Source organism: Perca flavescens, chromosome 8 (assembly GCF_004354835.1).
Source record: "Perca flavescens isolate YP-PL-M2 chromosome 8, PFLA_1.0, whole genome shotgun sequence".
Classification (NCBI taxonomy): domain Eukaryota; kingdom Metazoa; phylum Chordata; class Actinopteri; order Perciformes; family Percidae; genus Perca; species Perca flavescens.
The window spans coordinates 12,870,105-12,926,098 of record NC_041338.1 but is presented as its reverse complement, the minus strand read 5'-3'; the positions used below and the strand labels follow the sequence as shown (position 1 = coordinate 12,926,098).

Sequence of the window (55,994 nt, the reverse complement as noted above, 5' to 3'; positions counted from 1 at the left end):
ATCTTTAAGAGCAGGGACCCTTGGAGTCACCATTATCCTATTTCTCATTGATTCTCAATAGAGCTACACAGAGGTGGACAAATTACCAAAGCAGCTGACAGTATGGCTCAATTTAATACTACACCGCCGCAAATTACTTGTTTTTAATCACCACAGAGTTAAGGCAGAAGCTCTCTGAACTTACATAAATATAGTGTTTATTTTCACTGTGTGATATTATCAGGTTTTTCTAATTTTGTCTACCCCGTAAATCTTCATTTAAATAACAAAAATTAGATAAAATCTTGTCTTGTTTTATGCCCAAATCTTTTTTGATTTTATTATTTGATTACATTCTCATCCTAAATGTCATTGATATTCTCTATTAGAACTCAAAGCTATAGCGCGTAGTTTCTGTCTCCCCCATGAGGAATTCTAAGTAATGACAACAACACTGTCGGCTTGGCCACATGATATAAGCCTTATGTGATTGCGCCCCCACACCTCCCCCTCACAATTGCTAGTAGCCAAGGAGGACACGGAGGATTAAAAAAACATGAAGGACTCGTCACTCGAGTTTCTGCGCGCCAAAGTCACCGGACAACACAATCTTCTGAACATAGCCATACTGAGAAATACAGAAAGACTTGTGTGGAGCTGATAGTCTTGATTAGCTTTGTAGCAACTCATTTGGCAATGGCTTGAACGTAAGGGACGTTCACTAATATCAAAAAGTTATGCACTAAAGCTTTAATAACATCAAGAAAGTGTACAACACACAGCGATGGAGACACACTCTCCATAGTGCAAGTCCTTGAGAAAACATGAGTAAGAGAGACTCATGGTGTGTGTACACAAGGTCTTCAGAAGACGTCAACAAAGGTGCTACTGCCTGTCAAAGCAGCCCAGCGTCAGGTGACAAGGCATCACGCCGCCTCAGACAGAAATGGCCCAGTAATGTCTCAGGCGATGAACCAGGGGCCGCAGCTTTGTCCCTCCATCACAGCTGAGTCCAAACAGCGGCCTGCCGCTGTCACTGTCTGTTAATGTGGCTCCACATAAACACCTGCCTTAACCGCGTCAATGCTTCACTTTCATGTGACCCGTTATCGTTATCGCTTAGTTTTGGATGTGTGCCGGTCAGCGTTAATGAGACCGTATGACATTGTTGTGGGTCTATGTAGGAAGTGAAGAATAAAAGTTTTTCACATCACTTCATTTATACTGACAGATACAGGTTTTACATAAAAAGCAATGAGAGCATTGGATCAATCTGCAAAATGTTATGTATTGTTATAGATTAAACAAGCTATCATGGTATTCTACATAGTATATAATAATATAAATCATAACTTAGCAAGAATTAGTTTCACTTCCACCAACTACAACATGAAAATGCTGCTTACACAGTAATTAATCAGTAAGAATAAAGCAATATTTTAATACATAATCATTTAACAGTGAGAGGGGTCATTTTGCTGCATGACGAGTACTTTTACTCTTTATATTTTAAGTAATCTTTGCTGTTTATACATGCTTTTACTAATACAACTTTTTGACTGCAGGACTTTTAATTGTAACAGTGTATTTTTACATGGTAGTACTGCTACTTTCACTTAAGTATAAGATCTGAATATGTCTTCCACCACTGTTGTATCTTCATCATGTTAATTGTTTGGATTAATATGTTGAAGAAGTCCACGACAACATTAGTCAGACTTATTTGGAAGAGAGAGTGAAAGCATACCGTGAATTACAACTTATCTGTCTGTTATAAACATCTGTTACAGTTTACAGACCAGTTTCCTGGATCAACCTTGACTTACCGTACTTACCGTAGTTGTACATGCACACAATTGTTCAATGAAATGATGAACATTCCAGGTGTGCTCACTTTCAGTTTCAGTTTCAGATCATTTGACCACTGGTGTTTCTTGCTCTGTCTGACTTTTTTCATATCATAGAAACAATGGCCAAAACTATGACTATTACACTTGAGTTGTAGCCATAATTATCCTTTCAAGACAATCGTATGTAGGTGGTCTTTCTGTAAATAAACTGGTTTTATTGTGTTTGCTTGACTACTCACACAACCACAATGGCCAGAATCAGAATATGACCAAATATAGTCCTGATCAATGACTCGTGACAGTCTTTAACATTCTCAGTGGCTTTTGCCTGACTATGAAAAACAATATGTTCAACTGATTTTTGCAGCTAAAACAAAAGGAAACAATAGCGATCAAGTTCAATCTCATTGAGCAAACAAATCTTCTCTTAGAGAAGTTGAATGGCATTTGAATGTAGGTATTTTACATTACATGTCATTTAGCTGATGCTTTTATCCAAAGCGACTTACAATTGCTATACTGTATGTCAGACGCCGCCCACCTTTGGAGCAACTATGGGTTAAGTGTCTTGCTCAGGGACACATTGGTTGATGTATCGCAGTGGGAATTGAACGCAGATCTCCCACACCAAAGGCATGTGTCATATCCACTGCGCCATCACCACACCATTTTACAACATGTTTTCCTCTGACACACATCTTCATGGTGTTCTGCCTAATCCTCTTTTCCACTGTCTACTCTGAAAAAGGCCTTTCACTCTGTGACCTAAGGGACATGAATAATTGGTACAGAGGCTGTTTTATAAACTCCTAACACTGTTATCAGACTCTGACAGAGGTAGGCCTACTACATATAATCACACACACACACACACACACACACACACACACACACACACACACACACACACACACACACACACACATACACACACACACACACACACACACACACACACAAAGATTTAACCCCCTTTTCTTTTCCCAGTGACTCACTGCTCATATCAGCATAATGTCCGCAGACTGATCCAGCCCACAGGGGCTGAGGGTTGGAGCAACACTGGCGTTCTGAATAAACAATGAATGACATGAGTGAGGAGTGGCTGGATGTGGTCGTAAACTTGTGTGCGTTTCAAAACGTAAAAGGATACTCATAGTCCACGGACCCTGCTGTTGATTGCAAGGCTCATCTGATTCCAGAAAAAAAAAAAAGATATTTAGTTTTTCACATGAAGAGCCTTCAGTCTTCAACAGCATCAATTCAATCTGTCACACCTCCCGAAACTTCAAATGTTCCGTTATAGCAGCGGATTATGAAATGAATGACATTTGACCAAATGCAGAACAATAGCTCACAACCTAACCTTTTGTCCCCTTGCTAAGTGGCAGTATCCTGGTATAGATTCTGCGACGATGAAGCATGAATAGTAATTGTTTACCTGCAGTTGGTACAATGTCAACAGACTAATCCATCACATGCACCCTGTCTACTTATTTATAGACAGGGGGAATAAATCAGGCAAGTGGATGAAAGTTGAAAAGACAAACACAAGGACACAAATAGGAGTCCCGTAGATAATCCTTTAAACATTTTTAATCAAGACGTCAGCAACAGGAAAGATGAATGAAGCATCCATCTATCTGTAATTAAACTTGTGCATCATCATAATGTAGATATAATGTGATAAACAGCCTGACGGTGATATACTGATAATAATGGTGCGCTTGAGGTTCGCATTGTAATACTGAAGGTAAATAATTCGAGCTATATTGGCATTATGGTTTTACATTGTAAAACTTCCTGTTGAAGGATACAAACTACTGTATATCTTAGGTCTAATTTAGTGTAGCAGAGTTGATGGTTTTAATTACCAACACAAAATTCACTTTCTGATGAAGCCAAGCAAAAAAGACTGTTAGAACTAGAACTAGGTTAGAACTAATATTACATTTGAAATATTACAATATCTGGCCCATGTCTTATATTTCTGTTTAAATATTTGTAATCATCTGACCAGTGGGAATCAACCCTTCCCTGGAAGACAGGGCAATTACAAATACTTCACAGAATTTGGCAGACACAATTGCCTCTCTTTGAAAATCTGCTTGCAACATGTTTATCTTGTGATCCCTTGGACGCCTTTAACAGAATTGCTTTCACTGCAAACATCTTCTCGCCTGGTTGACACTGAGAGCGGGTCTGGGCAAGCTTCATTCACAGCCCATTTACAAAGGGGGCGTCATCAAATTTTCCGGAAGTTCCTCAGGGTTTTCCCAGGCTAAACATCTTCGTCATTTAATGGGAAAATCCAACCCTCATTTGTTTATACACAGGAGATAACGAAACACTGCGAACACGTATGAGGAAATCAAGCATACATTCATATTTTCCATATGAGCCTCATTTTGAAATTTTAGAAAAGTGCTCTGTGTCACTCTTTTTGTGTCTCCCACACGCTTGTGTGTGCTGTCAGAAGGTGTTCTCTCCAATGTCTTTTTCATCAAATTCAAGGAACGGGAGACGGCACAACACTTTCAGACACTCACACATGCAGTATGGCGGCTGGAGAAGGAATGCAAAGAGACAGGAAAACAAACAAAAAAACCTGTTAATCTCTGCCAAGTGTGTTTCCGTCACTGCGAGATTTAAGCTGATGGGCCTGATTGTATCTGCTCCAAAAAACTCCCCGTACAATACTAACTTTCAATGTCACTGGATTTGTTTGTGTGTGTTAGGAGAAGGGCGGGGTTGGGGGTAGGGGTGTAGGTGGTGGGCGGGCTGAGATTACAGTGAATGTCACCCTACCTCCTCTCTCAATCATCCACTTTCAATCCATCGCCGTCCCAGGGTTTGCGAGACAGCTTGGCGATGATGCCAGTAAAATGGGATCAATAGCATAGGGAAAAACGGACCAGACAATCTCTTACCCCCTTGAACTTCTGTACCCGTGATTGATTTGTCCCCTGCCACAGCAGAGGAGACATTAGAGACAAGGAACATGTGTGTGTGTGTGTGTGTGTGTGTGTGTGTGTGTGTGTGTGTGTGTGTGTGTGGGTGTGTGTGTGTGTGTGCCTGTGTTGAAAGCATGTTTTTGTAAAAGTGGGATGTCTGCGCGCATGTGTGTGTGTGTGCTCAGTGATTGATGATCTGAAGCGCACACACATCATCAGCAAGGCATTTGCGAGGTGTGTGAGTCAGGAGCTGTCATCCCCCTCAGTCTCCCCAAGCAGAGGCCTCGGCTGCTGATTTATAGTAAATCATTAAAATCTGCTTATTATTGCAGCAGCTCATCACCCACCCCACCCCACCCCTCCCTCAGTCCCCATAACCAGCCCCTCCCCCAACAAAAAAACTTGCCACGCCACTGCGGAGACACACTGAGAAGAGATTCTCTGACCAGCTCAGCGACGCTAACTTAAACACACAGAGTGATGGTCAGCAGGTTCTGGCACATTAAATCCATTTCTGACGCGTGTTTGGAAATAAATATACCAGATGCCTTGTTTCATAAACATCGGCTGAAGAAGCCAATGAAAGAATCTGGCTGTGTTCCTGAACAACAGCTGGAGCAGAGTGGAAGTATCTATCCACACACACACAAAAAAACTTTCTTATGGTCACTCATGCTCACATAAAATGTGTGTGCATATACACACACACACACACACACACACACCTGTACACCTCTACTGTCTTCTGTCCATAAAACTGAAAATGTGATGTGACTTGAACAATGACAGGTGTGTTTGTCAAGGATGTGGCTGTCACTTCAAATCAATGGACGGCAGCATCTTCCCAGGGAGAATTTCCACTTCTTAGGGTTTGACTGGTTACACTGCGCTTCAGTGCAGGTTGGAGAACAGTTAAGTTGTCAAAGTGGCATTTAGGGAGCCCCTCTCATCAGATCAAAACATAATAATCCAAAAGTAGCTAATTTCTTATCAGCAATAGCGTGTATAGGTTCCGGTGGCCGTTATATACTGACTCATGTGGTGAAAAAGAAGAATCATTATCAGGGTGTTTATCCATCTGAAGATCGTTAGCATGAACAATCCCGAAAATCACTGTTTTAGAGACGTACTATTCAAGCAAGTTGTGCAGGGCACAAGAATAAAACGATGATAATCATTTCCACTGAATAACTCAAGTGAGAATCACAGCTTGTCTATTGTTGCTTTGCGGTGCGTGGTTTGTCAAATGCTGTTCAATTACAGCCTTTAACTTGAGGCACTATCACATCCCCATGAAGTGTTTTTAATGGAGTTTGGTGCAATTGTTTGTTATGCGAGACAGGTCTTTTCAGCGGAAAGAGAGAGAGAGAGAGAGAGAGAGAGAGAGAGAGAGAGAGAGAGGAGGCCTGAAACTCAAATGAACTTTGGGCGATAACACGACACGAGCGGCTGAGCAGGGGAGTAGCTGTGGGTTTAAATCTAGTCACTACCTGTCACTGGTATTTAACTGAACATGTGTATTGTACAATATGAGGGGGGTTACTTTCCTACATGTAGGCTTAAACTCAAAACATGAGTTCTGGCAGCTGATTTGGCAGATACAGCATTCTGGGGTCTGATTGCTGTCTCTAACACCCCCAATCAGTCTGTCCTGTCCCACTTTTCTCTTCCAACCCTCCCTCTCTCCCCTCTTTTTCTCCCTCCCTGACACGTACAGTATAACAGCCTCATCGCCATTCTGTCTCTAAAGCTTCTGGATCCGCAGAGCACAGGTGCAGGACTGCGGGGCTACAGCCCACGGGCCCTGGATGCTGAAACAGGAGAGGCGAGTCGACACACATGCAGAATAACAATGCCTTCATTTCTCACACTGACATAATCCCCATGTTTTATTTGTCCCCTTGTAATTCTTTTTATATCTTGGGCTTATGTTCTTTGGCATCCATTCAATCCCAGCCTCGGGACACAGGGCTCTACCAGACCCATATGTGTGCCTTACTCCAGTTAACGCATATTAGTTCCTTTGTAACTGTGACTAAACTGGCACATCTCAGCTGGGAGATGCGCCGGCTTTGACTGACAGCCCATGTCTGGATCCTGTACTTTGAGTCTCACGCAGACTTGACAAACATGGGCCCTGTCAAAGCATCCCTCACTCTGCTGTCAAGCACAAGAACCACAGAGCTGCAGAGGGTTCGCAGCTCTGACCACATGGCTCTGAATAACCTTATGTCTGTGTGTGAAGTAGGGAATGAATATTATCTCACACGCCGCTGTTCCTCTTTGTTACTTTTTCCAAAGCTGAGTCTCGGAAGCATGTCGCTGGTATGTTCCTTCTTTTCCTCAGTAGAGAAAATCCTCAGGGAAAAACTAAGTGAAACATTTTTCAGTTTTGGCAAGATTGCCTGCAAGAGAAAGAAAAAAGGGAGACTTGTATCCCTGATCAAATCAGTCACTAAAATTACATTGAGAAAGCTTTTCCAATAACAGCTTGATATTAGGACTTCGGCGCTGTGTTGATGTATGTTGTTGGCGGAGAAAATCTGTTAAGTCCATGCCATGTGATGCCAACAGTCTTAAATATTGTTTTCACAACTGTGCAAGCTAATTACCTTTAATTTTTCATCTGTGCTCCAAGGGTTGTAAGAGACTGTGATTAGTGATTCATTACTTCTCATTACCTGGCCTGTCAGACTGTTTCCTTTACTTATGCAGGCTGATTAGCTGTACATGGCCCGCCTTTCTCATTGAGGCTAAGAAAGAGACCTCAAACACATGGTCTGCTGATAAGCAACCCTAAACAGTGTTAAGATGAGAGGGATAATGATGAGGAGCATGAAGGAAAAGAAAACCAGAAGTAAACAGAAGATCATCATGTTGATCATTTTCATGATGGAAAGAAAATGAAAGAATAAATTAGCATGTAATCTAACTTTCACATTAACATTTCACTTAATATCGAATAAAAATGACATGATTCTGATCTACAGCTTAGGTGGATGAAATACGGGAATTTGGCATCTGTGTATTTCACTTGTCTGTCAAGTCAATCAGGCTGTGAAGGCATGACAGAACTTGATAACATACAAACTGCCTTTTTAAATAAAGTGATGTCGCACTGAGTCCTTAAGTTCAAAGGTAAAAACAACACTGGGAGCGATGAAAAACAGGGCAGTATGTCAGAAAGATGGGCCCTTACATAGAACGCGGCAAAAAGCCTAAGTATGACATTGACTACGGTTGTGAGACGTTAACTAAACATTTATCACCGTTAGGAGTAATTAACAAACTTCCCCAGCATTAATTAAAGGGCCCTGCTTTAAGGGAAACTGCGCTTAATTAGGAGGTTTGACAGGATGAGGCCTAAGGGATGATCCATATCCAGAGGGCTGTTGGAGGGGTACAAGTGACATCATTTTTCACAACACTTTTGAGTTTTTGGTGCATCGCCTCAAAACTCTATGCCCTTGGTCAACTCACAAGATGGTCTGGTCTGGTATGGCCTGACCTGACTTGGCATGGCTCTGAAAAACTATTGACAGGTATGACAGGTCTCCGATTAGCCAGTCAGCTGGAGGCCAGGACCTTGTCACCTGTCAGGTAGAGAGATGAAGGGTGAGTGAGCAGAGGAGGAGGAGGAGAAAAAGAGAGGAGAGAAAGGATTGGGGACGGTGGCGTACAGTGCCGACGGGGTACACACAAATACAAGGAGCAGCGATAAAAACCACATGTATATCAGGCCTGAGTCACCTGCAGAAGTGTTTGTGAAGCACTCCATTACAAAAACCAGAGGGTTTGAGGATGACAAATGTGTACCCAAAGAATCTGTGATTGGATCGGGGATTAAGGGGCTGGCGTGTCTCTAAAGGGAAACAGGCAGGAGACGGACAGACAGAGAGTGGAAGAAAGAGAAAGAGATGGAAGGGGGACAGTAAACGAATGTCAGACTGCCCAGGCAGGGAGACAGCGTGGCAGAGTGGGTGGGCTTTGACAGACACATCTCACACAGGCTGACAGCTCCGTCAATAGCCCCAGGATGGCCACCCTGATTGACAGCTAGCAGGTGGCGCATGAATGGAGTTGTCAGGCCGACTGTCAGTCAAAGTCACATCGCTGTGGCTATAAGGCCCCGGCTGAACAGGCACACAGCTGCCCAAGGTGATCTCTGGGTGTACAGGCGGACTTTTGGCACTGGAAGCTGAGGCAGCTCAAATCATTCTAAATGATCATACATACATGGCAGTGGCAGCCTTGATTGGGCCCGTTTCATACTAGTGGACGGATCTGGTACATACACACACGGCTGGTTCTACTCAATTCACCAAAAGTAAGAGAAAAAGGATTTGAATGTACTATCAATGCATCTCTGCAGTTTTTCCATTTCCTTGGTTCCCCTTAATTGAGCATTGTTCCAGCACGAGGGCATGAAGCATAGGACTTAATGGGCAATAATTATATGTGAGAGAGGCTTTCTCCCTGGAGTGGAATCCAGAACAAATGGAAGCTCCGATGTGCAACATTCTACTTCATTACATCTGCCGCGATTAAAGCCTGAACATCTGGCACCATATCCTGACAGATAGACAAGACTTCTGGACTGGAAGGGAAATCGAGCGATATTTACAAAAAATGTAACACAGGGTATTTACTGGATGAAAGAACAAGTGCTTTGGGCAGGCACGGTACATTCTCCCTATCAGACAAGTGTTGAACTGATAGATGCATGTAAACACAAGTAAATCGTTTGGACACTTTTGACAAAATGAACAGCACTAAATAGCCTCGCTACACTTTCACATCACAATGGACTTTATTATTATTATTATTATTATTATTATTATTATTATTATTATTTTTTATTATTATTATAGGCAGCGTCTTTGCTACAGATATATACGTACTGTGGCTCTTCAAGTAAACACTGGAATGTACTATACATCAAGGTTGGTTGTTAACTTTTTTTTTTTTTTTTTTTTTTAACAATTTCAATCATCCAATCATCCTAACCCCTTCGAGGTGAAGCTAAAACAATAATCATAACTGTCTGTATCTGCTGTTGCCATGACAACGTCAAGTCCCACAGAGTGATGTCATGCCAATCTGGTCTCTTCCTGGTGCGCGGTTATCCCCCATGAAGCTCTGAGGCAATCTGGAGGGCCTCTGGGGCGTGTGTGAGCGTCGGAGGCGGCGGTCCGGGTAGAGGCTGTTGTCAAAGGGCTTGCGGTGGACACAGAGGACGTGGGTCTTTAGGTTGCCCTTCTGGGAGGCGCTGTAGGGGCAGTACCTGCACTGGAATGGCTTCCGAGCTGGGAAAGACAAAGAACAGAGACAGAGAAAAAAAAGAATGAATACCAATACAGTTACTCAAAACTCAAGTTTCTCTTCATTTAAAAGCTTTGTGAAAATCAAGACACTGAGTTCTGTTAAAAATGATAATTGTGGATATTAAATATGATTTTTGCCAGGTCATGTTTCCAGTGTTATAGACCAGATGTTGGCATGTGAGGCGTTAAACTTTGACAGAGCCTCTGAAATGCCAGAGAGCAATGTAAAACCACACACTTACTATGATGTTTCAATGGGGCTCAAACTAGTTTCTTATTAGTAATAGGGTGCTACAGTCACCGTGGTTGTGTAGAAAAATGTCTAAATCAAATAAAACTGTGACGCTGATGTGGACTCATAATAACAATTTGCACTTTCTAACACTTTACCGCACTGTGACACTTCATGGGCTGACAGGTTTTTATGAAAAGGCCAGCAAGTTCTAATTCATTGTAACATATTTCCTGCTCACACACACAAACCCACACACACACCCACACCCACACACACACACACACACACACAAATAAACACACACACACAAGTGTTGAGTTGAGGAATGACAGACGTCTGCAGCTGGGAGGCAAGGCATGCCAAAACTTCCTGTCTGTCCCTCTCTGTAGCGCCCGCTACATAACACCACTACAAATAATGTGAACCTACATGACACAGCACAGAGTGTAACTTTGAGATACAAACAACAAAACATGCTGTTAATAGCTTCCAGAAGTTTATCTGACCTCCATAAAAAAATCAGTAAGACACCAATGCCCAAAGGTGTTGCTAAGATCAAAACAAAAACTGTGCTGGGTGACTCATCTACCTGTCTAACTAGACAGCCATGTGTCCTTGTTCACTGCTGTGCTATTTTTGAGATGTTACCTCATATAATGACTTTCTCTTTTCCCCTCTGTCTAACGCTTTAATGTGTTTTTCTGTGATTCATGGTTACAGTAAACCATTATGTGCTGATGTCATTTGACATCACTTCCCAAAAACTGAGGGCTGTCTCAGCCTTTTCACCCCACCCTCGCCTCTTCCTCTCTATCATGCTCCTCATCAGAGCCGAGACAGCTGTACGCAGCTGAACACTCGCTCTCACATCTACATAAAAAAGGTGTTTTTGGGGGGAAAAGTGGGAAAACTCACAGACGGTGTGAGCAATAAAAGGTAATGCTCCATCTGTTGGTGTATAATAACCTGATGGCCGTAAAGGACACACACACACACACACACACGCACACACACACACACACACACACAGGCATTCACACACCAGTCAGAGAGACAATAAGGCCTGACACATCTGAATATCATCAGGATGGCACAGAGGGTTGTGTGTGTGTGTGTGTGTGTGTGTGTGTGTGTGTGTGTGTGTGTGTGTGTGTGTGTGTGTGTGTGAGAGTGTGTGAGAGTGTGTGTGTGTGTGTGAGAGAGAAAGAGAGTAGTCTTATTGAGTGAGGGAGAGCTGTCTGTTAGGAACAATAGTAAAAGAAAAGCTTTGTCAAAATCCAGGTACAGAGCACTTTGTGATGTTAAAACTCAACCTGTCTCACTTCAACTTCTCCAATTCAATGCAGGTGGAAAAACAGGAAATAAGGGTGGACAGCAAGATAATAAACATTTCTAATTCCGGGCATCTGGTAAGCTCTCTTAATATTACTTATTACATTGCTGTATCTATAAGCATGTAGGGAACTGAAAAATCCCATTGTTTTGTTATAAATAAGCTGTTAAAAGTAAGAAGTTAATTTGCCTCAAGTCTTATGAGTTCTCTATTTACGTTGCTATCACTTTAAGACTCTCAGCTGGTAACCGCTATGTCGCGTGAGCGGTAGTTAGGAAGTAAACGAACGCTACAAACTAACGGTTCAGTGATTTATGGTTGTAGTGTAGCAAGCCAACTACAGCTACATTTGCCTATATTTATGCCTAGAGTAGCATCGTTGGTATGTATTCATTCACTGTTTTTTAAATAATTACATAGGTTCATAGATCATTAGTTTGATGTCAGTGTTATTTTGTGTTAAGTCTATATTACAAATGTCCGTGATCGCTGGCTTTGGTGCTGTGACTAACGTTGCATGGTTGCTAGGCAACTATAAGTCACAGGACAGGCTACACTCGTATGAATGAACGTAATATTGTTTACATGTAAAAATATCTTTCTATATCAGTTTAATAGCTATGAATTAAATTGTGTAACGGTAGAAAGAAAATATTTGAATTGATAAAATTCTGAACATAAACCTGTGGACGTGGGAACGACTGTCTTCTTCAGAGTGTTGATGTTAGGAGAGAGTTTAGCTGGCTGTCAGTGTATAAAGCAATACCGAAGACGGCACACCCATTTTCCCAAATTTTACACATCCGTTGTAACTGAAGAGACCGAACAGATTTCCCTCAATCTTGTTAAAATCTTGTAAATGCTCTCAGACAATGTGAACAATCCCATAGCCCATTATGCTTTCATAAAGTCGGTTAATAATAAGCCAAAAGGTCTCGGCTCTACATCTCAGTCGCTTGTTGCCCTGCTTGTCTCCCCCCTCTCTGCCTCTATCGTCTTTTTTTCTCTCCCTCCTCGTCTCCCTGGGTCTGCTGTTCTTTCTTCCCTCCCACCAGAGGAGAGGGGAGGTCCAAGAGAGGGCAACCTCCAAATAAGTTCCATTAATCACAGGCCACAGTCTAATGTAACTAATATTTTACAATTAGAGAAGACAGCAGTGGGCTCGGAGCCATCCATCTCTTCACCACATGATCCTCCATTCAAAGGCTGCCCGAGCCACAGCTTCAGAAATGCCACACACACACACACACACACACACACACACACACACACACACACACACACACACACACACACACACGTACACATACACGTAGACATACACGGATGCACAAATAGACTGGACAGGAAATGAGAGGGGTGGGATTGTGTGGTGTTGATAGAAAGAGTAAAGGAAGAAAAACAGAATGAGTGATTACTGACTTTGACTCTGTATGAGAGTGACATTGGACTGTATTAAAAGGACAGTTCTGGTTTATTACAATTTGGGCTTTATGTAATCTTGGCCACCATTTGCATCTGTTATGATAACATTATACTCACCAAAGTAATTGCTGAGATCTGGGAACACGGCAACATCACTATAACGAAGTCAGACAAGAAACACGGGCAGTCAGACAATCAGACAGATTGTAAACAAGCTAACAGTACAGCCAGATTATCGAAGGAAAATCACAGGAAACGTGTGTGCACATAACTATAGCATGGATGCTAGGTCAAAGATGAACCAGGAAGTCAGTCTATATAGTGTGATGAATGTTTTTACAATGAATAGTTTGAGTTGTAATTCTATTGTTCACCTTGTACTTTGTCTTACAAAAATGTTAAGCTAACCTGGGAGTTTGTTTAAAAGCTGTATGATTGTTTGACCACTTGTGTTTCTTGCCTCCTCAGTCTTCATTTCAGCAAAGTACACAACTCTCTGTCAAACAATATGTGTAGTTTTTACTCTTTGGTTCATGAACAAAATCAAAAAATCTAACTATAATGTGTTTATTAGTGAGCTTAAGAGGAATTGGTAGACAGATTTTTTTAACTTCAGACAGAGCCAGGCTATCTGTTTCCCTGTTTCCAAGCTTTAAGGCTAACTATGCTAACCTTCTCCTGGCTGTAGCTTCATATTTAATGGACAAATATGAGAGTAGCGTCTTCTCATCTAACTTTCAAGAAAGCGAAAAAGCGTCATTTCCAAAATATCAAACTATTCCTCTAAGTACAAGTTAGTACTCTTGCCATAAGTAGGGCTGAGACATTTGTTTTCTTCTTTTTGTATTCTTTAAACAGATATTCACTTTTTAAAATAATATTTTTGCAAATTTTAGACTTTAAATATATGCAAAGTTCTTGTATGGGTTTTGTTTAACCAACATTTAACATTTGAGAACTTTGGCTTCATTTGAGTCAAAGTAAGGTATCAAAAAAAGCTTGATTTTGGTAAGGAAACTCAGATATTATATAATCACTAGAAATCAAAAAATGTCAAACCATATCCTGCCCTGCCTAAGTGCATATTTGCGTGAGTTGGTACACGTGTATACATATGTTTGCACCTGCACACATGTATTCCTGTGTGTGTCTGTGTGTGTGTGTGTGTGTGTGTGTGTGTGTGTGTGTGTGTGTGTGTGTGTGTGTGTGTGTGTGTGTGTGTGTGTGTTTTTGTGTGCGGTGGGAGTGTGTTGTGTGTCACAGGCTGAGATAATGACCATGATGACAGTGGCGGGGCCGACGGGGGCCAGAGGAGCTGAATGGTGACGGATGACACAGGGCTGAGCTCTGATGGCACACAGACAGTGAGTGATGACTGCACATCCTTCCCAGTGCTCCACCCTTCATTATCTCTATGGGGAGAAGCACGGCACAAAGGCAGGCCGCGCTGCCCTCTCGCTGCCCTCAAACGACATCTGCTCATGGAGACAGCCGCACTACCGCTCCTCTTTCACCTCGCTGTCGCTCCATCTATCTCCATCTATGGTGATCTTTCTCGCTCCTTTTCTCTCTCCTTTTTCTCTCGCTCTCTGTCACCCTCTCCGCGGAGGGTATACACAGGTCAGACAATGAGATAATGACTCAGCCCTTTCAACCTTTCAAAATCAGGGCCTTTTCTTTCTCTCTGTCCTCTATTGTTCTTTCATTCTTAATCTTGTCCTTATCGATCTTCTCATATTCACTTGTTCTCATGCGTCTGAGAGGCCTGATCTGATGTCACAGAAGGCACAGCGTGGTTTAGTTAACCGGTTAACTGGTTGGAAGTTAGATAATACTCTGAACCTCAAGGCATCCAATATGTGACTGTTTTCTCAAAAACAGTTGTCCAAATTGTGCCTGTGAAAAATTGAAAGCACGCCATAATACCTGGTCCAGAAATGTTAAGAGGATTTACCACAGCTTAACTGATGAAGTGGTAAATGTTGCCATCTAGTGGTTCAGTCAAAGCAGTGCAGAGATGAGAGTTTCTGTTTAAAACACTAGGGAGGGCTTATTGAGACTAATGAGCATGCAGACAGGTTCAACCAGAGGTCACCATCTGGCCAATTACCACTGCTGGCACATTGGAGCCGACCTGAACTGTCATCACAAACACATCACTCCATGTCCAAACTGCCCGGCAATATGTCACCATGCCACTCGACGTGCCATACAGTATGGAGAGGATGGGGGCAACAGGAGACAGCCCCATGACAAAGCCACCTGGTCAGCACTGCAGACAGGACAGGCTGCCGGGCCACCTGCTTAGCTCACTTTTTAGAGGACACTCGATAGACTCTCAATGTCAGTTACTCGTCTCAATGTCCAGTTTGACTGACAGGTGTTTATTGTGTCTATGACATCTACCTCCTCAGGGAGAGAGAGAGAGAGAGAGAGAGAAAAATATGTGCAGGATCAATCTGCAGCAAACAAAAAGGCAAGGGAAGGGATGCTTGAAATAACTTCAAGCTGAGAACAAATACATTGATCAGATTGCTGAGAAACACAAGCAATAGTCACAGTATATATGCTGTATTTAAGGTTAAAAAGAGGTTTAATGATGCCAACTGTTCTTAGGTTTTTAAAGGATTTCATAACATTAGGTTTGCTCACAGACGACTCGCCAGCTTCTCTAAATGCTATCTATTTTTGTAATTAAAACGGAATTATACACAATAAAAGCAACAACGAAACATGAACAGCGTGATGGCCATGACAGGAGTTGAAGGAGAGGGGTGCTTTTCGGCATATTATAATAGCCATCTGTACAATCAAATAGAAAACTACATCTTGCTGTTAGAATCATAAAGAAAGGAAACAGATGTTAATCCCTAATGGAGTTGACAGGCACTTTCCTGTCTTTCACATGAACATATTGAGTTTCTGAATAAGAGGGGGATCAGAGGGAAGGTGTATCATGTTGCACTCATAATACATGCATATCAAAGACCCCAGCTGTTGGATTCCCTCTCTTGAGAGACAGCATTATTAAATCTGCACTCAGCAAGCATATCACACCAGCACGAGAGCTTAAGCCTCTCCATCAGTGGGCTTCCATTGGCTTGGGTGATTTGTAACCTATCACACAAGGAGATTATATCATCCTTTAAAGTGTAGGGGTAATCAGCGCCACACACCTGTGTCTTCTTTAGTCCCTATTTGAGATCACAGATACGATCTGGGAAGGGAGAAAAAAAAAACTAATATGCTATAAGTATAAAGGAAGTGTGTTGTTTATAACTGGCATGATTTATTCACACACTCACACTCACTCTTCACACTTCCTCTGTCAGGTGATGAGGGTGGAGACACAGTCAAAAACTTTTGGGGGATTTTTATAGCAGCATCCTTGAGGCTAACAATGTCACGCATGCTAGTCAGCCACTTATATTTAGAATTAAGTTAACCAATTGTAATATTGTTATTATGGACATCTGCAGTGGTCTATCACATTCAGATGGGCTGGTACAAAGCATCTGAAAGGAGATAACTAGATGAAAGAAAAGAACCGGTCTTTGTCCACTAGGTGGCAATAGATACTTTCAAATCTGAAGGCAGCCCTGGCTACATCTTGATAGCAGTGACAGCTGCATTTGACATACATGATATAGAAGCAGATGCTCACCTGATGCGACATCTTTCTCCATGTTCCCCCCATCGTTCAGACTGGCTTTGTGTGCGCTGGAAGGTGCGCTGCTCAGGTTCCCCTGGGATCTGAGGTAGGAGAGCAGGCCGCCCTGATGCTGGAGGGGATCTGCCTGTCCTGGAGCCAAGTTCTCCAGAGATGAGACGGGACATTCAGCCACAGCTCTGCCCCAAGTTCCCGGGTTGTCGTGCTTCTTCTCGCCAGGACTCTGGAAATCCGCCTTTCCCAGCTCCTCTGGCTCCAGGATATTATTTTTCAGCATCTTCCACTTGGCAGCATCATCATTTTCATCCTCCCTCCCTTGCTCGGATTTCTCAAATTCACCTTCACCGTCATGACCTGTGGAGCTGGCATTCTGTGTGTTTATCTCTTCTTTTGTTCCCTGCACCAAAAGGTCACGCTGATATGCAGGTTTCACACCGAGCTCAGCTGCGGCATTAGAGTAACTTTGTAGCCGGCGGGTAATGGAGGAGGAGAGTCTATTACTAAAAACGCCAGACATCTGTACCAGTACAGCAGGAGACATGCCTGAATGAGACATGACAGACTCTGGCCTGACAGACAAATCTAAAGGCTCATACTGGGACTTTCTGGTTTGAGCAGACAGAGGGCCGTCTCCACCTGTATCTTTGTCACTTGACTGGTTGTTGATGAGCAGGGCATTATCACTGTGGCTCTCCAGACCAAGGTAGTGGGCTGGGCTCCAGTCTTCCCTGGATCTAGGTCTGAGCTTGGGGTTGGGGTTGGGGCTGGAGCTGCTGCTGCTGGTGGGCTGCAGTGGAGAAGAAAGATCCCTGCTTGTTTGCCAGTGGGGGAAGTGGTAGCGATCCAGATGGAAGCCGAGGGAGGCAGCCTGTGCAGCGGTGTAGTCACTGGAGAGTGGACACCTGTAGACTTTCTCACCTAACACAGACAATAACAGCAGGGACATAATACAATCCAAATCAAATTAGGACACTATGTGTATCTGAGGCATACTGAGCATTCTGTTCAGAGAAAAGTATGTACCAACAACTGTCGTCTAAACATGAAAAATGTTGCACTCCCACACCAGGCTGAGTTGAATGATTTAAGCGCTGCCCTGCAGTAAATCAAGCTTGTAATCAGCTTTCAGCTCCAGTGATCCATCATTTTACAGTATGGACGCCACCACCATGTGCAATAAATACACCCAAAGATGTTAACACCAAACACGATTCTTCCAGAAATAATAAACAGTCAAATTCAAAGCAACTAGAACAAGGCAGATGTCGCAGACAAGAACCTCATTCCATCAAAACCAGTAAGTGGGTTTCCCAGTCAGAAATAACGAAGACCAACATGTGAGCAGTTCTGATTAACCGCACCATTTACTGTAGCTGAGTTTATTTTTGCTTCATACTTGAAAAATGGTGTGTTGGAACCATAATTCAAAAAGTACAAAGTGTATTATTGTGGGAAATGACAAAGGGTAATTTTTCCTCCTTTTAGCAAGTGAAAAATATCCATCTGGAAACAAGATTTGATCGTGCTCACCATAACTTTTAATTAAAGGTAATGTAAATGTCTTCTTCCCCTCTGTTTACCTACAGTTTAATCATTATAGCTATCACAGAAACTCCCTCCAGGGTTAAACACACTCCCTGTGACCATTTTTGAGTTAGTGATTGTCTGAGACCTCAGCTTTGCACTGTCTTTAAACAGCCCAGCTGTTTCGCTGCCATTCCAATTACAGTAAAAGTCATCCGACGCCATTAAGCCACAAATATTGGCAGTTTATTGCCCAACACTCTCCTGGCATTTGAAGGTCAGGTCATACATTATACTGTGTCTTTTAGGGATGCGTCTGGGATAGGGAGATAAACCCACCACCATTAATTTAATTCTATGCATATTGATGTCTTATTGTTCTTCTTTAATAGACTAATATCTGAGTTATAACAGCGATTCATCCGCGCTAGAGAAATATCAATTTCATACACCTCAAGATCTGACCCCGAGATAATTCTCTGAGGTAAATCTAAATCTAATGATCTGCAGTTGCTACCTGACTTTGTTTCCAACTTTAATAGAAAAACCACCTTAGTAACGTGAAGGGTAGTAAAAAAGGAGGGCTGTTTTTGACTATTTCAAATCTACAAAACCATAAAATAACACCCACATATTACCTAAATAGAGCTGAAACTAATGAAATTGAAAAATCACTGCTGAAATGGCAAATTGGTGCCCCTGAACGGAAGGCAGTCACCTCTGTATGTACTGTATATGGGTTATATATATATATATATATATATATATATATATATATATATATATATATATATGTGTGTGTGTGTGTGTGTGTGTGTGTGTGTGTGTGTGTGTGTGTGCGCACGTCTGCGTACATTGAATGTGCATGGCGACGTGAGTGGGTGTACAAGAGCGGGAAAGAGACTTCAACAGTGCCACACCCTTGTCTCCAGTAACAGACAAAAAAATCTAAACAGCTTAATGGAACTCTTTCAGACACGCCATATATCTCAATTATTCTGTGGGTTAAATTACGATGACATTACCGGCCAGCTCCAAATGCAGAAAACACATATATCTGACCTCATCTTTCAGCGTGGACCTTCCCAAACCCATTTGCCAGCCTACATGAGAGCTGTAAAACAATACAAAGAATGAAGACTCTGCCTTTTTTTCCTCTTCCTTTGGATGGGTGCCATTTTTGTGATTGCCTGGTTCATGCTAACTTAATCAGTTTAAGATTTACTTACACTGCCGAGGCTCACATTATGTGAGGGGAGTAATTTTAGAGCTTAGATTTATCAACCAAAACTCCAATTACTGCATCATTACAAACCCCAGCCTCTCTCACCTAACACAGAGCATCTAATGAAGTGATGCGTATGAGTTATCCGCCCTTACTGGATGTGCAAGGCGGAGGAAAAAGGTAAATAAATAAATAAATGCCTCAAGTGAGCCGTGTGTATGGAAAAAGCATGCAGCTGGGTTTGGACGAGTGATTCATTTCATATGGAAATAGGCTTTAAGATTTACAACCATACATCACCGTCAATGCAATCACAGGCTCACATATGCTTACATAGGCATTTGGCAGTTATATTGTAGATATCAAACTCTATATAAAGTGAGGTTTTGGCTCTTTCTTCATATGAAATCAAGCACCTGAAATGCAAAGCAGAGATACATGGTGGCTGGTTTGGTTTAAGATGAAACAGAGTGAGAGGGAGAGAGTCACACACAAGACTGGTGAGAAAAACAGGGGCACCAGATGTTCTTTGATGTTTATAATAGCATATATTATTAATATTAATTAGACCACATAGTCAATGACGCATTTGGGACGTTTCCAAGTCAATTAAGCCAAATGGCATTCAGGAGACGGTGGAACAATATTTCAAGGCAGGTGTTCACAACTCCCTGGGTAAATCTTTTTATCTGCATGCTAGGGAAACAAGCATTTTGAGCTTAATTTGAGCCTCATATCTGCAATAATAATTAAAAAGAGGATTAAAAGACAGAAGTGAGAGGGAGACAGAAAAGCCAACAGGTAATCAGTTCAGACAAACCAGACAGATTGACTGTGATCTCTGAATAAGAGCTGAATTTGTTAAGACAGACACAGGCCCGAGTTAGATAAGGACCCAATTGGTTAAAAGATGCTTTTACTGTCAGCAATCACAAAAAATATACTGATGTAACTGGAACAGCCAAATGAAAAGTGATACTCTGTACAAGCAGCTTGCTTTATCTATGTTTCTGGGTAAACCACTGCTCATATTACCATTCACAGTTTTACAGACGCTTATCATTTCAGGCTCTCTTGGCTGTACGGTAAAAGAAGTGTAAAAGCAGGGAATAAGGGACAAAACACATGTGGCAACGACATCATTACATGGTGTCTGCTCACTGACCTTGAGGTTAAGAGTATTGAATGGGACTAATTAATAACTGTCAGAGCATTTTATGTATGTTAGGCATGTTTTCATTCTGAGCAGGGATCTAACTGGCCCAATGTAGGTCAGAGGCCCGAAGCATGCATCCTTCATTAGTTTATCATTTTAAAAAGAGTCGTTAGTCTAAATCTCAGATTATAATTAAAGTCAAAGTGCATTTTCAAATCTGTCCTGATGAGATATTGAGAGAAGTAATTCGTAACACACGCCTTCCATTGAAATCAAAGCGTGCGTTCTAATTTAAGATGCATGGTGTTTGTAGTTAAACATCTAAATCCAGCACTGTATCTGGATGTATCGGGCAAAGAAGCCGTCTCTCACCCTGACAGCCATGACTGTACTATATTTGCTATCCATATTGAGAACATCAATAACTTCATGACCACCATAGGCTGACTATGAATAATGCACCCAGTAATTCTGGACTAATCAATGTTCCTCAAGCTGAACATCTGGCAGTGGTAATTCTTCCTCAGCATCTCCGCTCTCCTGAATTAGAAAACACTCGCTCTCTCCCTCTCTCTTTTTCCACGTCCAACCATCGAGACAGACAGACTTGATCAGTTACAACCCCCCACCTCCGAAAAAACTTATCCCTGTTATTAAACCCTCATCAAGTGGTGCGTGTTCTCCATATGTGTAGGATTTACCTATCTGTCCCGCAGCAGACCTGTGTGTTGAGCCAGGGCCAGCAGCGTGTGATTGTGTTAATTAATCTGTCATTGTGAGCGCAGGGAGCAGCTGCAGAGGTCTCTAGGATATATTGTCAGAGCTAAACAATGCGGTGCTAAGCCCCCAGAGTGAGTCTACCATTACACAAGACTAAGAACAGAGAGGAGAGGAGGAGTGGGGGAGAGAGAGCCTGCCGGATCCATCATTGACTAAAGCAATGACGCCTGACCTTTACAATGAATTAGTTTCCATGCTTAATATTGACTGAAATTAGAGTCTGATACTGAATGTGCCATCCCAGAACTGTGTGCACTCAAATCCTCAGCTAGCCAGCTATCATAAATGTTTCTGGAAGTGACACCGTATGGTCTCGGAGATAGGGGAGAAGAGGGAAAGTAAAAACAACAGAGCCTGAACATTTCTTAAAGAGCAACCAGAGAGGGATTTGGCCATAAACGGCGAGAATTTACATGTAAATATGCAGATACCAGTATGTGTGTACAATATGGAAACAAAACATCTAATGAGATTAAACCTGATCCATTTATCTCTGCTATACGGCCATCCTTTAAGAGGATGCTGGATCAAATCCCACAAGAGCGCATCAGACTGGGATGCACACAACATAGCAGTACTCCAACGGAAAATAACCATAAGCTATGAAGAAACAGAACAAAAGTTTGGATTTATTTTTCTTCTCTTAACAACGCTGTTAAAGCAGTAATTCAGGCTCATGATAACATGTTAGCAGGATGCCATGACAAGAAAGGCATTTACCCAGAGAGCCAAATCATCCAAATCACCAGGTGGAACAGAAGACTATCAATAAAAATACCAGGTGGTAGATCAAATCATAAAAATCACTGGGTGGTATATATCAAATCATTAAAAACACCAGATGGCATGCATTAACATCTTGTGCCCCCGTAGGCAAGGGGTGGGGATGTGACGGATATAAAATAGAGGGTACTAATTATCCCTGCAATTCAACATGATGCCATTATCTTTAAAAGGAAGACAAAGTCCTTGTGGATGACAGTAATATCTGTGGTGGTGTAGCTGACCCTGCGCTAGATGTCCACCTACACTAAGTGAGAAGTAAAATATGAGGCAACAGCTGTCACTTAGCTACTTTATATTTTTATTTAGTTTTTAAAAGAAAAGATTACGAGATGCAGAAATTGGATCCTTTGTTTTGATATTCTAAGCAGATTTAATTAGTGCACAGAAATAAGGTCTGTCTGTAAGTCTGTCATCGTACCTCATATCAATTCTCAGAATAGAAACATGTAATCCTGCAAAAAAACTGACAAAATATTAAAAAAGGGCCCTCCAGTGATTCAGTATGTTACTTCCATAAATTTGGGGGACTTGCAAGAGACAGATTATAGTAAACCTTTCTGGTTTTAATTCAGGTGGGGACCTCTCTCTCCTTGCATTTCCTGTTCACCCTTCTACTGTCAATTAAAAATTAAGTAAACATTAAAATTAAGTAAAAAAAAAAAAGATTGTTCAAAATCAAATCAGCAGAGGACCAGATATTTGACTTTTAATGTCAATATGGTATATGTATATGGATCGAGCTCCATATACTACCTTTCCTATAATGCAACTGAATAGTGTGATTCATTAGACCCTGATGCCATCATCAGAGTTATTTTTGTCAAAACTTTGGAAAGCTCCCTCCAGAGCAACTAAGGCATTATCCTGCTCTGCCCTGCAAAGGCAAAAGGCAGTAACTTCGTTTTTGGTTTGAGAATAAGTTAATGATATTTTTGGGACATTCGAGACATCCTTTAACATGTGGATAAGTATCTTGAGTCAGTTTCGTTGTTTTGTTTTTTTGAGAAAATAATGGGTTGTCTTAACAGTAACTTCTAAAAGCCCAGGAAAAACCAAGGCAGAACACCATAACACCAGTAACTGCTCTTTGACTTTATTTTTGGAATGCTCATTTTGAGTTACGGTTCAGGATAGCAAAAAGTACAGTAAATGGCCATAAGTAATTGTAAGTCATCAGACATACAGGCCATGATCACTACATTTTATAGACGTGTTACTTTAATGATTTTGTAAATGGTGATCAGCAACCAAATATTGATCATTTGGAAGTTACTGCCTTTTGCCTTGGCGTGACCTTTCACTTTTTGCAGACAATACAAAGGCAGAGTACAATAACTTCAAAAAAATAGAGGTCAAAAGTCAAGTTGGAGCTTAAGATTTTTTATGTAGATACATTGCATCTAATTGCCAGATTTCCTGTTTCCTACCTATAATTCATTTGGCTGGACAACAAAAAACTTTAAAGTCATTTTTCTAAGTTCCACACTCGGGCGAGTTATGGTCTTTTGCCTTTGTAGGGCAGTGCCTGCGTAGTACTTCTCATGTCAAGTAAACTGAACTGAAATATGATGAAACATGTCAAATCATTCATTTAACAGAATCTTTAACAAGATCTTATAACAGAAAGAGCTTTCCTTGACTGAGTTACCTGTAGCTGGAGAAGAAGACTGTGGTCGATGGTCGAGACCACTGCCAGAGTGGGAGCTCCCCATCTCTGGTCCAGGATGACTCGCGCTGCCTGGGCTACCGGGTCTGCTGATGGCCTTAGTGTCTGGGTCGGCGAGACACACTTTCCCATCGTCTACAGGGACACATGTCTCAGTCAGGTAGGAGGCGCACTGCTGCTGGTCTTTAGGACCGAACATTTGCTGTTCAACAGGCAGCCCTGGTGTCATGATCTGCCAGCCTGGGTAGCTGCTGCTACTGCTGCTGCTGAGTGTATCTCTGTTTGACGTGATCTTCTGCAGATATTCCATGCTAGTGGAGCTCAGTGGAGGGTGGTGATGGTTTAAACTCAGCAAAGAGGAACAATCTGCATCTGTCAAAGGGCCTGAGGAAATCATCCTCCCTAACATCTCCCTAACTTTCATGTCAACTCCTGCTGTGGCAAGTATCTGGTTGTAATCTTGATGGTCGGCTCTCTCGGCCATGAGGAACCTGTTGTGAATGCGGGTGATGTACTGCGAGTAGAGGGTGCTCTGGTGGTCTTGTGATAGGTTGTTCATGTCAACGCAGGTGTCATGCTCGGCAGGGAGATTACGCTTAGCAGCCAGCTTATTGAGGTGGACCTTCATGTGGTTCTTGAGAAACCAGGGCTCTTTGAAACGACGGCCACAGATTTGACAGCAGTGCTCAAAGGAGTCCTTGTGTTTCCTCATGTGACCCTTCAGGAACCAGGCCTGGCTGAAGGTCTGGCCGCACACCTCGCAGGGGAATTCGCCAGCGGGCTTCTTCTTGTCACCGGCCCCCATCGCAGGCCTCTGCCCTAAGCCCGAATCAGCAGTTATATGCGCCATCTCAACGTGGCCGATCAGCTCCTCCTCCTGTGAGGCAGCAAACTCGCATAAGGTGCATTTATAGGGTTTGTGCAGGATCCTGATGTGGCGCTCAAGCTCCTGCTGCTTCCTGAACTTTCCCTTACAGAATGAGCAGCGGAAGCCGATGGGTTGGGGCTGGATGGGATCATCAGGGACGGGAGTCACCTTAGGGGAGGTGGATGCGTGTGGCTGGCTCTTTGTAGCACCAGAGTTAGTTAAGAATGGGGGTTGTGTCGGGACAGTCTGTAACAGCTGGGGCTTTTGAAGTTGGTTTATAATCGATGTTTGCTGTTGGCTAACATGACCAGCTCGCGTCTGCCTGTCCCTTAGTATCGCCCTTTCCTCAAGCTCATGAAGCAATCTGTTCTCCTCCCTAATTCGCCCACGGCCTTTACCCAGAATGCCTTGCTTGTGAGTACGGAGGTGTATCTTCAGGTTGCCCTTCTGTGCAGCCCTGTGGTCGCAGTATGGGCACTTGAATGGCTTCTCGCCAGTGTGTGTGCGCATGTGAAGGGAAAGGATGCTGTTGAAGCGGAAGCGCTTTCCACACAACGGGCAGGGATACTTCCTGTTCTTGCGGCTGTCCTGTTCCTGGGTGGAATTTACCTGGGAGGCGATGCTTTGATTGCTGACTCTCAAGAACTGGGAAAGCTCTGCTCTCCCGTTCATACTGCTGAGAATCCTTGCATCCATGATTTGATTGGCCAGAAGCGCCATCTGGCTCCTAATTGGGTGGGTGGACAGGGTAATGAAGCTGTCCTTTCAGGGACTGGCTGATGTTACAGTATGGTGGTCAGAGGTGTCTGTGTGGGATGGTCGGAAGGTTAGCAGTGAACTGTATGCTGACTGTTTGTACTTATTCAGCTGAAACAGGATGTGGATTCATGCTGCTCGGATGAAATGTCTGTTTGTTGTAGCTCAGACCTAAAGAGAAAACAAAAGGAACATTAAGTGCATTCTAATTCTGCAAAAACAAATAAATTATTCAAATATTAATTTCCCCCTCGGAAACCCCAAGAATAGGTGAGTACAGTATAATGTCAGTGGGGCTCTTGGCTGTCAATTAAGGGTGTAAATCTATACTTTTGCAGCTGCTATATAATGCCACTGATGCACCACAAATAGGTCAGGAAATAGAGCTAAGTAGGTTCTGACTTTCGTCATCCTGTGTTAATGTATACCTGTGGTTTTAGATTATTGTTGAAGACCGTGAAAATGCTGATTAAGTCTAACCACAAAGGCTTCCTCAACAAATATCTCATCTTTACTAAAGGGTAAGGTGAAAATCTTTGTCTTGATCTCATTTTGTACTGACACATAACACTAAGGCAGCACAAACATCAAAGACTGTCTGCTTTCATTGCCCTTCCTTTGCATTTCACAAATCTGCGCTTAAAAAAAAAAAGATTAAAGTAAAAGTGTTAAGCTTTTTCAGCAGGTCTATTGCATATTTGAATAAAAACCTTTACCAGGATAATTATGTCACAAGAGTACTAAGGAAAATAAACAACTTGATGATGCAAAAATGCAAACTAAAGTTAAAGGAAGAATATCCAAATGGAAAGCTAAAATATGCTTCACTTCTCCCCAGCCCAGCTTCCTTTTTTTTTTTTTTTTTATTCAACTGCAGCAGCAAAACAAAGCTTCAAATTCACATCGTGCTACAATGGTAGAGGTCACATAAGTGAGCTCTGCACAGCTCTAGTGCAGTACCAAAGGGCACAGAACAAAGCCCGCACTGTCCACACTGAATTAACACAGGCTTACATCATCCTGGACTGCAACCTCAGTCAGTCATGAAAATGATGTGCACAAAACCACACAGATAAAAAGCTGGCAGGCTGGCAGCAGTAGTGTGTTTGTGTGAGCAGCGTGTCTGCTCTGAGCTGCAGATCAGAAATTAATGTAACCATATGGTACTGACCTAACCATATCTGACATGAAAGAGTGAGTATATTCTATTATAATATAGTTGATCCACTACATTTTTCTTAAACTGGTATTCCTTAGCACTCATTCCAAAAACAAAAAAAACAGGGGGGGAGAGAGTATGACACCCCTCCACACACACAAACACACACACAGACACACACACACACACACACACCCCACCCATTCCACGGATTACGGTCATTTGAGCTATTATCGCATTTGCCTCTATTAATGTCATTACTGTTCTGTAGCCTTGGATGTGTAATACTGTAGCAGTGTATCCAATTTGAAGTCTGCGCCCAATCAATAATGATTGATCAAACTCAACTTTAAACAGCTATGCGTCTGCAGCATCAAATAACTTTGACTGCTGCATAAATGTGCTCTTTCTTACCTGTCTTTCACAGCACAATCCTAATCCATAATCAAGACAAACTACTAGATTTAATGTAAAGGCATCCAAATACAATCTCTGACAATGACTCGGAGCCACCTGCTGCTGCTGTTGCCTATGGTCCATAGCAACCTCAGTCAAATCATAAAAATGTTGTACACAAAACCTCACATATTAAGAGCTGACATGCCTGCACCCATGGCTGGTGTGAGCCACCTGTCTGCTCTGCACCCAGATCAATGTAAGGATACAGACCTGACCTAATCATATCTGACAGGAAGAAAGTGAGCGAATGATATTAGCATACACTAAATCCAGTTCACATTTAAAGTGGTATTCCTCTGATTAACTAAGCATAAGAAGAAGAAGAAGAAGAAGAAGAAGAAGAAGAAGAAGAAGAAGAAGAAGGCATAAAACCTTCAACGTGTGCGTGTGTGTGTGTGTGTGTGTGTGTGTGTGTGTGTGTGTGTGTGTGTGTGCGCGCGTGTGTGTGTACTAGTAGGAATTGTTGGAGCAGTATGCAGGGCCATCAGGTGTTTCTCTGTCAGAGTGGATTAGGATCTTTCCGGTGCAGATTGAGAGAGTGCTTGATTGTTATTAAGCATCGTGTCACACAGTAGCGCCTCGTAGGTGTGGCCGCGCATAGACGAACATGGAGCAGGTGTGATTTAGCACAGCCAATAAAAGAAAAAGAAAAAAATAATGTAACACATACACAATTAAACCAGCAATCGGAGCGGTGCATTCTGGATGATTTAGGTTTTGACAATATCAAACATGGTTACAGTTTGTTTTTTTACTTCAGTTAGAGTAAGGATTCTGTATTTTAGTATTTAATCTACAGGATGGTAGAAGTGCAATCTTTTTACTGTATAGTTGCAGCATATTGTCAGCTAGGATGGATGGACAATATTGTAAATCCATAGAGAGGTGACACTGGAATGAAATGTATTGATCAGAAGGGCATATTTCATATTTCTTTTTAATAGCAGTTAAAAAGCATTAATAATTTATGTGGATGGTTGAGCTGAAAGCTATAGTGAATGCACCACAGAACTGCTACATAAGCCTGCAACCAACAGTTACAGTAACCTGTCTTAATGTAACCTAAAATAAAGATTATCTATAAGAGAGTAGCGGTGGAAAAGTGTGTGTGATAATATAACTATGTATCTGATAAGAACCCTACCCTTAATCTGATGGGCAACATGACTGATAACACATACTTAAACATGTATATTTTTTCATTTTGTATAGTACAGTCTATGAGGTTTTGAGAGTATCAATTTTCCATAAAATGAGTCAACAAAATCCCCAAATACTGTTTGCTAATTTAGCGAGTCTGCTAGCTAAGAAGGAAAGGTAACTAGTATTTATTCTGATTTCTCTCTACATGCATCATTGTGTGCATGACTCGTAAAAATATCATTCATTCACACAAATGTAGCTCAGTGTAAATTCTGTCAGGGAGACGTCATTTACGCTTACTCGCTTCTCTTAAACTGATCAGCTGGTGGGTGGGTGTTACGTTTGTGTAAACCAATCAGAATCGGGCACGTATGTTCAAGCCAATCACAGCATGACTACCATGTTTTTAAGCTGTTCTCTCTCCTGCTTCTGTCAGTTGTCTTTTCAGACGAGAGTGCGACCCGCCTCCTCCACTTCTGCCTTCAGGCTTCTTCGACCAAGGTGTTCTCGGTCTTATCCCGGCTGACGGCTCCCTTTTGGTTTTCTTCCGGTCTACGGGTTTTAGTTGCCACCACCAGTGTCTAGACTCCATTGGGGGATATGTTTGGATTTCTCTAAACCTCAAAAAAAAAAAAAAAAAAATATATATATATACAGTACACTGTATATATATATATATATATATATATATATATATATATATATATATATATATATATATACCCCTTCTGCGATGGAGTCTAGTCTCCAAAATCTATGTATGTTCTTAATTTGCAATTGTATCTTACAAATAATATCTGCAACGATGTCTCTCCTGATTGAATTACAGTTTAAGTGATATGTGATGACATTCTCATGAAATAACGCATCTAATGATCCACACATAGCTACACCACACACATACACTGACGAACGATAGAGTGGGATGCTATACATATCTGTTGATCTCCCAGATTCTCTGTAATGTGTTTCTGCCTACTCCCACATCACATAACAAGAGATCATGACTTTTAAAATTCCTGGAATTCCCTGACTGTCCCAGTTTGCATACAACATAACAACAGTTTGATTCATTATTACAGAGCAGGCTTATGTGCGGACAGTAAAAGCCCCATGCTGTGCATTATGCCCTCTGTGTCTCACTTCACCCACGTGCCCACCCAACACATCAGCCAGCCAACCACCTGCTGTGGACTGCCCTGTCAAGGGGATGAAGAGCCAGTACAAGGAAGAGGGCAGTGGTAACACAGCTGCCCACCGTGACCTGTACAAAAGATAGCACCCATATACTTTCTGACAGCCAGATTAATGAAACCCTATAGGAGCTTCTCTGTAGGCCCCCCCAAAAAGCCTGACGGAGACAGAATAGTCTAACCAGCGCCATTCATTACTGCGGGAGTACAGAGCACAGAAAGAGCACACACAGCACTGACAAAGTAGCTCCTTGTGAGTAATAGCTAAAGAACTCATAAAGGAATACATACACATTTGTTGTGGCTGCAGTAAATCTATGCCACTCCTTTTACAACTATCAAAAATCTGGCTTGTGCCCTGTAAAAATAAATCTGGCGTGCATGTGGTGCAGCGATGATGTGATGTTATTTGGGAGTCAGCTATTTCATATGTTCAGTGAAGGAGGTTTTCGATTAATTTTGTTTGTCTCATTCACTAATGCAGATTAGTGGCTATGAATGCAATGGGAGGGAAAATAAGTTCCTCTGGCAACATACTAAAAGCTACAGGGTATAGAAACTGCAAATCAGACTGACAACAGCAGGTCTGCTTAGTGGTGACCAGCTGTGTGTGTACCTGTATGAACTGGGGGAATACTCTGCTTCTAATTTACTATTAGTCTTCCATATGACAAACTGTTCACACATGGCATTTATGCATACCACAAAGATCTGAAAATGACAGTTTACTTAACGTGTTCTGTATCATAACCTCATTGTGTGTGTGTGTGTGTGTGTGTATGCCAGCCATATATAAACTTTGCATTCATGAGCTTCCTCTGATGCTTTCAATGGCACTAACACAGTGCAGCGCAAGGAAATATAAACACTGTCTCCTAAACTTGTCCTCCTCATGCACATGCAAAGACAACCACTCTCACATGCCATCTCTCTCATACACACACACACACACACACACTCACACACACACACAGACATGTGCATATAGAATGTATTTTAAATCACTAATGTGTAAACAGTTGCTCTTGTTTGCACAGACCACCTGTTCTTTTTGGACACAAACAAAGCGTTGGCGTATGATGCGGTGTGTTAACAGTGTGGGGTGCGTAGGGGATGCCTTGCACAAGAGAAGCCTATCCACATGGTGTAGGCTGCATCAGATGGTTGAGCCCTGCAGGACGGCAGCCAGCTCCAACAGAACTCACACAGTTCTCAAAGAATGACATGTTTTGCTTTCTTGAAAAGTATAACTCCCTCCCACCCCCCACCCCCCAAAACAGGCTTGAAAAAGCAAACTGTTGTCACTATATCATTTAAAGAGACAGGATAATTTGGCTTTTCCATCGTCTTTTACGTTGCTCAATATTAAGAGATGGCAGACATGGAGGAAATACTAGATGTGTCTACTTTCAGTTGCGAAAGCACTTGGAGGCACTAAAACAAAAGTCATTAAACGAGTCATCACAAAATCACAGCAGGAGTCTGGTAATGCCACTTACAGTATCTCATTAAGATATGGCATCTACAGGAAAGGAAAAAAAAAAAAAACCTGACAAACAAAGAGCATAATCCAAGGCACATTAACTGGGCTGATAATTCAATGAACTCTCATTTGGCAGCCATCTTGCCCTTATGATGGTCTTTTTTTTTCAGCTGCAGCAGAAGAGCACAGACCCCTCGTGAAGTTCCTCACTTTTTGTCTCTCTCTCTCTCTCTCTCTCTCTCTCTCTCTCTCTCTCTCTCTCTCTCTCTCTCTCTCTCTCTCTCTCTCTCTCTCTCTTTTTTCTCACACATATTCTTCCTCTTGATCCCTCTCTCTCTTTCCCGCGCTCTCTAAAACAACAAAACATCCACCATTAGACAACGGGGTACCAGCGTAATTAGAAAATGACTTCCTTTGCAATCCTAGCTAAGTAGTTTACACACTGTAATTACAGGGACAAAATCATCTTTTCATCATTTCACTGATTGAGCTCATCAACCCAGTGGGATCCCAGGACTGTGCTCAGGCAACATCTGGGCTAAGAGAATTAGCCTTTAGTTTAGCAGGCCTTACACAGTGGCAAGCAGCGCAGCATGAACACCGGACATGGCCGTGGCACACGTCTCTAATTGAGATGGTTTTTTTTGGAGAGGGATTGTGTATCAGATCGGGTCTTATCAAACAGCCCTCGTTTTCCAGAGCATTCACTAATTTTAATACAATAGGACCCAATTCAGGAGGAGGCCAAAGTCACTGCGCAGTACTGATCTCTAGTTCCCACACTTCTAAAAATGCCATATCAAACTTGTACTCCGCCTCGGCGCGCTCCTGTACTTGTGAATTGAAGCATTGAAGATTGACCTTGGTGCACAACAGCACGCCTTTTCATGGGGCGCTCTGTTTACTCTAATTCTCTGTGTGCCCTGAGCCTTGACTTTCTAACAAACACATGTGGTCGTGGAGTTGAAGGTGAAGTGCTTTTGGTTTTCTCCTCTGTCCTGTGGAAGGGCTCTGGCTCCGTGTGTTGGCAACAGAGGCAAGTGTTTAATGTGGCAGCTGTTAGCCTCGTGGATTTTCACTAATCACTCTCTCCTGATTACTCTGATGAGTGTATGATGCTCTTAAATAATCAACCCGCGATGAAAAAAAAAAAAAAGAAGAAAAATAATTATCATCATCTCCCTAAGTAGTGCAGCTGCACCCGCCTGCAATAATTACAACTAGAACAGGGCGCCTTCTTTCGTCACTTACAACCACTTATTATTAAAGATAACGCTAATTGGTGCGGTGGTGGGCGACAATTCTTCATGGGGTTCATCATAAAAAGCCAAACCTTGAAACTTATGGCACATTAGAGGTCTTAAAGCCAAGGTAAGGTATTAAACACTGCATGCTGAGACATGCCGATAATCTGAGCCAGGGGAGTAGTAGACGTCCTATCAGTAGCCCCTTGGTCGCCCCCCTGCCTTGCCCTCACTCCACCCTCCCCCCTCCACTCCTGGTATCAGCCTGGCAGACACAATTAACATTTTCATAAAAACAATTCCCTGCCTCCAATAGTCCAATGTAATTTGTTTTCCATCTCTGTTCATTAATCATTGTTTAAATCGGTGAGCCATCCCCTCCACTCTGCCATCTGCACTCAGCTGTGTTACAGATATGACACCTTCCCCCTTAATGGGAGCTGACAGCCAAGAGAGGAGGCCTGTGGAAAATAGCTTCCTGCATGTGCACTTCCACCTCACATAGTGCCAGCAGGTGAGAGAGGGGTATTTAATGGGTTCTGATTAATCTCCAAGGCAAACAACATTACACTGCAATATCATACGGCATGCAACACAGCACATACACATGCAACACAGCAGTATAAAAAGTGTAAAAAAAACAAAAAACAATACAATAACTACAGCTAAAACTCATGCAGATAGTCTTCATAACAATGGCGATGCATTCCACATTTTGTCGAAGTTGTCGACTTTTTTTTTTTTTTCTTCTTCTCCTCTAGTTAAATTAGTGCAGTGTTCCTACAATATGCTATTGTTTTCCTGGAATTGGGAGCAAGGTTATTAATTATTCACTGTTGTGTTCTCATATGAGGGGGCTATGCTTTTCACTGTATTGCCTCATAGCTCAAATACTTAGGGCCATGGTACTCGGGCAAATTTCATGAGGCAACATCACAGAGATATTATTATCACAAGGCAGATAGTTAGGAGATTAAAAGTTTCCTGAAGAGTTTTCAGTGATTGAAAAGGTTCCGATTTTTCTCTGATAAGATTTCAAAGTTCCAGGATTTCTGCGACAAATCAAATAACTTTTACACCCCTTCCCCCCCCCCCCCCCCCCCTTCAAGGGATGTTAAACCTAAGTCTAGGTTAGCTTAGGCATTTTTGGGGGGAGGAAATCCTTCTCAATGTGGTTGGTAAGAGGGTGCCAAAAAGTTCATCTGGCCTGTTGATTTCAGCATGGATTAGAGATATTCAAATCATGAGCCTCATGTTCAAACAAGTGCCTCTATCAGGGGAGAAAGTTGCCAAGCAGAGCTTTGTCATGTAAGCTGTACGAATTTACTTCAGCATAATGAGAAGGCGGCTGTGGCGCTACATTTAATACAGTTTCATCCACTCACCCCTCCCTCTCTCTAATTTCCTCTCAGTTATGATGATAATAATTTCAGATACCCCTCCAGCCGCCATACAGGCTGCAGTTTAAAAAAGAAAAAAAAAGAAAAATATGCTGTCATCTGAACATACACAGGCCCCAATCTTTCATCCAGAACTGTGTCACGGCGGCGCACACATGGTCCACAGTTCCAAAACGCTTCAGACAAACGCCCCAACTCTTTTTGGGGTGTTTCTAACAAGGACAGCAGCAGCAGCAGCAGTAAATGATGTGTATATTCAAAGCTGAATATTTCATGTTGATTGATCGAACTGACTGCCACCCACCTGCTCCTCCTCCTGTCCCACCGGAGCTGGCATGAGGAGAATTCAGTAATTGAGAAGAGCAGAGCATGGTCTCTCTTTGCTCACATATGACAGATGGGGCATCATCGCTTCAAAGGAGAGCATTTGGAAACAGGAGGAAGGAGGGGGGGGGCAGAGGGTGAGGATGGCTTTGAAAGTAGCGGTGCTACTTTGTGCAGGTGACAGTAAAAAAAAGAAGAAGAAGAAGAAAAAAGGTTACATTATCTAAAGCATGGCTACTTCAAAAAAAAAATGTTGCAACTGTAAAAGGTGCTCCTTTAAAAACCTGTGAATAGTGAAATTAATTTTAGGAAAACTGTACATTGCAGTGTGCAGACACCTTGCATCATTATTCTCAGTCTCACACAACTTCACTGGCCCATTATTTTGTATGAGGTCTGGCTTGTCTGGTACTTTGTTGTTTTGTTTTTAATTTTGGGATATGGTCCTTAAATTGTATGAGACATTAATATGACATTAAAAACAAACGTTATGATGACTTAATATAATATTTAAAAAGGTCGTATTAAAAACATGATATGGATCACGGTCTAACCGTACACACAACATAGGCTATGTAACCTACAAAGGAACACCCAGGAAACACACACACACACACACACACACACACACACACACACACACACACACACACACACACACACACACATTTGCTGATTTCTGCATTGTCCCTCAATTGTTTCTTAATCGAATTGAATTCCATAGTCGCCTTATAGCCATCGCCATGACTTACTTTTCCACCCCAAATTCCCCCCCTCCACCCCCCTCCCAAAAAAAAGCCAAGAGTGGCAGCTCTGGGGGAACGCGTGTCTATCAGAATCCGACACGTCAGAAACTTAAACTCACTCACTTTTTTTCCTCCACAAATGCCCTGAGTAAATCCGAATCGGTGGTGTCTCTTACCTGGCCGATGCGACGGGGGGGGGCGCGGAGGACTCGAGAGGTGACAGCCGGAGTTCAGCGGAGAGTGATGCTGAACTGAATGACTGACTGCTGACTGACTGACGGACTGCACGCTTCACACGCTTTATCATAAACGCCCAGCACATAGTCGGACCCAGATTCCCCCCATTGAACTGTACGCTTCCTCTCTCTAAAAAAAAAGAACACCACCAACAACAACAACAACAACAAAAATCCAATCTTTAAACGCTCTCACCGGACGACGTCAGCAGTGCGCTCTGCTCTGTAGTATTTCCAGTTGAAGAAAGAGGTAATGAAATCTTATCAAAAATGACTCGGGATACTTCGACATGTCCCGAAGCCGTATGTCTCCCTCATCTGGCCGCTGGTGTGTAAGTGTAACACGCTGGCACCGTGCGTAAAACGCGCTGTCTCCAGGACTCAGACCTCATCAATCCTTTTTTTTTTTTCATCCATCCTTTTTCTGAGATGCGTGCATTTGAAGGTATCACGTGGTATTACGCATGTCACATTTGTTAAGGCGATTACCTGCAAGAGTAGTACTTTTATGTTCTCCGAAAACTTCTGTGAAAGCATGATGGATTCGCATGTAACGATGGCATGATTTTGTTCTCTTTATAGACACAAATATGCAGATTTTATTTTTATTTTTTTACACAGGCATCCTGTGTGTTGTGTATTGCGCAGCATCGATACCCAAACTGTTTGTTGGCATACTGTGTAAAGGAATAAAGGATGACTAAACCTCAGTGATTCAGCATTTTACTTGGTAAATGGCTCTATTAAGAAAGCTTAATTGGATGCTTGTAACATTTATCACATTTTTTTAGCATCCTGCTAACCTTCACTATAGGTTCTCCTCCAAAGTAAGGAAGAGTTGTCTTACTCTGAATAAGTGAATGCATTCCAAACATATTCCTCACAGAAAAAAAAATAAAAAATTCTTAGACATTCAGAAATAAAGCAAAAATAAACAGACAAGGGCAACACAGCAACCGGGTCCTTGATTTTGATGCTGCGGTTTGATTTGCTGTCGTTTACATACATTCTTCTTGTTTTTCTTGTATTGGAATTCAAAGCACCTATAGGTTTCTACAGGTTTGTAAGCAGTCCAACTATTTTAAAACGGGGGGGATGGTGGCCTAATGGTTAAAGAATGTGACCGGGAAGTCGCCGGTTCAATCCCCAGACTATAAAGATAGGATAAAAATCTGGGTGGGGAAAGCGAAAGAGCAGCGCTTGTTCCTCCCTCATTACCACCACTGAGGTGCCCTTGAGCAAGGCCCTTAACCCCAACCGGTCCAGTGGAGCTGCTCAGTGGCCGCCAGCAGATCAGACTGTGTTTGTACTGGGCAGCTTCCAGGTATGAATGTGTAACTGTGTGAACTGCCGTATGGCATATCATAGTTGGGGGTCTGGATGTCCTCCCCCAGGGTTATTTTGAGCGTAAAAGACTTCATTTCCTGCATTCGGATAAACTTTTATCCACCAATTTACGGTGGAAATACCTTTATTTAGCCTATATGCGAAGAAAAAAAACACAGATGACAATTCAAAATATATCTATAATATAATGGAAAGTATGTTGTTGCGTGTCATTGGGTATTTTTAAGTGGGTATATTGAAATCCTGGAGCTTTCTTAGTGGGTATACTGCGTATACCTGCGTATCACGTAGACCACACCACTGATTTCACGATTTCCTCAATTAATCAATGAATTGTTTCCTCCATAAAACATCAGAAAATGGTGGGAAAAAAGCCAATCACACATTCCCAGAGCCCAAGGTGATGTGTTCAGATTGGCAGCACATCCTCACATTTAAAGGTCCCATGTCACTTTATGAGGTTTTTTTAACATTAATATGCCTATGGTCCCCCAGTGGCTAGAAATGTTGATAGGTGTAAACCGAGCCCTGGGTATCCTGCTGTGCCTTTGAGAAAATGAAAGCTCAGATGGGCCGATCTGGAATCTTCCCTTTATGACATCATAAGGGGAAAGGTTTACCTCCCCTTTCTCTGCTTTGCCCACCCAGAGAATTTGGCCCACCCATGAGAGAGAGAGACATCATGGCTTTCAAACGAGCAAAGTGGCAGTTGGTCAAGGCCACACCCCCACCCTCCACCTCTCCTCAATAGCTACAGACACAGAAATGGCACATACTAAGGAAAGCTCATTGTGGGACTGGCTCTAGTGGCTGTAATTCTGCACCAAGGCTGAATTTCGGGAAAGAGACTTCAGATACAGTATTAGAGGACCACTAAGGTCTATATAAAAGAGACTTCAGATACAGTATTGGGGGACCACTAAGGTCTATATAAAAGCATTAAAAAAGCACCATGTCATGGGACTTTTAAAGAAGCTGAAACCAGAAAATTGTTTGACGTGTTTCCTTGAAAATTTACTTTAAACAAATAGTTCATTATTTAAAAAAAAGAAAGAAATTGCTGATTCATTTTCTTTCAATCGACTAATCGTTTTATTTAATAGCCATAGGCTAGTTGTTGTCCGAACATCTGGGTGATGTCTTGATAACTATTGAGTTTTCATTCTTCCAAAGACACACTAAACTTAAGAAGGACCATAAACAAAAATCAAAGTGATATTTTGAATCGTTTTGAGATGAACTCTGAAAGACATTGAGTTGGAATTGGAATCTGAGAGCTGTCACATCATCGTGGGTCACCTGAACATTTGTTTCTCTCCTGGGATTTTCCACCAGTTCCTCTTACAGGCCGTGAGTGTTAAATGATGTAAGTACGAGACACTTTGTGGCTGGGTCTTTAATAGCGTACGGTCCAATAGCAGTGAAGCAGATATGCTGGTTTAATCCATTCCTCTGACATTTGGAGCTAAGTGCAACTCTTCCTTTCCCCCTCTCAGGCCCAAGCACCTGTCTGGACAACAATACCTGTTTGAATCCTTCATCACACAACTCTTAAAATCCCTCTTAATCCCTAAAATGTAGATCTTGTGTGTGTGTGTGTGTGTGTTCCAGCCCATTACATAGTTTGTATGCTAGATTTCTTTGTAATGTAGTTCCACTATGTTCCAGCATATACCTTCACAGCTTAACCTACATTAAACCATTGATCCGTGTCTTACCAATACAAATCTAGTGTGTTAAGCGTTGCCTAATCTGTCTCATGCTACCTGGATTTTCATATTGGAGAAATAATCCTGATGAAGCAGGGGAGGAGGGGGGGGTGGTAGAGTCACCTCAGGACCTGCTTAAAAGCTTCTTATCAGAGACCTGCATTCCCACCAGTTAACTATAAAGGGGAGTGATAGCCTTTCAACTCACAAGCCACAGCTTTAATTAAAGCTGCTTGTGGGGGAGATGAAGTACAGTGGTGTGTATGAGTTGCCCCAAAAATTACATCAAACAACACTGCTCAGTGATTTTTAAGTTCACTAAAGAAGAAAAAAAAAACGTATTAATCTCCTAAAAACTCCAAACATACACAGAACAAACCAAAGTGTCAGCGGCCAGTAACAATGAATGATTAGTTTGACTATATACACTTGAAAATAAAAACCACCCAAGTCATCTTTGAGGGAATAAAAAAAAAGTACTTCCCACAATAATGAATTTGTGTTTAACATATGTGTAGATTTAAATAAATCTGCATAAGAGTCATACCAATACCAGTAATGTCATACAACCTCAAAGTCATAAACAACAATAAACAAGTACATTTATACAAGTGAAATACAATTTGAAGGTACTTGTGCTTGACTGTATTGTATTATTTCTAGTTCTGCTGCTTTCTACTTTTGACTCTACTACATTTGACAGCTATAGTTACTTTTCAGATTAGGATCTTAGGAGGGGATGGCGCAGTGGATATGACATATGCCTTTGGTGCAGGAGACCCAGGTTTGAATCCCACTGTGATACATCAACTGATGTGTCACTGAGCAAGACACTTAGCCCCTAGTTGCTCCAGAGGCATGCAACCTCTGATGTGTATATATAGCAATTGTAAGTCGCTTTGGATAAAAGTGTCAGCTAAATGACATGTAAAGTAAAATATGACATATGACTTAAGTTTTCAAAATACAGCACATTGTTAAAGTTTTAACCGGTGCTTTCCAACCTTTTTGGCTCACGAACCCCTTGTTATGTTATGTTTCAGATGTCTATGAGTCTGCAGCAGTTCCACCAAAGAAACATTTCCCCACTTCTCACATGGTTGTATGTAACTGTTTAATGTGTAAAGAGGTAAAACTATTTTTTTAAATAACCAAAAGGCAAATATTAGATTAGATTTTTTCTTTCCTTCACTATTAAAGGTGCAGTAGGTAAGCCTTACAAAACTAACTTCCTGACATATTTGCTGAAACTGACCCTATGTTCCAGTAGAACTACATGAAGCAGGTAATTTAAGCAGGGACCACCTACAGTCTCACATGCATTCATTCTCCCTTGTAGGGGGAGGGGCTTAGGACACCATTTTGGGCTTTAGCGGAAAGAGGGGAAGGACTCAGAAGTTGCCGATATAAGTCCTGGATCTTTGTACGGCACCTTTAATCATCTCATGGTGCCTCAGATTCATCTTGTGACTGTTTGGACGGCCCGACCTCTAGGATGGGAATCACTAAAACTAGTAAAATGCTACTCATACATGATGCATATGTTAAGACTGAGTATAATATATAAATATATATCGCCACACTTTTCATTTTACTTTTGAAGTACATTTTGCTGTAAATACCCATGTACTTTTACCTAAGTATGAATTCTTTTACGTAATGGAATATTTTAATATAGTTGTACTGGTACTGGATCTGAATCCCAAAATCCATGTCAAATCGCACAGCAGTTTTACACTCTATGCTTTACCTCAAGATCACCGACTGCAACCATGAACATGACTCTAAATCTGACTTTCTTCTGTTCCTCAGCAGTTAGATTTTGTTTTCGGGCAGAACTTGATACGTTATCAGAGTGCTTGGCTTGGAAATTCCCTCTTTCTTATTGAGGCTGCACTTATATTGTGCTTTTGATAACTGGAACAGACATTTTGTGTTCAGTTTGCGGTACAGCTTTGATGAAATGTTATTGCTCGCTTACAAAGTTTGGCTGCAATATGGTGCGGGGAGGGTGCTTTCCTCGGCTCTTCAAATTTGAAACGCACAACAGGAAATTCACAAAGAATAACAATAATTCATAGGAGACCATATTAGCTCAGTCAGTGTCTGGTAATAGCTGTTTTAAGATCAAAACAATTTGCACTAGATGTCAGGAGCAAACGTGTTACTATCACATACAGTACCTTTAATGCAGTGTGAGAAACTATTTGAGAATATCTTTCCAAACTGATATTCAGATACGGAATAAAGGCCTGTCAGCAGAATATAATGAAATAGAGACCCAGAAGAACAAGATAATATTTTCTTTCAAGGAAGAAATAGGAAACGAGACTTGTAGCCAAAATCGTTTATTTTCCTTTTAGTTTCCATCAATATTCTTTTTTTGTCTTTACATAAAGCTCGTCACAAAGGAATACATACATTCATTAGGCAGGTCGAGTGAAGGTAACATGAGAGCTAGCAGACACCTAATTCTGTTTATTAATCATGACTTGGAAAAAGAAACAAAACAAGGTGACTGATTCTAAGTGTAGCCTAAGCCGGGCAAAAACATTGATCGACAGAAAAGCAGAAGAAGGGTAAACATATGACAGAAAGCAGTCGGTTTAAAAAAAATACCCACAGAAAGATAGACCACATTGTTAAGTGCCATTTATACTGTAGGAGTGGATATCAAAAGAGACTGCATTTACTAGTGTTTGGAGCTTGGTAAAAAAGCAGTGTTACACACAAGGCGTTGCTACTGTACTTTTTCTAAAGGAAAGGTCACACTCAATGAAAGATATCCTGTATGGACAGAAGTGAAACATACGTGAGAGAAAGAAGAGGAGAGGGTGGTTTGTGCAGTTCATCAGTTGTAGAAAAGAAACGGGCTTTAAAAAAACATCAAAAAGTTATTGTGAAATATGGATATTTGCTTGTTAACAGTCACACCTGCTGCAACCTGGCAGCTTTAAACTTGGACACCCTTTTCGGGGCTTGCTGGGGCGGGACGACGTCAGGCGCCACCTCCTCCTGTTTCCTCTCCAGTATGGTCGGCAGAGCTGGTGGAGCGATGGTCAGATGGGGGACAGCTGACGGCATCGGCTCCTTTTCTACTACTGTACCGGAAAAGGCCTGGACGAGAGGAATTGCAGTAAGAAACCGGCGCTGATGTGGTATGACTCGACTGATGGTTCAGATTAAGATTAAGACATACTTTATTTCCTCCTGGGAGAGGAAATTGTTGTTAGTTTATTACGCACATTACAAACAGGTCAGAAATACACACACACACGACCTATACATGCACTAATGGAGAGATGTCAGAGTGAGGGGGCTGCCCCGAGCAGTTGGGGGCTCTGTGTCTTGCTCAAGGGAACCTCAGCAGTGCCCAGGAGATGAACTGACACCTCTCCAGCTACCAGTCCACACTCTGTACTTGGTCCACACGGGGACTTGAACCAGCGACCCTCCGGTTCCCAAGCCAAGTCCCTACGGACTGAGCTACTGCTTAAAAGGAGTCTGCTCCGCGCCCTGCTACGCCCTGCTACACCCCGTTACACCCTGCTACGCTCTGCAGTGCCTTGCTACACCCTGCTACGTCCTGTAACGCTCTGCTACGCCATGAACTACTACAACTACTATATGTAGTCATAGTTCCATTATCTTTATTGTGACTATTATTGCCACTGGTCATCACACCCCCAACCGGCACCGTCAGACACCGCCTAACAAGAGCCTTGGATTTTTCCACGCCACTGTCGCGCTAAATGCTTGCTCTTGGGGGAATTACTGGAGTTGTTGGGTCTTTGTAAATTATAGAGTGTGGTTTAGACCTACTCTATCTGTAAAGTCTCTTGAGGTAACACTTGTTATGATTTGATACTATAAATTAAATTGAATTTTCTTGTTCATATTGCCTCTTGTTCCAACGATTGTTCGACCACATGCAGCCCCTATTTTTTTTGGGGGCATTTTAGGCCTTTATTTGTATAGGACAGCTTGGACATGAAGGGGAGAGAGAAGGGGAATGACATGCAGCAAAGCTCCTATTTTACCTTAAAGAGGCCTCTGTGGGAGTTTTGTTATGTTCTCAGTGCGGGATCTGCGGCTCAAAAGGTGCAATTTTTGTAAAATTGTTTCATAATATAGGAATATTGCAGATTCCTTCACACTGTAAGTGAGATTAAAGACTGTACGAAGAAACTTGACTGAGATCTGTTGAGCAAAAAAAAAAAACAAGAACATTAAGAAGTAAAACTAAAAGACAACCGTGTGTCGTTTACCTCAAATCGGCTGGCGGGGTGCAGTGGGACCCCCGTGGGACTGTCATCACTGGTGTCGCTGTGCGTCGCCTCGTCGTGGCTGAAGCTGCGTCCAATCACCCGGCGCTCGTCGAAGTCCGCGGCGCTGCTCTCGCTGGTGTCGCTGCACACGCTGTTCTCTCGGCTACGAGACTTTAGGATGGACTTCCTGGGGACGGGCTCCCCGTTCTTCACATCCACAAACAACCTGACCAAAAGACAGCAGACCAGTATTCACCAATCAGAGGAGAGGAACCTCCTCAAACAGACCTCCTAACTGAAATCAGTTGTTTTTAACCCTTGTGCTGTTCTCGGGTCAAATTTGACCCGTTTGCAAAGATTTTTTTTATATCAGAAATATGGGTTTCTTACAACCAAATTGCCCCCAAAATAACTCGGATGCACGCATGTACGTTGGATGGGACCCATAAAGCATTCCTAGCAGGTAAAATTAACACTTCCATTTCAAAACGTTTGAAAAAAAATGTTTAGGAGGTTTTAAAACGGTATCCTAATTAAACTTTGACATAAACTAGTCTCTGATTCACTCAACATCCTCTGATCTTAAATATTAGTCAAAATAATTCATAATTTTTGCTTTTTTAAACTAAAAAATTAGGTATGATGTGATTTAAATTAGTTTTTTTTGACCATTAATAAAAAAAGAATTCCTGGTCAACGGGAAGACAACACAAGGGTTAAATTGGGATATGTCTGAATTTAGTGTTTGTTTTTACCTGTAAATGTCCACTGGTGTTGTGATTTTGTGAAGTTCGTGATGGGAGTGTCCGTTGTTGTGGCCGTTTTTCTTCTTCTTCTTCGAGTGTTCCTTCTGCTCTTTCCTTTCACTGAACTTGAACATGGTGTTTTTTCCTGTGTTTATCCTCACCTGAAGCAGAAGACCGAGACAGGGGAAAGAGAAAGTCGCCAAAGCAGTTAATTAAACTGCAGAATATAAAGAAAAAGAAGAAACTATAGCTTTAACGACTAACCTGTAAAGAATACCCAAAGTGATTTATCACTCTTACCTTCTTGGGTTCGATTGTGTGAGAGAAAAAGATGGTAGGCAAACAGCTGCCTTCCTCTTGCTCTTCCTCGTCGTCTTCTCCCGCTTTCCTGTCTGCGCTCGGCGGCGCTTCACTGTGAGGCCTGGAGGTCCAGCTGGGCTTCAGACTCAGTCCGTTCACCGGGGGTGCGGCATCTCCCTCTTTCTCCTCTTCGGAGGAAACGGATGACGTGTCCTCGCCATTCACGTCTGCATTATCGGATAATCTGGAGAAGAAAGACGTTTTCATTTCGCCCGAGGTTGGAAAATGTGCAACCATCACGGCTACTAAGAAAACACCCCGAGTGTGTTCACCTACCTGTCCTGCTCATCTTGTAGCTCCTCCAGTTTCTCGAGTTCATCCAGTCGAGCCCACAACTCCTCCTCGGTCAAGGTGCCGTTTCTGCTCCCTCCATCTCCGCTCCCTCCTCCGTTCTCCTCTTTTAGATCCAACACAGCATCCATCTTGGGCATAGAATGTGGTTTGCGAGCTATTCTTTGCTTTCCTGTTAATAGCCGGCGAGATGGAGAAGAAATTCCTGAAATACTTTTCTCAGCCTAAATCTCAATCCGAGTGTGGTGTAGAATTAAGCTTACTTTGATTTGTTTAAAAAAAAAGAAAAGAAAAAAAAGTCAAATGAAGACAGAAGAAAGGCTAACGAAGATACCTTTTGTGACCGCAGCGTCATCGTTTCCGGTGTCTTCTCTGATGTCAACGTAGTCCCCTTTACTCTAAAAAATAAAATAAAAAAAAAAGGAAGCAAAGTCAATACATCCGTCCCCATCTTTGTCTTAAGCAATATGTCATCTGGGAGACGACTTGTAGTAATGCAACATACGGATGAGATGGTTTCCAAATCCTTCGCGAGCCCAACTCTGGCTTCAAAGTTTTTCATCGTCTTTGACAGATCATCAAGTTCGTGCTTCACGTCTGCAGGAAACAGGTTACATTATCGTCAGAATGTGCATTCAGAGAGTTTGAAGCAGACTGACAAAAGCCAATGTGCAGAAACTGGCTGCAGGCTAACAGAGATTTAATTGGAACATTTAATATACCAATGGCAATCAGCTGCTAAAGAGTTAAAATCCTAAACAAGTTAGGGGGAGAAATTGAAAAATGATGACACAAACAGTTCATAATATCTTCTGCCCTGAATACTACTCCGGATCATTAAATCTAGACAACAATTAAGCCCTTTCACTAATAGCAGCAGAGGGCCCTTGTTTCCATGGCGATCGGGAGCCCCTCCAGTCAGCGCATCAACTGGAAGTGAGGAAAGGTCAAACACAGAAGGCCCGACGACTCAGCCGCTGTCTGACACATTTCAGCCAGCCATGTTTGTATTACAGCACTTAGCTCTGTAATAGCGGGGTGGGCAGGGTCAGGAGATAGGAGGAGGCGGGGGTGGGGGGGGGGAGGGATGGCAGACGGCTGCGAATGGGCTGTGGCAGCATGTTTCTGCTTCACTAAACACTCTAATAATGTTCACATCATAAATCGTTACTTGGGCCCATTTAACTTGATGTGAGATTTTCTGAGACCTAGAATGAGCAGCGGGGAAAAGACACACAACCCACGTTAGAATCGATAGCTTTCTTTTCTTAAAAAAAAATAAATAAATAACGTCTTGCAGTCGATCAAACAGTAGTGTTGCATTTACAGGACTTGATTTGACCGCGGAAAGGTATCAACTGCTCGTACAAGACGAGGCAGTGACATCAGTGGCATGTAATATACGAGTGCAAGAGCAGCACAGCAAATAAGTGATGCGAATGGGACTTGTGGCTGGTAGCCCTTTAACCACAATCAAGTACCCCCGCGTACGCCTAAAATCATGCACGCTCCAAGATTTCAGTACAGTTGTTAGGAGCAGCTTTACAGTCCACTTAACATATCCTTAAAATAGACTAAATTCTACAAGAATCTCAAAAGTTTCTTCCGAAATGGTACGGCAAATAACGGCTCAGCTGAAAGAGAGTTTGTGACTTCAGTGACTCTTCAGACGAGCTCGATGCAACAACACCCTCTGCTGGATGAAGAAGGGCAGTGTCGATTACATTAAAATGAAACAATGACTCCTCTCTTTTGGAGAGAGAGGACAGGAAAGCAGTCTTTTGAAACGCGAGACTCACATTTCATCCTGTGATCGACAACTTTCTGAGCCTGCTTGGCAGAGCACTTGGCGAACCAGTTGTCGCCAAGCAACGCTGTGACCTCGTTTGTGTGCACCAGCTTCCCGGGCATGAAGGCCAAAGGGCCAAACGGCACCTGTTCATAGCACAGGGGATGAAGAAAGAGCCAGACGAAAGAGAAACAGTTAATAAAGAAGGTGGCAGAATGTGGACATGAAAGTAGGAGAAAAGAAGAAATAAAACTCAGGTAAAAAGTAAAGTAAAAAAAATTTAAAAAAATGCAATATTTAGGGTCAACTTCTGCAAAGTTAAAAGGGTCCAATGTTAGAGATGTTCCGATACCGATACCAGTATCGGTATCGGCTCCGATACTGCCTAAAACGCTGGTATCGGTATCGGGAAGTACTGGAGTTTATGCACCGATCCGATACCACGTAATAAAGCCCTAAAGAAAATCTACATTAAAGTAGTTTATTTATGTTCTTTTTCCGTTATAACTGACTGTCAAACTGGAGAATAAAAGAAAGTTCTGGGGCATTCATTGTTTGTTCATGTTTCACAAAGAGTTTAACCTGAGCCAGACCGACAACAAAGATAGAAATCATATCACATCCATACAGGGATAGTAGTATACAGCTGTTAAAACATAATGAAATATATGACACACTGGTATCGGATCGGTACTCGGTATCGGCCGATACGCAAGTTCAGGTATCGGAATCGGTATTGGGAAGCAAAAAAGTGGTATCGGGCCATCTCTATCCAATGTGTAGGAATTTCTCCCATCTGGCGTTGAGATCATATATCGCAATCAACTCTCTCGCGTCACGCAGTTCAAAGTACGTATTACATCTACGGTAGACCTTCACGCTTTTTTTTCTGATGACAATGCTCTCTTGCCCTTTTCAATATCCTTTTTCTTTTTCTGGGCAAAGAAGAAGACTCCTGTTCCTGAAATTTGGATTTTGAATACGTGTGGTCTTCCATGTTTTCTTCTTCAAACTTGCCGGGGCCCGGGAGCAAAATTACGAATCCCACTATGGCCACACCAAGGCACGCCCTACGAAGCAGCTCGATTGGTTGGGGTTAGGCATTTCTCCTCGAGTGGTTAATGTTAGGGTTAGGGGATTGGTCAGTGGATAGGACCTGTACATGTAAGCATGGACGCCTGGCCAATAGTAGTGTGTGAATGCTATTGAAGGGCGGGTCTTGGCGTGGCCATAGTGGGATTTGTAATATCGCGGTATGTGACGGCGAAAACGCGAAAGGCAGAGCAGTATGTCCTTAATGTCCCTTACCGGCTAACCTATTTCAAGATGGCGCATGAATGTGGAGCGTCTACCCCAGTTCATGCGAATGCAAATGTAAAATTTCAAGCCAATAGAAATACTTGGAATTGATGGTGGTGGTAAACATTCACGAAAAAGAACAAGTTTGTGAACGGGCAACACAGATTTTTGATAATGAACTAAACACGTTACACACTGGACCTTTAAGTATATCGTCCCAGCTCGTGGCACTTGTAAATGGTAAACTGGCCATTTGCAACAGGCATTCATCTTAAAACCAACCTACACTGCACAAGTTGTGCGAGTGTGCGTTTCTTCTTGTGCATTTTGAATAAGGTCAGCACTCACCATGATGTCATAAGACAGCTGATCTGGAAGAGTTTTAAGGCGCTCATTCAGGGCTTCATAGTCACCTGACACCTTTTGCCTGCAAAGCATGGATTTACAATGGTGTTAGGCCAACAACTGTTCAAATTCATGATTGTTTTCATTTAAAGCCACATCTTCTCTGAAGCAATTGTTGGTTTGTTTGACTTATTCTGGGATGTTAAACAGTAATTAGGAAGGGCCTGTTTCCCCCTTCAGGGAAGAAGGGAGAAGAGCTCTCAAGAGGTCGCTGGTATTCACCTGTATCTATTTGCCACGGAACAATGGAAAACTTCAGAGAAAATCACGACAGCAGAGTGACAAAAAGCAGCTAACATTATACTGTGATGCCATCATCCATGCAGATAAACACAGAAATATACTGTTACTCAAAAGGTTTAACATTTTTTGTTTGTTTTGAGATTGTCTACTTTCTCCAGTTAAAGCCACAACACCAGTTTGTAAATGTAACACATCTAGGAAGTTATGCAATGCCCTTAGTTGACTTAAAGTTGTTGCATATTTGTCATAAACATACAACAAAGAGTGTCTCAAATAATTGTTACCACAAAAAAATACACTCGTCCACTTGTTGCAACCACTTGGTAGGGCTGCTCGATTATGGAAAAAAACAATCGCGATTATTTCGGTCAATATTGAAATCACAATAATTTGACACGATTACTTGTTAACTTCTGGAAAGATGTTGCAATTATTGAACTTAAAAAACAGTGGAAAAAGTTAAATAAATCAACAGTATAAAAAACACATACATCTGTGAAATTTGCCTTAATACTTGTCCTATTTATACTTTATTTTTTCATTCAGAACACAAGAGAAAATAAGAGTTTACTTGCAAAACGTAATGAGCTAAATAATTGTTTTTCTCGATTATTCTGTTTTTGTGATCCAAAATCATAATCACGATTAAATTTCGATCAATTGCACAGCCCTACCACTTGATTTGACCAAGTGTGCTCCACCTGTAAATACAGACTGCAGGTGCATTGTACAAGTGCAGAGTTTAGAGACGTGTGCTAGACTTTTGGACCCACAGGACAATAATCTGGCATCACAACACTTGAATTCACAAACAGGCGAGAACTATTTTATGGTGTTTGGTTGCTCTTTGTCACCACTCAGTTTTTTTTATTTGTTTTACTCAATAAAAGAAGTTTACTCAGTTTACTTGTACTTGCACATCCACGGGGGTGTTTTCAGTTAATCTGACTTAAAGGTATAATTTGCTACTTTTGTCAATTGGTGTTTATTGCGTCGGTCTTAAACTAGCAAAGACACAAAGATAGGAGAATAGGGCTCCTTAAGTGGAAGCTACTTTTTCCCCCTTTATGTGCAACCTATTTGTAAAAAAGACCATCGCTTTGAGCAGACTGGATTGGCTGTAGTGATACATTCTCTCTCTCCCTGTCGGTTGTAGCTCGCTCTACCTTCTAGTAACGTTGGACACAGCAGTCTCGAGTGAGAGAGTAAAAAGCGTTAAAGTGGAACGCTATCACACTTTCCTTTCTCCCCTCATTGGACTAAGTTTGTGGACACTACTCTGTGCGTGCATCAATAAGTAAGCCTGAGGTCTTGTAGGTACGGGACGATGTTATGCAGGATTTATGTATGTACGTTAGCAACAGGCTAATTCACGAGGGTGCTATTTTATGTGTGAGCTAATATTGCGCATCTGTTCATGTGCGCCGCAAGAGTTATGTTTCTGTTTATTGAATGCGTTATTCAGTGCAAACATAACCGAGAATGTAGTTTAAACTCAGTAATGATGGTATGTTAGGTTATTACTGTCGCTCTGTTGAAGGCAAACGTCCCACGTACTGTCGTTACGCAGATCACGGACATCTGATTGATTTTGCTGCACCGTACTTAAGTGAAAGTAGGTCAAGTTGTAAAACCTACCAGCAGGGCACCATTCACCATTTATGTAAAGCTACCCCCCCCCACCCCCCCGGCCCCAACGACGATATCATCGTCCATCACGATGTTTTACTGTAAACATCGTCAACTGCCAATTTAGGGGACATCGCCCAACCCTAGTCAGGTCTGCCAAAATGAAGGCCGACAGCCCTTCAGACTGACGACGGCACGGAACACACCGAACAGACTCGAGTCACCGACCTCGCCAGACTGTCCGACGGACGATTATCAGGTTAGTGTGTCAGCGCCTTAAGTGGAATGCAGTCATCATTAATGGTTTTGAATACACCTCTGCTTTTCCTACTATGACAGGTCAACATGTCTGCTGTGAAAAAGGTCTGTTGTGATGTCACAACTATAATTATATATATATATATATATATAGTTTGAATATATTGAATGAAAGTCTGAATATATTAAATGAAAGTGTGTAGAAAGTGCAGCTACAGTGCTGTTGCAGTCATTGCCCGGCTGCAATGGCGTTGCAGACAGAGAGAGCGCTGATGTGAGAGACCTGGAAATGCTGACCAATCAGAGCAGATTGGGATTTTTGGAGAGGCTAAAGTGGAGCGTTTCAGAGGTATATTCAGACATACAGTATGAGAACAATACTGTGTTTTGAACATTTAAGCATGTAAACATGCTAGAATGTGCTAGAAACCCAAAATACAAGTTTAAACCTGAAAATGAGCATAATATGGAACCTTTATGGTTGTGACATGGTTGTGAACTGAAAATGCTCCTTCTTGCTACTGCAACTGTGTTTAGGAATCAGAAATAAACTGGCTAATTTTCATCATGTCAAGCATACTTGAAACAAATGCCTCCGATTGGTCTGGGACAGGGAGTGTCTAATTTGTGGATTTTTATCAGAGCAAGCACTCCAAACGCAAAGCATCAATATTGCACACAATCATGCTTGATTAATTGAGGAAGCCAAACTCATTGCTATTATTAGACAATAAATTATTCAGTAATAGCGTGGAGCTATACCAACTGTGTCTCGACTAAACACAAACTTCACTGAAGGAAATTAGTGGATAATGACAAAAGCTTCATTTCTGGTTGAATTATCCATTTAATTTCATTTTCAAATTGGTTGTATTCATAAAAAATTGATCAGTCAGGGACAAGCAAGTGCAGAGCCCTACAAATCTCGGCTGACCATTTGTTTTCGTATAATGTATCAAGAGTTGTGCAGGTGGGCGCCCAGATAGCTCAGTTGGTAGAGCGGGCACCCATTTATAGAGGTTTACTCCTCGAAGCAGCAGGCGCGGCGAAGCAGCGGGTCCGGGTTTGATTCCGACCTGCGGCCCTTTGTTGCATGTCACCACCCCCCCCCCTCATGTCTTCATCTGTCCTGTCAAATAAAAGCCTAAAAATGCCCAAAAACATTCCTTTAACATTTACTAAGTAAATTCTAAGAATACTACTACTGAGCTTTAATTATTATTAATTAGAATTAGTTTTCAGTTTGTCTGTTTTTATCTCCAAGGGAAGAGCTATCATATTAGAACCAGCATTAATTGAATAGCTTATTTTATTTGCCTTGTGGCGACATTTCTATTTTTTATTTTTTTTTTAAATAGTGCAGGGGTGACCGGGGAGTGTTGCAACACCGGGTTAGTGTGATCAATCAGAAAAGATCTGTGGCGATGTAATCAATATCGTAAACTCCCATTATATTGTATTGTCTTGAATACTATGGTTAGTCTTAATTTTTGTCTAAACAAGTGCCGATGACGAGTGGGCGGGCGGATGTGTTCATTTTGTGAGATGTAGATTTAAATTTAAAAAATGAAAGATTGTTAATCTTAAAACGATCATACACTCCCATTTCCTTTTGAACTCACAGGAGAAGTGGAATATCCCTGTGAGCAATGTTGTGGATTTTACAATTTAAGATTATTTTTTGCCTAGCGTTGTATTGTAGATGCTATGGCTCGACTTACAATACCTAAAGTTGCCCTCATTTAATTTGATGCTTTGCATTTCATGCTAACATCAAGCCCACATGCACGTACACGTACACCTGTCAGTTCTGTGTCAACAAAGCCTGCCCCCCAGGGGCATCCATCTACATTTGCCAAAACTGTGACAGTGACTGAACCCATATTTGACACATGCACATTCAGGAATACAGTGAACACTCACAGCAATTGTTTTTTGCTAAATTTGAAGTTTTAGAAGAAATTGTGTTTTTTTTTGTCACTTTAAATTGGTCAAATTTGTTCTTACATAAATTGGATAGTATGGATGTTATTTCAACAAATGACCTCTCATTGTTACATTTATCTCCAGCTAGTGTTACAACTCCCCCCCAGTAGTGGGGTAGTTTGTAACAGAACTCTTTGTATTTGACAATAACTCACATAATCTGTGATTGGAAAGTACAAATCCAAGTGAGTGGTTTTTTGGGGGCTTTTTTGGCCTTTATTCGATAGGACAGCTGAAGACAGGAAAGGGGGGAGAGAAAGAGGGGATGACATGCAGCAAAAGGGCCACGGGTCGGAATCAAACCTGGGCCGCTGCAGTAAGGACTGAGCCTTATCCAAGCAAATTTTATTCGTAGAAGATAAATATGGGTACCGTTAGTGCTTGGCGGTATGACCAAAAATTTGTACCACGGTATTATTAAAGATTCTGGCTGTTTCACTACATTATTCTTTTGCCTGACTGGACCTTTATATAGATTTATAGTTGTTTTTTTCCACTGACCAGAGTACATTGAATATAACAAACATTTTAATGTCATCATGTACTGAAATAACTGATTACTATAGTTTATAGTTAGGTTTGCTTTGCACCACAAACTTATTCAATATGTGAAGGAATCAGAATGAATGAAACAGTTGCAGAATAAAAAATTTTTATTGTGGAAATTGTGTCGTAGTAAAACAAATAACTTACAAATTAATAGATATGTCAACAACTTTAACATTGTTTACTTTACAAAATAAAATAGTTCAAGATAGTGGTATAAAACCTATAAACTGACCACAGGTCTGCTCTTGTGGCCGACGGTAAGTAGCTCCAGCTTTCTTCGGCGTTATAATTGGGATAGCAGTTTGGCTAGGATTTTCGCCCCCAGCAGGACATATGTCAAATCCAGTATTTCAATCATTGTTCTGAACCAGTCTTTCTCGACTGTCTCTAGCATGTACCATGTCCTTGTCTGGTGGATTTTTCTTGCGTTCGTACCGTCGCTACACTGCTTGCTTTTCGGAGGCGACAGTAACGAGTAAGTTAAGTTGCGTTTGGTTTTTAACACCAAAAAACTTCCCGACAGCTCTTCACGTGGGCACACGTTCTTCTGGTGCATCTCCGGTCCCTCTATCTTCATCATTCATTTCTCTTTTCTGTTCTTGAATGTGCACTAGTCAAGGAGCATCTCCCAGCTCATAACAAACTATGCTACCTGGCTAGCTGTTGTAACGTTACCCAGCATGCCGTTCGGGGGTGTAAATTTACAATTATTAGTCTTACAAATTGTTTATGTGTCACAAATTGTTCTGTGCCATGGTGTTTTACCCTGTTAAAGAGTTAGTTGCTGCTTATTAATTGTTGTCAGTAGTCTGTGATTGTGTGTAGTCTGGGTCAACGGAGTACCTTTCTAAGATAATTGCCTGACCGATGTTCCCGACCGTCCACTCTCGGCGTGGTGCCGTTATCAAACTCGATCCGTTTCGGGAAACAACAACAAACTTCAAGCAAGCCTCACGCTGAAAATGGCAAGTTTTAAAGAACATTTGGATTGTGCAATACGGCAGGTCTGCTCGATTCTTTTGGGGAATGAATGCGGTATTTACTCTCTAACTGGGACATTTTGGGACCGATTGCTGGACAAAATCCACACGGCGATACACTGGTAAACGCTAATTATGTTTAACCATATATCCAGCTAATTTAAATAGCTCACATTACTGTATTGTGTGAACAGTTACCTTGGTTTAATATTGTGCGTAGCCTTTTTTTTGTTGGGTGCAAATGTTCCACCAAAACAAGTTCCTTCCCGAGACCATTTTGCAGAGCCACCGTCGCGTCAAGACGATTGTGATTGGTTTAAAGAACTGCAAACAACGCAGACCGTTTTTTTTCCACCTATCCCAGAATCTATGTGTGGTGTAGCCAGACCTTTCTCCACGGTGCTGTGGAGATAGGCCTGGCAATGCAAAACTAATTGTTGAGTAATAAAGGTATGGCCTACTCATGAATGAAAAGGGTACACACTTAATATGAGTCTCCTCTCAAAACACTCACAGCTTAGCCTGCCAGTAGAGCAGTTTGCAGCGGTGGCGGAATGTGAAAATTCATACCGTACAGGAAATTAAAAACCAGTATACCGCCAAGCACTAGGAACCGTGTATGAAAGATTGAGAGATCTAACACAAACAACCACTGAGTTACTGATGCTCAAAACAAAAAGGTGTTACCTACTACCATCCCTGGTCTCCACACAAAAGCAAGCAAAAAAAAACTAAAGAATGCTATCACTATGCAACTGTTGAAATAGAACATGGGATCTCTTAATGCTTACCAGTGTTGAATCCGACTTTCACAGTCTTTCACCACCTGTTTTTAGGACAGATAATTTCAATTCAAATCATGTGGAAAATCTCTTAAACGTACACACAGTATCGTGTTTAGGCTCTACTAGCCTAAAGGAGTAAATGGTAAAATGACAACAGTGATTATTGCCACAAGCTGATTTTTCCAAATTGCAAAACATTTTGTTTTTGGTTTCACTGGTGATGCAAATACTACAATGCTAATACACAACTTATTAAAGAAAACAATAATCACACTCACATTCACTCACACACACACACAGACAAAAACAGCCAACCACATAAAGGAAGCAGGAGAGGAAGGCAAACACAGCTGTCAAAACTAGGCTAACGTTACATCCAAATGGTCAGGACATCTGCACAACACCCTTTCACTGTGAGATAGGGTGATATATCATGTACATGTAAACCAAAATGTTCCAACGTTTGTTGCTTGCTAAACTTTCTCAGTGTTTATACAGATTCCTAATCAAAAAGTGAAACTTCTCAGATCGTATTGTTGCAAGTCTGGGACTTCCTGTATTGACTATCTGTGGAATAACTGTTACGTGTTAAAACAGTAAGCTGGTCGACAGTTAATAAAAACGTTCAAAGTCAGTTTCCCAAAGTCTAGGGGCCAACAAATCCGTCAAGCCTCAAGTAAAACTAGCAGCTGAGAACAGAAACTAAAACACACACCTCCCTGCAGCCAACATTTTGCGTAACAAGAACTTGAACATGTGAGTGGCTGCAAGGGGAAGCTTCTCGAACACGGACAGTCAAAGCAATAACCTCACAACTTGCTAATGTGACATATTTCTTAGTGCAATTAGTGGACAAACGTCTATATTTCATGTAAAGAGCACTTTAGTAACGTTAGATCCACTTGTGGTTTGAAGACCCTTGCTGCTGGTGCAACGCGTGGTTTGGCTAACGTTTCAGACGTTAGTTCACGTTAACGTTAGCCAGCTACATTTGTTTTCGCGTCAACTGGTCACCTTACCTTCTCGTTTTCCTCTCGGAGCCTGGCAACTCCGCCGAGATGCCCTATATTCATTTTACCTTTTTCAGCCATTGTCAACCCACGTGCACAACAGGAATATGTGGTGTTTTGTGACCCCAAAAACAAAGCTCAGGGGTTGTTGTGAGTCCTAAAGAAGTGTTTATAAATGCAGCAGCAGCTATTCCTGAGACCCGTTCTGCTTGTATTCATCAATGAGGCAGCGGTAATAATCCTCACTTTCGGAAGTGCTACCATTTCACACTCTCATTTCAAGATTTCTGCATGCTTTTCCAAAAATATCCACGGTTTTAAGATCCAAAGATTAGCAAATATTCCTCGTCACTCGCGCTGCGACATGCACCTCGGTTCATCGCATGGGTCCAATGTCAAGAAGACAAAATAACACCGGAACTTCCGGTCAAAATATTCAAAATAAAACATGGCATTGGTATGTCGCTTTTAAGTAGGCTATATTAAAATACCAACATAGAATGAACAAAACACAAATGAATGAACAGAGGTAAACCTGTAATTGAATTGGTAAATTAATTAATTTTTTGGGGTCTGAGGGCAGTTGACAATCAAGACTAGCGTAAAAGTATGCAAATATTGTCAGCAAAATGTCACAAAAATACTCATCATAAGGAATTATAGTGTTAAATTATTGCTTCATTGTTGTGTTTTCATTGTATTGCGTGGTACATTGTATTGATGCATTTCATCCTTTGTCATCATTGTTTATGAAAATGAATTATGCCTTCTATGTCTGTCCCTGCTAATTCTCCTTGCACTCTGAAACTTGCACTGCTTAATGTTAGATATCTAGCCAAAAATACTTTCAATGTTAATGACATAATTACTGGTCATCACAAACTAGAGTATATCCTTTAAAAAAAAAAAAAAGAAAGCTAAAATCACTATTGATTTTGACAGCATACTAATTTCCTGTGATTTCAATAGTTATGTATAGATGACAGCAACAACTCAGAATCAGATACAAAAAAATGTTTTATAAGTTTACTGGAATCTTTTGATTTTTAACAAGATGTCATGCATACAAAGGGTCACACACTTGACCTCGTCTTTTCTAAAGGTCTTGGTGTTAACAGCTCCTATGTTGCTATTTCCAATCATTATTGCATATTTTTTGATTACATGTGCTCCGTTGAACGGATGAATATGGCTAGAAGGATAATGTAGCATAAGATGGATACATTCACGTAAAAAACAAGCATCTCTAAACATCTTTCTTTTTAGTCCCGTTTCATACTTTTATTTTGAAGACAAAACATTGCATTTTCCGTTTTTTAGCCATATGAAGTCGCAGCTGTTCCTCTGTGTCTCCCAGTGTACTCTGGGTAAATGAAGGATGTTTCCACAAATGTAAACAGTCGACATATATGCCGAGCAAGTAAA

The 55,994-nt window shown here is 41.7% G+C and overlaps 2 protein-coding genes across 3 annotated transcripts; both read right to left on the bottom strand.

Annotated features, from left to right (window-relative positions):
• Positions 1–9,655: 9,655 nt before the first annotated feature.
• On the bottom strand, positions 9,656–25,939 carry LOC114559679 (zinc finger protein 536). Its single transcript, XM_028584484.1, has 4 exons — positions 25,931–25,939; positions 23,887–25,534; positions 16,762–17,685; positions 9,656–10,086 (listed from the first exon to the last, which is right to left on the bottom strand). Exons 1-4 carry the CDS (start codon positions 25,937–25,939, stop codon positions 9,851–9,853), a joined length of 2,817 nt encoding a protein of 938 aa, XP_028440285.1. The 3' UTR covers positions 9,656–9,850.
• A 14,364-nt stretch (positions 25,940–40,303) lies between these two features.
• On the bottom strand, positions 40,304–54,981 carry uri1 (URI1 prefoldin like chaperone). Of its 2 annotated transcripts, none has more exons than XM_028585910.1 (11): positions 54,579–54,981; positions 53,566–53,600; positions 47,073–47,151; positions 45,436–45,571; positions 44,142–44,233; positions 43,971–44,034; positions 43,622–43,808; positions 43,286–43,529; positions 42,995–43,146; positions 42,240–42,465; positions 40,304–41,088 (listed from the first exon to the last, which is right to left on the bottom strand). In XM_028585910.1, the coding sequence occupies exons 1-11, from the start codon at positions 54,648–54,650 to the stop codon at positions 40,900–40,902; spliced, it is 1,476 nt and encodes a 491-aa protein (XP_028441711.1). In that variant the 5' UTR covers positions 54,651–54,981; the 3' UTR covers positions 40,304–40,899. The 2 variants fall into 2 exon arrangements, with proteins under 2 accessions (XP_028441711.1, XP_028441712.1); XM_028585911.1 differs by having other exon boundaries at positions 54,940–54,963.
• Positions 54,982–55,994: the final 1,013 nt, after the last annotated feature.

What these genes read in the sequence shown, in the direction of transcription:
- LOC114559679 (XM_028584484.1), bottom strand. An exon ending in GTCTTCTTCTCCAGCTACAG is followed by an intron (nt 17,686 to 23,886) that starts GTAACTCAGTCA and finishes TGTCTGTGTTAG; the next exon opens with GTGAGAAAGTCTACAGGTGT. An exon ending in GGAGAAAGATGTCGCATCAG is followed by an intron (nt 10,087 to 16,761) that starts GTGAGCATCTGC and finishes TGTCTTTCCCAG; the next exon opens with CTCGGAAGCCATTCCAGTGC.
- uri1 (XM_028585910.1), bottom strand. Translation starts at nt 54,650, where the DNA reads ATGGCTGAAAAAGGTAAAATGAATATAGGGCATCTCGGCGGAGTTGCC. An exon ending in TGTCGATCACAGGATGAAAT is followed by an intron (nt 44,234 to 45,435) that starts GTGAGTCTCGCG and finishes TGTTTCCTGCAG; the next exon opens with ACGTGAAGCACGAACTTGAT. An exon ending in ACACAATCGAACCCAAGAAG is followed by an intron (nt 43,147 to 43,285) that starts GTAAGAGTGATA and finishes CTTCTGCTTCAG; the next exon opens with GTGAGGATAAACACAGGAAA.